Source organism: Drosophila innubila, chromosome X, assembly GCF_004354385.1.
Source record: "Drosophila innubila isolate TH190305 chromosome X, UK_Dinn_1.0, whole genome shotgun sequence".
In the NCBI taxonomy this organism is placed as follows: Eukaryota; Metazoa; Arthropoda; class Insecta; order Diptera; family Drosophilidae; genus Drosophila; species Drosophila innubila.
The window spans coordinates 16,522,039-16,582,986 of record NC_047626.1 but is presented as its reverse complement, the minus strand read 5'-3'; the positions used below and the strand labels follow the sequence as shown (position 1 = coordinate 16,582,986).

At 36.1% G+C, this 60,948-nt stretch overlaps 3 protein-coding genes across 4 annotated transcripts; 2 read left to right on the top strand and 1 right to left on the bottom strand.

Moving 5' to 3' along the window:
- The first annotated feature begins 18,686 nt into the window (after positions 1–18,686).
- Positions 18,687–41,884, top strand: LOC117794353 (partitioning defective 3 homolog). Of its 2 annotated transcripts, XM_034634993.1 has the most exons (9): positions 18,754–18,845; positions 28,221–28,636; positions 31,548–33,020; positions 34,132–34,368; positions 34,441–35,072; positions 35,918–36,193; positions 37,575–38,245; positions 38,318–38,852; positions 40,276–41,884. In XM_034634993.1, exons 2-9 carry the CDS (start codon positions 28,457–28,459, stop codon positions 40,877–40,879), a joined length of 4,608 nt encoding a protein of 1,535 aa, XP_034490884.1. In that variant the 5' UTR covers positions 18,754–18,845; positions 28,221–28,456; the 3' UTR covers positions 40,880–41,884. The 2 variants fall into 2 exon arrangements, with proteins under 2 accessions (XP_034490885.1, XP_034490884.1); XM_034634994.1 differs by lacking the exon at positions 28,221–28,636 and having other exon boundaries at positions 18,687–18,845.
- A 267-nt stretch (positions 41,885–42,151) lies between these two features.
- Positions 42,152–44,911, bottom strand: LOC117794354 (probable tubulin polyglutamylase TTLL1). Its single transcript, XM_034634995.1, has 4 exons — positions 44,357–44,911; positions 43,327–43,906; positions 42,927–43,267; positions 42,152–42,508 (listed from the first exon to the last, which is right to left on the bottom strand). The coding sequence occupies exons 1-4, from the start codon at positions 44,722–44,724 to the stop codon at positions 42,172–42,174; spliced, it is 1,626 nt and encodes a 541-aa protein (XP_034490886.1). The 5' UTR covers positions 44,725–44,911; the 3' UTR covers positions 42,152–42,171.
- An 841-nt stretch (positions 44,912–45,752) lies between these two features.
- Positions 45,753–46,697, top strand: LOC117787139 (glycine-rich cell wall structural protein). Its single transcript, XM_034625583.1, has one exon. It carries the CDS (start codon positions 45,844–45,846, stop codon positions 46,471–46,473), a length of 630 nt encoding a protein of 209 aa, XP_034481474.1. The 5' UTR covers positions 45,753–45,843; the 3' UTR covers positions 46,474–46,697.
- Positions 46,698–60,948: the final 14,251 nt, after the last annotated feature.

The window sequence follows — 60,948 nt, the reverse complement described above, 5'->3', positions numbered from 1 at the left end:
TAATCTATTCTTTTACAAAATGCCGACAAAATTGATGTTATAAATTGTTGATAAAATTAAAGATAGATAATTGTTATAAGCATAATAAACTATCAACAAATTCTTTCAAAAGTCATTAACGATTCCAATTACATGGAATTTCTAATTTGCCTAAGTTTTGATCCCCAAGTTAGCATTGTAGAACCACGAAGGCCTATGTAAAAATAGCACTGAATATGCAGAACCCTTACCAAAGTTCTCTTCAAGGCTTTCTTTTGCTGTTAACCTCAAAATTCCAAAGCGTTTGGCTCAGAATGCAAGCCAATTATAGCTATGGGTCTAATACCATAATGGTCTACCATTTAATACTCTATTCTCCCTCACGCCCTGCCTCCTTTGTGCAACAGAATGAGAACACAAGAATAAATATATATAAGCAGTAACAATGTGAAACTGAACGACTCGGTACTACCCTTGAGCTACAGAACATTGTTAATAATATTATGTTTTTTATCAAATGCAAAGATTTAGTAAATTTAGTAGCTTTGAAAGCAAATTATATAGCAAACTGCAATGCATATTGACTACAATGTATACCCTATCGGTGGGTAGGGTATAAAAAATCAATTGCGTTTTAATTTTCGCGACCACCTTGAAAAAAAACTCGGACTCTGTCTACGTCTACTTCTCCGGCGAAGGCAGCTTATGGTAAACTCACGAGGGTTGGCTGAATGTTGTATGTTTTGTCGTTGTTGTCATGACAACGGGCACAACATATGGCAAATATAGGTAAATATCCAGTATACGAATATCAATATACGTGTATATTTATTGTATGTGAGTATAAACATGGAGCTACGACTGCGTCATGATTGTTACCCACAATTGTCATATAATGTCTACAATGTCTAGATACTTGTAATCGTATTGGTCTCTATCTATATATATATATGTATGTATGCATATGTGTACGTGTAATGATTGCATTGCTTGTGGGCTGCTTTTGGGTTGATTCATGCGCTTGACCAAATTAGGCGCGAAATTCAATTGAATTATTGTCTCAGTTTAAGACTCAGTCTTAGTCTCAGCCATAGTGTCAGCTCTCAGTTGAAGTTGCCTTTTTTTGGCTGCTTTGTAATTGAAAATAATTTCCAACATCAATTGGTCGCCCACAGGTCTACATAGCGATCATTTAATACCCGATCAAAACGCCCACACAGTAGGCAGAAGATTTAATTTATAACAGAACTAACTTTCACCATACTAAAGCAATTTTTAAATTACTTGACGAAAAGTAGATCAAACTAAAATTAAAATGACAGTTAGCTGAATTTTTTTTTCTTACGATCAGGGATCGAAAATAAGAAAAATGAGTTTAAAAATTCAGTCTAAAAAAAAATTATCTGGATATTCTGGAATATTCCAGAGATTTTAAGATGGGATTCATTTTTTAATTTTTTGATCTTTTTAAAAAAAATAAAAGAAATTGATAAAACATCAATTTTCGCTTCGAAATCGTAATACAACTTTTATTATACATTTTTACATTAAGTGTTGAATGCAAAAAAGGCTTACACTGATTCAAAAAAACATTTATTATTTTAAAATAAAAATTGAGAATTATAGCTAAATATTTCTTTAAGTGGCAGTTTTAACAGTTGGTTAAAGTTAGTTGAAGTTATGAGAAAACTGCAGCTAAAAAAGAAAACGAGTTTATGTTGTAGTTTTTTTAAGAAAGAAAATAATAAATAAACTTTTAGTATTGAATAGAAAATTGTCAGATTAAAACAAATCTCTTGGATAGTTATTTAACATGTGAAGAAAAGACTATAGCTCGGCTTAATATTTAATTGCAGTTTAAAGATAACTTTAAGAAAAGAAAAGAATGTGTAGTAAATAAAATCTTTTTTAAAGCTTTTCTGCTTTGTTACCAACTGCCAGCTGTAATTGATATACCTCGAGAATAGTGTAGAGCGCATTGCTACTGAAAATTGTTGGCCCCAATAAAGTATTGTTAGCTGCATTTAGGAATTCTGACTCCCGATTGAGCGTGGTTATCTATTTGCCTGGCCAGACACACGACTGCACGACGTTGTTGCATTTTGTGGTTGCACTGAGGGGGAGAATGTAGGAGAAGAGGGGGAAGAATACCCAGTATCTTCTTCAATTACAACAATACTTTTATTGCCGCACTAATTGAGTATCTATTTTGGTCACGCACACGTGTATTGTCTACCTTCCCGACTTTCTTGTTCTGTTTGTTTCTCTGTGTGTTGTTTGTTTTGTGCACACATAACACACACACACACACACCCAGGGTGTGACTGCAGTGCAGGATTCGGATTTGGTTTGCCGAAAACTGGTAGAAAAAAATAAAGAAAAACTGACTTCGAGTGCCTGACACATTAATTAAATGAACTTCCTGCCGAGGACGCAAAAACATTCAAACTGCACCCTCTGCTCCCTTTGCGTGTCAAGCGTTGTAACAGTTCCTTTTTGTTGCTATTGTTGTTGTTGCACGTAATGCAGCTCGAATAACAGCGGGAACAACAACAACATTAGCTACTGCAATGCGTTGCCCTGGTAATATATCATTAAAATATAACAAAATGAGGAATATTTACGGCCTAATGACAATCAAAACGCAACGGAAGCGCCACGCCATGTCATGCCACAAACTCATCCTCCTCTCCCTCTCTCTCTCTCTCTCTATCTTCCCTGGCCCCTTTACATATGTTTATGACGCACCCATTGTAATAACAACAAAAGCGTAAATAAAAAAACCAACTGCATCAATATTCATTATTTTTATTCAACTAATTAATTTGTTCACTTTTTCTTGGTATTTTCCCATTTTCCCGTTTTGGGTGCACTTTAATCAATTGAGCTGTTGCCTTTTTACCTTGTCGCGTCTCGAGTTCAAGGTAAAACTAACTTACCTCCTCACCCTTTCTACAACTACTCCCTCACTTGAAATTGCTGCTTTTGTCTATTTCTTCTTCTTCTTTTTCTTCTTCTTTTTTGTTGGTGCTACGCATCGTTGGTTTACACCTAAACGGAGGATTTCAGAGCACGGATGATATGCTCCATTGAGGTGCATTGGGTCAAGTGCATGATTAAGTGAATGCCAATTGTTTGGCGAAGGTGAAGTTCAAATCTTTATTGTAAAATCAAAAAATAAGAATGAGTTGAACTAATTTACAGTCATGATATCACTAATTAATATGTAAGAGTTTATTTTTAATTTGTAATAATTTCAATGGAATTTTCGAATCTTAAATTTTGATAAGCATTCATTCATCCTACACTATAGAGAATATAATGAGGGTTTCAGTTAATTTTGATTAAGGTGAAAATTTGATTTTGAAAACTCGAAATAAGAACTTTAAGGAGGAATTATATTGAAGAAGTTTAGAGTTGTGCATGGAATAAATTGACATTCGTAATCCTTTTTTAAATGCAAGCCTTTCGTAAATAACCAAATTCGCAGCAAGTTTTCGCCAGTCTTTAGATTTAGTACACGTACTATTTTTAATTTAATTTTTTTAAATAAATATCGTTCTGAGCATTACACCAAAGAATTACCAAAAAGAATTCGATATCAAGTTTCTACTGATTTTCAGATTTGTACCTATATATTTTAGTAGATTTACTTTCGTGTACAGTTCTTACCCTCTCAAATGAATGTGGCTTATTCTTTTTTCACAAACTAGTATGTGATTTCTTTTCCCAAAATTAAGCCTGTGTGTGGCTTCTAAAATATCGTGAAGTGTATTTTCAAAAATACTTGATTATACTAATTATTATTTTAAGTTGCCTTATTTCCGTTTTGTCAAGCTTCGCAGAATTTTATCGAAATGAAATTATTAAAATCGTCTGAAATGTATTCTTAATCATAAAAACTACAACTTTTGCATATATCACAAAATATCGTAACAATTATTTCTTTAATTTTTTTTATTATTACTTTTTTAACTTGTTGTTTTTTTTGTTGTTCTTGCTTTTGTTGTGTTTCGTTTTTATCGCTGAAACGTGCGCGACGTTGCGACTGAATTGCTCCAGCTTCGATATTGTGAATATTTTGCAACTGAGGTTTTGGGTTTCGTTAACGATTTCGTTGTTGCTGCAAATGCAATGCAAAATTGTGGAATGCATTCCATTGGCATGGAAATGGCTTGGAATTGGTTAGATGGAGCTACCGATGCAGTAGACCCAAAGTCGTCGCTAAAGCAACAACAGTTAATGTGTTTATGACGTTGAAGTTGACGTTGATCGTGATGATGGGCTGACTGACTGATTGACTGACTGACTGACTGCTTGCCTGCTTGCCTGGTGACGGTTGTTGTTTTTGTTTGTTTGACTACGGTATGTTGACCCAGCCAACCCTTTCGCCATATACATTCTCCGACTCGGCTCTACTCTCTCTATGTGTGTGTGTGTGTGTGTGTGTGTGTCGTCATATCTGGCAAATGCGATCAGGCGGTGCGACTTTATAGCTCGTACCGTACATACATAGGTAAAGGTAAATTGCCACTCGTAGCGTGCCAATTTCGCGCTTACTCATGCTGCCGGTGCCCTGTCACAACTACAACAACAAATTTAACAACTACAACAACAACAACAACAGTATGAGCTGAGAAAAAATGCTTTGTCCAAAACGTGTACATGTACGTGTCTGAACCAAAAACCAAACTAGATGCAACTGCAACTCAGTTGACCACAGAAAAATTCACGCCCATCGTACGCTCCATTCCGCTCCGCCCCGCTGCAGCAGGAAATGAATACCGACCTTTCGAACTGTCGCACTGTCGATATGTCAAACATTTTGTGACAAAAAAAAATGCATATATAAAACATGGTCTATAAAATTGGTTCGGGAGTGTTTCACATTCAAATGACTCATTTTATACTTAACACAAACTTCATACTGAGATGGTTTCAAAGCTCAAAGAGTTCCGACAATTGCGAATAAGACTTAAATTAAAAGACAATACGAAATACGTGGGAAGCTGGGTTTAATTTCGTAAGAAATTATGTTTCAAGGAAGTTATTCAAAAAGACTCAAGACTTAAAAACTTAATTATTAAATTATTAAGAACATTATAAGAGCCAAGGCTGCAAACCGGTTCTGAACCGAAACAATTATTTGAGACTTCGGATTAAAATAAGTCATATTTAAATGTTAAAAATAATTTAAATGTTCATCAAAATTTTTTTTTTAAATTTAATTAGTTCAAAATGTGGAGAAAAATGTATAATACAAATATTTTTTTTATGAAATTGAACCAAGGCCAACTTGGGTTCAGGCGGTATATAAACCAATTCACAACCCGAACCGATGTCTTGCTCTATGGTTCGAACCGCCTAACCGAACCTTTAACAAAATTTTGAAGTTTTGCAGCCTTGATAAGAACATCAATATATGAAGATATATCCATATCTATTGTTTAATTTTATATAAAACTATTTTTCATGAAAGTCATCCGTAGATATATTGGGAGATATTCCGGAAATATTAGAGTAAACTTTGTAAAATAGTAGTTCCAGGCAGATTTTAAAATAATATTAATTTCAATGCCTACTGAACGAATCCGAAACCAAATTGAACATATATAAATAAAAAATAAATATTAAAAAACAATGGAAAATCCGAGATGGAAACAATTTGTATTTGATGCATTTTAATCGACTTTCCGGAAGTGACCACAAAAAAACGAATAAAATACAAAACAAGTACAACAAAATTTAAAAGGTATCAAAATGTGCGATATTTGATTTAACGGCTCTTTTCGTATATAGTATGTATAATACGAATATGAATGAATTGCGGTTGTATTTATTTACATTATGTTGACACACAGCATCCAGAATATTTTGAGGGTACGTTGACTCACAGTTTCACATAATAATAAGCAATTTATCTGGTACGAATGCGATCGTATAGGTATTTATCCAGGTGTTTCCTCTAAAACGTGAAATTTAATGCATGATTCATTCGTTAAAGCCAAGCGACAACAACAATAACAATGCAAACAACAAAAAAAACAACAACGGACGCCTTGTAGTTGGCACCGCGCATAAGAGTGGGAGTGGAGAGACAGAGATGGAAAGATAAAGAGAGAGAACTACACAGCGAGAGTATTAGAGTGTGATAGCGAAAAAGAGAGAGAGAGAGAGTGAGTGCGAGAGCAATTGCCAGTGTTGTCAAACGACTCGCGGCGAAGAATGTTGAAGGCCACAAGAGGTCGTAAAATGTTCGGATTTTACTTCGTTTATTTTGCTGCTGTTGTTGTTGTTGCTGCTATCTTCATGCCGCAAACTTCGGCATGTTGTTGAAGCCAACGGCGGCATCGACTTGCACTTCAACTGCGGCTTCGACTTTGGCATCGTTTTACATTCATTTTATATGTTTTTTATTATAATTTTTCATTTTGTGCACTCACGAAATGGGATAAAGGCAGACAGCTTCGATTCCTTCAAGATAGCACATATATATTCTTGATCCAGACAACGTTTTAACTTGATTAGGTTTGAGTTAGTTGAGTTTGAGTCTCTTAATACCCTGTACCCATTACAGAGGTTGTTAAGGGTACAATTTAAGATCTTTGCAATGAAATCGTACATATTATTTAATTTATATAAATGTTAAATCAGACAACAATTTGACATGGTAAAGTTATGTCCAACTGTCATACCCTATAATAACCAAATGAACGATAGTAATAAAGCATTTCAAAAAATCAATAAGTGGTTATTGCTTAAGGAAAATATGTTTAAATTTATGATGTCAACAACGATTTCTTTTTATTAAGTTTTCTGAATATTTTTATCTATATTTTTTTTTAATACGCTGTTCTTTTAAACTTTTCTTATCAATATTGTATTCTACTTTACAATTTTTCCTATAATACATTTCTTCAGCTTTAATAAGTTTCTCGATTCTCTTAGAATTACGTTGCTACCGTTCTGAAAGGGCATTTGCTAGTCGACCTGTCTTACAAAGATTTTTCCTGTGCTTCTGTTGGTGTTTTTTTGGCCTGTCTTTGTTTCATCGTTCGTCGTTTTGCCAGCTTTATTTTTGTATTTTATTTATTTATTTCGCGTCTCGGCTTTACATTTTTTGCGTAGGCGCTGCACGTGCGAGCGACAACAACAACAACAACAGCAACAGCAACAACAATTGGTAATCAACTTGGCTAGAGGCACGCCTCTGGGTAATTGCGCGAATAGTTTGTGTTGTAGTTGTTGTTGTCTTGTTGTTGTTGTCTGTGCATGTTTAATTAATTAAATAATACATACATAAATAAATAAATAATTGACATTTTTGTGGCATGCGCAGAACAAAAGACTCAAGCGACAAACTTGACGCGGCACCCTAAAAATGTCCCACAAATGTCGGCCGTTTGGGGCGTGGCCCGGCTGCTTCGTTCCAATTGAGTGCCGCTGAACTTTGCTATGCCACACACACACACATGCGAAATCACACCCGCATGCACACTCACGCACACACACCTGCAGAAAAGACACCCACATAAGCATTGTGGCCTTGAAATTGCTGTACAAAAACAACAATTATAATTTGCGCTTGCTTCACAATTTGCCTTGAAATTTCAATTTGAAGTTTAAGCATTGAATGTAGTAAATAAATAAATAAATTGTGGATTCTTGAACAAGTTCTTTATGAAATTTCTTAGATAAAATTTTTATATAAAAAAATGTTTAGTATGAAATGGTTTCTGAACCACATTATAAAGTCAACTTTAATCCGCAACACACAGTTATTAAAAAAAAAAAATATTTTTGGATGCTTTTTAGTTCCAATGTTTCAATTTGGAGTCTATGAATCAATTTAAAAATAATCTAAATCATTTTCGTATTAAATTTAAACATATGTAAACAAAATAATACTAATTTTAGCTTTCACATAACAATTTCTTAATAAAATATTGTCAAATAATTTTAAGTGTTTTATTGACAACAAAATGTTGTTTAATCTTCTTTAATTGACAATAAAATTTAAAAAAAAAAGTTGAAAAAAAACACTCTGGGAACTAAGCTGCCTTTTCACGTCACCCTTTTTCTCTATGAACTCTAGACAGCTTTTAATTTCACTCCAAAAAAGCCGAAAAACATATCATAAATAAAAATTAAATTAGTTGCTTATTTAGAAACTGTGTGTAAGCAAGCTTTTTCCGCCAAGAGACAGCCATAAAATGAAACAGTTGTCAACATTGTTGTTGTTATTATTATTATTGTTGTAGTTGTTTTTGTTTGCTGCGTATGCGTGAAAATGCGATTTCGAATTTTTGTCTTTTTTTATTTTGTATAATTTTTGTCTTAAAAGTTTTGATGTTGTTTCTTTTAATTTTGCTTTCGTCTTTGTGTTTATGTTTAGTGTTATTTATGTCTTGTGTTTAATGCTTGCTTTTAGTTTAGGGTTGCCATGCCGCAGGGTTGCGTTGATTACGCATCTTTTTCTTTTGAAAAACTCAGTTTAACAATCTGTAAAAATGTGTAATCTAATATGATGTCACTTCCCTTATAAAATATTATATTTGATTTTGCAATAGGTATTACCCCTCGAGCAAGTCAAAGTCGCATTTCACATTCGAATTCGATAATGTGGTTATCTTATAGCATATTGTTTCTGTCGTTGGAAAATGAAGAGAAAAAAGAGACAAAACAAACTTGTTGGCATTGCCGAACTTTAAGCAGTTCCAGGAATTTACCTGTCTCTCAATCTGTCTTTTATCTATTGTCGAACGATTGCCAGTTCCTGCCTCGCTCATAAACTGACATTTTTATGAGTCTCTCTCTCTCTCTTTCTCTCTGTGTGTGTCTGTTTCGATCTGTCCTTTATACCATACGGATTTTTCTTCCTCTAATTTCTTTTTAATGAACTGTCGCACCGCCATTTCATTGTACGTTTTAATGTTTTGTGTGTTCTTAGAAATATAACGAACCCAAGCGGTTTCTTCATCTCTTTTATAAAAATGATCAATGATTGGCATTACATGCTCGTAATCTTATTAAGTACTCGCACTCCTCCCTTCATATTCTTCTTCTTCCTACCGATTTCCCCATTTTTCCATTACTTGTTTTGGACTGGAGATTTTTTATATTGTTCTGTAAAAAAAGCTATTGAAATTTAAGTGGCAGTTGTCATCCTTTGTTAAAGGTTTTTTTGTGAAAGGTTTTTCTACTTAAAGGCAAGACATTTAGCATTTTGACGCTTTCTACAATACAGTACGCACTCGGACTGAACGAATTGCAGTTCAATTTGAATGTAATTTAGAAAAATGAACAGTTTATCTGAGTTCTTATATGTAAAACTGTATTATCATATAAATTTTTAAATTGATTGAACTTTTTTTGTGTTGAAATTACATACAATTAGATTCAAAATCGGTCCATGTAAAACAAAGAATAAATAGTGTGACTGTACCTTAACGGTTGGGTAGAATGAAATATCTAACCTACTTTTTTTTAACTGTAAGTTCTCAAAGAGTTGCTCATATCGAGTACAGTCTATATACAATTACATTGTCTGGTTGCTTCCACAGAGAGGCTTTTACTGTGCTCGTTCTGCACTTTTGTCACATGGTTAAAATATCATTTACTCATCTTTCGGTTCGTTTAAGTTTACTGTCCAGTTCTTAAGAGCCTCTTTGTCTGTCTTACTGTCAATTGCGCAAAGGTAAACAATAAATTATATTGTTTTTCCCCTCCTCCCTACACACCTAATACTCCCCTTTCCCCGTACAGCCTCCCCCACATGAACAAAAGGTGTTTCCTTTGTTCTGAACTGCGTTTGTCTGGAATCTGAAACCGATTTCGAAACCGGCTGCCAACATTTAATACCTCTTCATATACTCGTCTGCATGCGTATGTATGTGTACAATATGTATGTGTATAATAATAATTATGATAATAATCATGATAATTATTTTCTTTTCCTTTTTTGTTATATTTATTAAGGTTTGCATTTCACAAACGGATGACAAACTTTGTATCGCATTGATGAAGCTGTGTGTAAGCTAACCTTTTTCTTTGATTGATTGATTGATTGATTGCTTAGTTAGCTGATTGATTGATGGATTGACTGATTGATCTATCTGGTTTGCCTTGAAAACGCAACGACGCGTCGTTTCCGTCGTGTCAAAGACTCACCTGTTGCCATCACTTTCACTCGTCGTCGTCTCTTTTGCATAACACCCAAACAACAACTCCCATGGGCGACCAAAGCTTTTGTAATGAACTTTGCTGACCCGAAGACTAAACATTGTTGTCATTGCGGAAACTCACTGATGACGACAAATACGAGCAACAACGCGATTGCGCAATATCCGATTGGTTTGCCCCTTGCTCTATCTCATCATTTTCTTCTTTATTTAGTTGTTGCTATTGTTGTGCGTTAGATGGCGCTGCGCCTTTACCAAAAGCCGCTTAACAATTTGAGACACTTGTGTTAGTTGTCTGTGGGTCAGCAGCACGCTTCATTGCCTTTCAACTACCACAAATGAAAGATTGCCAAGTCATCTCTCTGTCTGTCCGAATCAGACGCTGAGTCATGGCCAGGATATACTTCAGAATATAAGAGAGAGCTGACAAGTTATCATTTCGGCGTCTAACATCTATAATAGATTATACGAGACATAGAGAGAATTGATTGAGAAATTAAATTCTTACTTTGACTGACAGTCATTTGTTTTCAAAATATTGTAAAGTAATCTTAATAAAACCTTAGAACTGCGCTATAATAAACAGGTTTTCCGTCAATATTAAATTTACCTTTAGAACTTTTAAATTATAATCATTATATAGTCGACTTCAGTTATATAAACTTAAAATGAAAATTGAAAAAACTTAAGGAAAATTTTTTAATTTTTAAGTCTGGAATCATTAAAAAATTATAAATCGTAATTAAATAATTTTCTTAGCTTAGATACCTTAAACTAAACTCTTCATATTTTTATTGAATATTTTTATCTCCAATAAATAAATACTATAAATTTTGTAATATAAAATGTTTACTAACATATTTTTTAAGTTAATTTTTCTTAAAACAATTTAAAGAAAATCGTTTAAAGCTGTTAAAGCTTGAATGTAAACACATGAATTGTACCTTGTATTATTAGTCGATTTATTGATTGGGTCCAACTTGAACTATTCCATACTTTAAATGGAGTCCCTCAATAAACTTATGTTGCCTGTTGCTGTTCGTTGGCTGTTGCTGTTCGTTGTTGTTGTTGTTCGTTGTTGGCACGTCTCATTTCACTCGACGCTCTTGACTGCCTTGTTTGGCTTCCTCCTGCTGCTGCTGTTGCTGCTGCCACAGTTGCCTCAAGTTGCCTTTGTTGCACGCCTAAGTGGATTTGTTGTCGCTGCGTGCGTTCGCCTTCCATGCGCTTTATTAGCCACCGTGCACCAGTTGGCGGCGTCTCTTGGCGTGTTTCGCGTTACATTTTCATAGCAACCAAATAAGACAGTCAAACAGACAGACAATCGGAGGGAGACAGCGAGACAGACGAAAATGTTTTCTAATGTCAAAGACACGATCAATTACAAGCGGTTTAGTCGACGGCTCGTGACGTTATCGTCTTGTGGTGCAACATTATATATTGAGTGGGGGTGGTGTTGGTGCTGCTGCCTAGCCCCCAATATGTCGCAGTTGAATCACATTCAAACTGTCAGACGACGTGATAAGCATTGCATTCTAAGTTGGGCAATCGGTATGCAATTCCATAGAAAATCAATTGGAATTTCCAATTGTTTATTCAAATGTGCTCTGAATATTGAGTAAAGTTACCCTTAGACGGGCGATCAATATGTCAATGCATAAATCTAACCGTTAAAATGTGATATCAGTTACAAGTAATAAATACAACAATTTATTGATTATTCTCTTCTTAAGTATCTATAGAATGATCACAAATATGTTCAGCATGACAATATAAAAGATTTGTCGGCTTTAATCAGTTCTGAATCCTGAATCGAACCACTTTTTTAAATAAAAGATTCGATAAAAAAAAAACTAATCGTTAAATCGGGACACAGCTATTTAAGAGTTTGAACTTCTTTAAAAATTAAAATCACCATTACTGCCGTTCTGTTTAGCCGATCTTGTTGCAATTAATTTCTAAAATATTTTAAGAATCTAGCTTTTCGATGCATTTTTTAGACGAATTGTCTTTAAATTAAAATACCTTTGTTGTTAAAAAAAATAAGAGTTTTCGTTTTAAAAATGTGTTTAGAAAAAAAATTTTGTATAAAACGTTTAGGAATGTATTGTCCTTTCGTGGCTAAAATGTGTGTACAATAAAATATCTGGAATTGAAATAAATGTTTCTTCTCAGATATAACAACGTACAGTTCCAAAGAGATAAGATAAGAATATTTTCTACCTATCCCAATAACCAAAATCGTTGATTAAACCAATATTTGACATAAATATTTCTTTCTTTCTATGTTATCATTTCAGGTAAGCACACAAATTGTTGTTTTGTTTTTTTTCGGGTCACGATTGCTTATCAGCTTTCAAATGGAAAACGATAAATTTGGAGCATAGATATCGCAGAGCGGACAGCGACAGTGATAAGAAGAAAATCGAAAATCTAATGGAATTGGAAGGGTAATTAATAATGTGATGCGTTGATGACCCAGTTGAATGTTATAAGTATGTATGTATGGCCAAAAGGCGTGTTGCCAAATTGACAAATGAAATGCAAAGCGAAAGCTGACACATGCCACGGGTGCAGTCAGTCGTAAGGACAGCAGCCAGAGGCAATAAAAAGAGGCAACAAAGTATCTGGTTCAGTTCTGAGCTGGTTACACCCAATTCCAGCTTCATAAGTACTCGTATATATCGATTCGTATCTATTTAGTTACCTGAATGTGCCAACAACATTTGTTGGTTTTTTTTCTTGATTCTTTTTTTTTTATTTGACGTATCTTATCGTTGTTAGTCTGAAAATGCTGCCATCTAATCGATGCATGTTGCAAGTAACAACAAATATTTGGGTAAATGGGCCAAACAACAACAAACATCAACAACAACAGTGACGACAATCTAATAAATAATTTATATCGTTTTTCGGCTTTGTTTGCTTGCTGCTTTCGTCTAAAAGCTCAACTAAACTATCATTTCCGCTGCATTCGAAGCTCGTATCACAACCGCTGCTTGTGCTTTAGCCAAGACACGCACCCGCTGTAAAAAGCAACTCTGCTGGCGATCAGCTGTCGCCAACACGCGATAGATGGCGCCAACTAATTCAGCTAAGCAATTCCTTGTATCCGTATTTATTTATAAGCAAAATGATAAAAAAAAATGCTATTTTCTAGATGTTATAAAACAATTGCATACTAAAGAGACTTGCTTTTCAAATTTCAGTATTTTTCATTATTTACTTGTTTAAAACATCAAAATAAGGTTTATTAATGTGAAATACAGTAAGCAATTATATAAACACATGTTTTTCCATGCACTCGCATTCTTTAAATTAAAATAAATTTTGTATGAGTCCGACAATTAATACGTCTATGATCGCATTAAATGTATTTTATATTTTTTTAAAAAAAGTTTAAGGATGCAAATGGATAGGATTGATTTAACCGTGTTCATTACAATTGCATCAATAATATTTTTAAACTTTTAAAGCATAACTAAAATGAATGCTTTCCAATACATATTTATTCAATATAGAATATACCAAATTTTTCAATAGTTTTCCGTATTAATACATTATTCCTGTCTCTAAAGCATAATGAAAGCGCACATTAATATTGATAACGCAGAAAATAATGCCATATAATGTTATTTAACAGATAGAAACACATTATGCAATTATTAAATGTATTTAATACTATAATTTACGGATAACAATTTCTATATGTAATATCGCTAATTTATCTGCTAGTATTTATTTTTTTTAATATATATTATACCAAAAATTATCAGTTAGATAATCGTTATCGATAGTAAGATTTGTTTGAGGGAAATGCAGAATGGAAAATTTGTGTTCCACTTGTTGTGCTTGCTTTCGAGTGCCTCGTTGAATGAGTTGTGAGTGCTTTTTGTTGTTGTTGTTGTTGGTGGTGGTTATTCATAGCATTCACACGCCAATAATGAATGCCGCAATGAGAGCAAAACTTCTTCACACGCACATCATCATTGCAATCTTCGTATTCAATTGGAGTTGCACTTTGTGGCGACATCTGGCGACAAAAACACACACAACTTGCAGCACCCAATTATTTTTGGAGACTTTTCAATGGTCTTTAATGTTGTTTTTGTTGTTGTTGTTGTTGCGGCGACCTTGAAGCCTTTAATGTCAAAAGGCAGCGAAGCGAAACCTGCACGTGTTGTTGCATTGACAATTGCCCCTTTCCCCTGTCTCCCTCGTAATTGTGGCTTGAAGCGGCTAAAAGCAACGTTCAGACTTGCTAACAAATGCTAAAACGGCACCCAAATCAAAATAAAAAGCATTGAATACAACAAAAAATTAGGTGAAATGGTGAATGAACTTGCCCGCCTTTTGTTTTAGTTTAGGCCAACACAGACGCAGACGCCTTTTAAGCCACAAAACGGCAATTGGCAAGCGGCAAGCGGTTAAAATGGACCAGTCAAACCGCTTGGCCAGCACCTCAAACACGCGACTTCAAAACGAGACCAGCTCCGATCACAAAAGCAATAGAAAAAAATACAAAACAAAAAAATCAGCTGAGTGACAGTGCAAGAGAGAAATTGTGAGAAAGACAAAGAGAGCGCCAGCGGAGAGGGCAAATAAACCGGAGAGAGAGAGAGAGATAGGATGGTTGGAGTTAGGCTTTAAATACGGCAAATAATGAAAATCATTTTCATTAGCATTTCAAAAATTATCTCGCACTGAGACTCATATATACAACATTGTGCTCGACTGACAGCTACCCTGCCTTTGCACCTTTACTTTTTTTTCTTATTCGCAAACCCGAAAATTTTAAAATGAAATTTTTCTGGGGTACCTTAAGTACGTTTTGGGTTTGATTAACAACTATTCCCGAAATATGAATTTCTAGTACAAAACATTGTCGTATTGAATTTTGTTTATTCTTAGAGCATATACTTGTATGGAAATATACTTATATTATACAAAACGACAAAATGTAATACCATTTAAAAGTGGTGTATTTTCCTGGTTAGCGACCTTTTTACTTTGTGATAGGAGCTGATTATACTAGCGATCCCAGCTTAACTAAGGCGCGACAATGAAAATTGAATATGCCAAAATGTACTTGTTTCTAGTACATAACATTTTTATTTTAAAGTTATTTTCAATCTTAAAATAAAAACTATTATAAATACCAGAAAATCTTAAACTAGTTTAGTGTATACTCTGTACAACAGATTCTTTTGTATAAATCTGATGTTTGTGGAGATATCTTTATAAGCCTCTCAGATCTTATATTTGCCATGGTCTTATATATTCTGACTAAGTTTGGTTAAAATCGGGCTATCACTGCGGAAGGCAGCTCGCGCTAGTAACGAAAGCAGGGTGAAATTAATTTTTTTAATTCATATATTTTGTTTTGAATTTATATACTATTAAAATGGGTATTGTTCGTCACAAAATTGGATATCAGAAGTTTAGGGGCATGGAAAGACTTTCGTCACTAGACTTTTACCTCTTAAAGAGGTTTTTTTTTTAAAGTTAATTAAGACAGTTGGATTGGCTAGTCAGAGTTGTAAATTTAAGATTAACGTTTAGTTTTACTTTTTTTTATACAGGGATGCCACAGAAAACAAAGCCAACAGAAAATCTCTCAAATCTCCATACATATTTGGGAGATTTTCGGTTGATTTCGATTTCTGTGGCAACCCTGATAGCTTTGGTTATACCAGAGTGTTATTGATAGGTAAAAAACTCCTTTAATCTTCACAAGCATATATAGTATATAGTACTATAGTACTTATAGGGTATGTAAACTGAAGTATAAAGTTATGATTGAGAATTCGTCAAGCTCTTCGTTTCTGTTTCTATTTCTATTACTTTATTTTTTCGCTACCTTTTTTTTTGCTCATTAGTTGTGTTGTTGTTGTTTTGTTTGTTTTTGTTTCAACTTGGGGGGGTGGGGGCTTTTCTACGCCTTTCTCTCTCTCTCTCTCTCTCTCTCTCTCTCCCAGTTCCTGTCTGGGACGGTGACACACGGCTTTTGTCTTTTGTTTATGTCGAACGGAAGTCTTTGTGTGTTTTTAATGAGATTGCCAACTGCTCAAGTCGCACAATCAAATTAACGGTTGTTCGATTTTTTTTTGTATTTTTTGGCTTGGACATGCTATAGATCATTACAGTTTGAAAGTCATTGCTCATGGGATATAATAAAACAAATATGTTGCATTTATTGAATCACAATCAAGTGAATAATGTTGGCCATAAATGCACTCACTCAGCACAAATTTAAGCCGAAAAATGAATTTTATAATGTCTTCATTATGTTATGAATAGTTTGGTTATGAATACACTCACTTATTACTTCCCGTTTCAATTCAATTATATTTGTAGTGCATATACACACATACTAACACAAACACACACACACACACACATTGAGTGCAACTTTTCCATTATTTATACCATTAAAAATTACAATAACAAATTAAATATATGTATGAATATTGTATATGAAGACATATGCATGTTCGTTTGAATACATTTGTTGTTAGCTCCTTTTGTTGTTGTTGTTAGTTTTTTTTTGCGGTTTGGTTTTCTCTCATTAATTATGCCAACGATGCGGAGGCTTTCATGGAAAAAGGAAGCTTTCCAGTTCGTTTAATTTCATTACGTTTACCGGCTAGAATTCATTTAAAGCCAACAACAACAACAATTGCAAACCTCGTTGCAGTCGAAGGCCAATTCATTTTGATGTTGGCCCAAAGGGGAAATGACTAAGGAAACGGTTGCCAACGTTTTGCAACGTTCTTGGCAATTATGCAACACCCCCCCCCCTCCCCTTTCCTCCTTTTCTTATTATGCACCCGCCCATGTGCCGCCTTCGGCAATTGTTGTCTATATAATGTATGTATCTGTAGAGTTGCCACCTGTTGCCACCATCCTGCGGTTGCCAACAGATTTGCATTCTTCTTTTCCTTTTGCTTCCTCTTCTTCTGTTTGCCTTTAGTTTTTTATGAGCTGCTAAGGAAAAAACATAAAAGTGGCAGAGATAGAGTAGAAGTCCATTGATTTTGTCATACGATTTGTCGTTGAGAGTCATTGAGATTTTCTAAAATTTTACTTGTCCTAGAATTCTTCAAGCTGTAAAAATATAAACAGTTGGACGAAATCTGTAAGAGAGAAAGGCAAAATAAATGACAGAGATAGAGCGTTGGATAAAATAGCAACATAATCAAAAGAAAATAATAAAATTAAAATCCTAAGGGAATAAAATTGCAATCAAAATTTAAAACAGTATTACGTGTTCATGTTAAATTTCAGCCGGCTTATGTGTGACAAAGCAATGTTTTGAGTTATTTTTATGATTTTGTAAGCTGCGAATGCCAAAAAAAATGTTCAACGAACTTTAAATGGTAATGTAGCCAACTTGCTTTTTAATACAGATTAAAAATGTTTTAAGAACAAGAAGAAAACAACAAAATTATTATAAAAAAATTGAAATTAAAAAAAAATTGCTTCGATTCAATTGTATAGATATTTGTAAGAGCATTAAATAGTCGGATTTTCTTTGAGTTGCTATGTTGTGTTGTGTTTGTTGTTGTTGAATCTGTTGTTTGCTGTTTTGTTGTGTTGTTGTTTTGCGTGCCTATTTGCGTTACGCTTGACAAACTGCTGTCGCTATCTATGCTTTTGGCTTTGGCAACAGCAGCAATAACAACAACAGCAATAGCAACAGCAGCGCATTCAGCTGTTGGCTGGTCATTTCATTGTTCTCCCCCGTGTTCTGGACATTCCAAGTCAAATGCGCACGTTTAAGAGCCACTGTAAAAGCGAATGCGCCAGTGCTGCCATTTAAGTAATTGAAAAGCTAAAAAAAATAACAAAAAAAATCAAATATATATATTTTAATATTAAAATTTAGCTCTTTTAAAGACAGATTATACAATAGCTCCATTTTGCCATATAACTTATAAATACCTAATAAAATCAATATATTGTCTATATTGTCGAGAATATTTTTGTATAACGGCAATTTTGATTTTGTAAGTTTTTTTTAACGTTACGCATACAGCAACAAAAATATAAACAGACGCTTTAAAATCCAGAACTCAGATGTATAAATACATTTTACCCTTTGCGAATTATACTTAACAATTAATGGGAGTGTCTTGTTTAAATGTAAAGGTTGAACATGTTTTTGGTCAGCTAAAGCAGACCCATTTGAAAAATAAAATGCATTTAAGTTCGTTAAATTCTATTTTGATTATTTTGTGTATGAATATTCAATATTCGAGTTAATAGTATGTATTATATTGCTTATACTAAACATTGAATTAGCTATTTTAGCACTTGAAATTCTGGCAACACTGAAGTGTGCACAGTTTGACAATCACTGCAGAGCGCATTTGTTGCCTTGCACTTGTTTTGTGCCGGCATAGGCTCTCTCTCACTTAAGCTCGCTCTCAAACCTGCGCTCTCGCACGTTTGCTCTCGCACTCGCTAGCTGCCTATCTGTGTGCGTGTGTGTGTGTGTGTGCGCTGTTCACTTGTCGCTGTCGCTGTCGCCGTCGCTGCATGATCGTTGTCGCTGGCTGTGCTTTGACTTCAGTTTTAAAACGAAACGCGAGCGCAGCGCACTTCGCTTATTGCTTCGCTCGTTCACAACGTCGCCGCTGTCGTCGTCGCTGTCGCTGTCGTCGTCGTCGCTGCTCGCAGTTTGTACGTACTTTTGCTGTTGTTGTTGTCGTTGTTGTTGCGCAGGTTACGCAGTTTTTTGTTTGTTTGTTGTTGTTGACAGTTTGATTTAGTTTTTAGTTATTGTCATTTATTTAAACACAAGTGCGCGTAATTGTTGTTGCTTCTTTTTTACATATTATATTTATATACAAATATATACATTCGTTTTTTATTGTTTTTTTTCTCGTGTTTGTGAGTGCCAAAAAAAAAAAGAATGCATTGCAAAAATATTTCAAGTGAATTTTTATCTAAACTTGTGACTTGTATCTTTGTATTTATTTAAATGCGGATTAAATTGCAGATAACTTGCGTTGCTGCTTAATTAGATAGCTCTTAATATATACGGATGTACCTATGTATAAGTCGGAGTATAAGTATATACTAAATTTATGTAAGAGGCGTCTTCTATTCGCTTGTTCTCCTTATATTCTTCTACTGCTTCTTCCTCTTTGTCTTGTCTTCTTAGTGTGTTTAGCTTCCCATGACGTGAGCAGCGAATGCAGCAGGAAATGCTTAAAGACAAGCTATGTGGGAGCGAGCAAGAGGCATAGGGCGAGTGAGAGTGACAGAGAGAGGGAGAATGAGAGGGTGGGTTTTTGGGGAACCACAGCGAAAGGAAGAATTTCAAGTGCTGTCAGTTTCCCAGGCATTATCATTATGTTTTCTACCTATTTTTTTGTCGATGGCTTCTTTTTCTTCTTCTTTAGTTCAATTTCAATGTTTCTTCTACCTAAAAAAGTTGTAATTCTGAGGATCACACACAGATACAAGAAACAACACACGCACAGAGCGTCTAATGCAGTTGCCTGCATTTTCAATTAAACGCGACAGTTAATAAATCTATTTGGGTTTCAGATTACACAGCTGGGCAGCAGGCGGGCAACTTGCGGCATGTGTCATGTGGCAGGCAACAGGCATCAGCCTTGAGATTTGTTGGCCAAAGCGACTTTCACTAGTCAGGAATGCAATAAGTAACAACAATAACAACAACAACAATAACAAGAAGTCTGTTGCTGTTGTTGCAGTTCTTGTTCTTGTTCTTGTTCTTGTTCCATTTGTTGTTGCTGTTCTTGTTGGCCTTGAAGGCGTTTCAATTGCCGCTGACCCACTGTACAGCGTGCAGTACTTATACTAAGCTTTAAATCTTAACACAAATTAATCAAATTGCCTGACAACAGTTAGACTTAACTATAACGAACAAATATTCTTATTGATATCAACTTCTATTAGAAACTTAGATATTTACACAAAAAAGTCCTTGAATGAAACTTACAGAATTTGTGTAAACTTGATACATTTACTAATTTTATTTTAAATGTAGTTGTCGCTAATACTCCTGCTTAAGCCATTGATTTGTAGGGTATTATAAGACACCAGGTTGTTTTATTTTCGTTTCTTTGTCGGTGTTTACTTAATCTAATCATTACCATTTGGGTCCTTCGTAGATAAAATAACCAGCCTGACTGACTAAATATGTTGATAAAATATTTGTTGCTTATGTCACAGATATTTCCAAACATGTGTGTGTGTGTGTGAGTTTGGGGTTTTCACAAGCAACAATTATAAAAACAATAACACATCATAGAAAATATAAAAAAAAAGCTGTAAAGCTCTTAAGATAGTGAACAAAGAACCCAATGAGTGCTTGCAAAAACAGTGAATGAATAAGTGTATTTACAAATGAATGTAAGGTAAATTAGATGGTGAATCAACTGACAAATCTATGCAGACTATACTTTTGAATGTACTTACTTTTCGCTTAATAAAGTGAATAAAGATAAGTTGTTAAGCAATTAAATGAAGCATAAGTTTTGTGAGGGCAAATGAATAACTTTTTATTAATTTCTTGCACTTTAAATTCAAATATTGTGGAAATCGACATTAAATTATTTAGAGTGCTTGTCAATAGACAGTATTCATTTGGTGCATTCATGAATAGTTTGCAAGAGCAAATAATAAAATTCACTTTGTTGAGTGCATTCACCTTCATTTGAATCGCTTCTGTTTAATTGAATGGCTACCGTTTTCATCTTTTCGCCAAACTGATTGCCAAATAAAAACCCTTTAGCCAAATATTGTTTGAATACCGCCTTGGAAATGGCAAACAATTGGCAACGGTTCCAATCAATAAAACGAAGCGAAATGAAATGAGTTAATAAAAGATTCGGCGACATCGCAAATCGGGTAAACAAAACATAAATACCAATGAAAACAAACACTCGAAATGCACAGTTAATCGCTGAAGCGGTCAACTCACGTCATCATTCAGTATCGCATTTTCTTGCCTCCATCTTGTTGTGCCCCCTTTTGGTTTCACTCCACCCGCTCTGATTAACTGTAATCAGCTGTTGGTCATCGCATTGAAGCAGTTAATCATCGATTAAAATTGTGTACAAAGTGTCACCTTTTGTCAACAGCTGACGTCCAGTTTAAGAGACAAAGTGACAGAGCGACAGAGTGACAGAGTGAGAGTGAAAGTGACAGTGAACTCAATTGACCCGCCTCGCTGTCTTCCGTATACCCTGCACTTAACTGGCTTAAAAGGATTGACCGACAACTAAGTAACTGCAAATAGATTTCTCGAATTTATATATTCCTTAATATATATTTTTTTTAATCTTCAATCTCTTAGTCAAAAACTTTTTAAATCACAAATTATTCAGGTATATAAATTTCCAAAAAAAAAAAAACATTAATTTTCAAACCATTTTTCAATGAGAATCGCAAAGAAAAGATATGGCATTCTGACAGTCTGATAATGATAGATATTAATAGCAGAAGCCAATACTTATAGATATGTATATTATTTATATATATTTTTAAATTAATTTAATTTTTTAAAAATTGTCAAAAAATGATGAAACATTTAAGATATTTACACTATTTTTCTTCAACAAGATTAATATATTCTTAGCTAACTTCGCAGCCCTTTGAAAATACTTAATTTATTTCCAGATCTAAGATTTCCTTAACTTGCATAAATTTACCCAAGAATTGTGATTAGGACTAAATTTGTATTTTCCTCATAGAGCTAAAAAATCAGTTTCACTGTAGCGTATTTTAAAGTCGTCTTAAGCTTCTCTCTAATACAGCTGCTGTTTCGTCAATTGCCCCAAAGGGCGCACATTTGTTATTATTATTTCTATATTTCTTTTTTAACTTTATACATCTTTTGTTGTTGGTGCTATTGTTGTTGTCGTTTCACTTTCGACTTGTGCACAGCATCTGTAATTATAATTGGCCGCCGTTTCTGAGCTGTTCTGAGCTGCAACAACGCAGGTTCAATCAACTTTTCGGTGCCCCAAGTTGCCAACCGGTTCATATAGGTATTACTTCAGCTGCCTCCTCCCAGCCCAAAAAGAAATAAAAAATAAAATAACAGAAACCATTCTCCAAAACATCAACATACACACAACACACTCTGCCACATATACCTGGTTTTTCGGCAATCGCAATTACGAGTAAAGTTTGTAAGCGGCTTTTGTTGTTTTTTTTTATTTTTATTTATTTTTTTTTTTTTGCTATTGCTGTAACTCTAAGTGCAGTTTATGAGACTCCACTTAAATGACGACACGACACAAAGTAAGAAGGAAAGAAAGAAAGAAAGTTATTTATACCTTGTTGTTTGTGCTGTTGTACAAATAAATAATACGTAATGAGATAAGAAGTTAAATTTGTCAATCTCACCTCTGTAAAATTTTTCAAAGTGCTTTACTGATGCTTGATGTTTAATATAAATCAGAAGACGCAGGTTTGCTAAAGGGATAGTTTGGAGGTTTCCTAGCGTGGTATTTAACCTGAGTATTTCAAAAAGTAGTAGTTCCATAAATAGTGCAATAATATAGTTACATATGAGTTCGAAACGGATATCGGCCAGTTATGTCTCTGAATAGACTTTGTCATACCAAAGTCCATATAAGTTTTAAGCATTTTATTGATGTTTTCACAAAACGAAGCTTCTTAAGCGCATTTGTGGAGAGATTGAGAAAGCTTCAATGAATCGTCGCTGTTCAACATTTAGTATCGTTCATTTAATGGAATCTATCATTGCTAATGATGCTCTTACACTTGAGAAATGAGCAGTTGAGTTGAGTTCGGGGTAAAACTTCATTGATCGATTTATGGTGTTTATGTTTCTTAGTGAAACTTGTTTAGTCATCATCAGACATAGCGGCAAACGAGTTGATCGGCTTGGTTCCTCTTCGTGATTAACTGTCATGTGATTCACAAGTTCTTTACCAAACTCCCGGTCTCTCTGCAGTTGTTGTAAACCATTATAATTTCTCATATGGCACCGGTGTCTAGGCAGTCCACCCGGTCTTACCAGGTCGGTCTACCTGCTCTTTGTAGCAATTAAGTGCACTTTCAAATACTTATATTAAAAGTAAACGGGGAAAAAAAGCAGAGCAAAAGTTGATGAGCCGCTAAGGTAGTTGGCCCCTACTCTATGTATGGTGTACTTCTTATGGGAATATAACCACCAGCTCCATAATTCATCCACTTCCATCACCTCATCACCCCCAAGCTCTCATCATTTGAAAATTTTTGCCCTGTGATCGCAATTATGAGTTGCATTTTGTCATGTCGTGTGTTTCTGTAATTTCTTACATTTTCACCACTGGAAAAATGTTTTCTACACATTGTAATACACTTCACTGAGGATATGCGTCGGAAGCTAGTTGAAAAGTCTAAAAGTAATGTTAAATTTTAATATAATGTTGTTTTTTACAGGCTTAAGTTAGTTATATAGCTTATAGCTGACAATAAAACTAACTATGGCTAGAAAATATAGTATTTGATGGCAAAATTTGATTTATTATATAAGTACATTTCTACCATCTAAGTATGATTTTATTTTAGATAGGTATTTTCGTTAATCTTACTCTAAAACTATTGTTTTATGAGATTTCATAGGGTATTAGATCTACGACAGTAGAAAATCAACATGAATGTATTATGGTATTGTATTGTTGTCAATGAGAGCGACCTCGAGGCGTCATTGTTTTATATGAAATAGCTTTGGAGTTAGCAATAACAAATGCCCTGGCGATAAAGATAAAAGCCTCGGGTAGGCCTCTGACTAACCTGTGAAAATCAGACCCACCCACTCGTCTGATAATGATAAAGAAATTGAAAAGACAATGGGACAAAGTAATCAAGGTACAACAACAAATGCCAGGGGTGGCTATTAGAAAGCGTTGAAATTAATCGACTTAAGTGATAAATTTATTTGCCTTCTAGATTTGTAGCTTCACGAAACGCTAAAACTTTGTGACAATTTTATATAGACCCATATATTCTAGCCAATTTTGTTAGTCAGCGGTTCTGTTGACAACGTCATGTGTTCCCAGCAGTTTCTGTTTTTTATCCGATAAAAATATAAAAAAAAAATTCGAATAAGAAAAAGTCATGATCGCAGTGAGTGAGAAACAGATGATTTACAGATTGTCTGCTAATCATTTGTGTAAACATATTTATATCTTGCTAATCATATGCTAATCAGCTGATTAGCTGGAAACGTACGAGGATCCCAGTTGGAGAGAGGGCTGATACTGCACCTCATTATAGATAGAGGCTCGGTCTTAAAGCTATTCCTTTCACTTGGCCTCTCACGTTCATATGCGAGGGTCAATCAATTTTTAAATTTCTTATATTGATATGAGCATGGGGGACAGACTGTGGTGCCTTATATATAGACATATATTTACCTACATGGACTAGCGAATTATGCGGTGTAGACTTTGTTATAGAACAGAATTTGCCTTGCCGGAAATCCTTTAAAATTGTTCTTTAGAAACCGATAATATTTATATATTTATTAAAAATGATACAATTTTAAGTTGTGTAACTGAGTAAGAAACTTGAATTGCGGATTGTTGTTACTGTAGGAGCAACCCTCGTGTACAAGTATTCGCATTCGCACTAACATTCACTCCGCACTCGAAACTTGCACTCATAGCTAACTATAACGTTTTTCGAATCAACAAACAACAAACTTGGCCGTTGCATGCCTTTTGCTACACTTCATTATGTGTATATTGTGTGTGTGTGTGTGTGTATTTCTCCTGCCCTCCCACCTCCCGTCTTTGACTTCACCCCTCCCCTGCTGCATAATGACAACATGTAATTTGGCCTTTCTTTTTGCTGGCTTGCATATTTCTTGGTCGTCTTTGTGGATTTCTTTTTAGATTTCTTCTTCTTGGCGTTGTTGGTAGATTGAAGCACAGCTTCGACTTCGACTTCGACTTGGACTTTGGCGTCGTGGGTTGTTAAGAGTCTGATTGCAAATTATGGATAGAGCCAAGGGAGTTGAACGGAGAGGGAGCGGGGTAAATGGGGGAAAAGGAGTCTAGTCTTAAGGGTGTAGGCGTGGCCAAAAGTCAGTTGCATGTTGTTATTATTTTGTTGTGTATTCCTCTCCCTCTCTCCCTCTCCCTGTCTTTCTCTCTGTCTGTCTGCCTCTTTTATATCACAATACTTATAGTTTATATGGCATGTGGCCAAAGCATTTTATGCTAATTTACGAGTACTCACATCTTTTTCTGCTTTGAGCATGCAATTTTTAATTAATTTTTCAAGCGCCTTATAAAAGGGTACTCAGAGTAGCGTGGGGGGTACTCACTCAAGGGAATCTATTGTCAGTTCATTATAAAATAAATCCATTCGTTATACAGGTATTTATTAATGATGTTGTTGTTGCTATAATTCAGCAGTTTCTATGGATGAAGCGTACTCGACAAATGCATGTGAAATGAGGGATCCTTTAATTAATATTTGAAGTGTGTGTCTCAGAGATTGTATAAGGATTGAATTTGATATAGAAAAATTGGCAACGAATACTCAATGAATACCAAATGAATCATGCATCAGTTCTATTGAGTCACTGAATACGTGTAAATTGCTTTCTTATCCAAACGAATAGTTTGAATACCCAAATCGAACTTGAACCTATTCAATGTCTGATGTTGCTACCTGTTGTTCTGTTGCTGCTCAATTACAATATTGTGAATGGTTATTTTTTCTTTTTCCTTTTTTTTTTGTGAATGAATAGACTGATTGTATAACACATTTCTATTACAAACCTTTAAATTTGAGTTTGTTGTGTGTTTTGTATAGGTAGATTCAGAATTGACATTGTAATTAATTCTCGATATACCCTATAAAAGCTGCAACAAATGGGGTATTGTTAACACAGAACAGACTATCGTATACTGGACTGTTATATTGTAGGTTTTGATACTTTATATACTTATGCTTGAGATATAGTCTAAACTGTTATACTGAAATAAATGTGGTAGCACAGAACAGACTAACATATCTTATACTGTACTGTTATACTGTAGGTTTTGATACTTTATGTACTTATGATATTGTATATTGTAGGTTTTGATACTTTATATACTTATGCTTGAGATATAGTCTAAACTGTTATACTGAAATAAATGTGGTAGCACAGCCCAGACTAACATATCTTATACTGTACTGTTATACTGTAGGTTTTGATACTTTATGTACTTATGATTGAGATATAGTCTAAACTGTTATACCAAAACTGTTATGTTCAACTGTTATACTGCTTATGTAAGAAGATAGACCCAAACAGTGGCTAGCTGTGTGTTATATATTTGTGTACATATATACATCTATGCTTATGAACTATTATACTATTAAATTAACACAAAAGCAGTCCATAAACTCATTTAAAACTTCCATGTTTGTCTTCTACAAGTATAGCTCTTATACGGAACTATTTTACGAGATTACTTTTAACATATTACAAACTTTCTTTTAAATGCTACTGTTTCTTATTGATTTAGCTAAAGTATTTTTTTGAATATTTCAGAGATATAACTGTTATACTTACCAGCAACTGTTATAATAAAATATTTCCACTCTGGTTTAGCTGTGCTTTCAGTTACCTCTGTTCTTCTGTTGTTTTTTTTCTCAACTTTTCCCAAAAATTGGGCATAATAATATGTGTACAGTGTACACGTCTGAATACATATGTACTCATATGTTTGTAATACTTACCTTAATTGGCACCGTTTTTTTAATGTTGTTGTTGTTGTTTTTGTTTTTTCCATTGCCTGCTGTTTACGTCGAAAATTTCTAGTAAGCAAATATATCGCAAGTGCCGCCTCTTGTTCCCCCTGCTCATCGCATCGAGAGGTTGAAGCTGCTGTTGCGAGTTGTTTATGCCTCAGTGCGTCTACTTCGCACTCAGAATGGGTGTCTATTGTTGTTGTAGCTGCTATTGTAGTTGCTGTAGTTGTTTTAATAGCTGCCGCTGCCGCTGCTGCTGCTGCTGCTGCTGTGCGTCAACGCCAGCGTCAACGTCGCCTTTATTACAGGTGTGTCTGAACAAGTGCATAATCAATGTGAATTTGTGTGCGAAATGAGTTCAAGTTGTTGCTTTTTCTAGTCTCCGGCCGCAGTCAACCCTCCCTCTTCTTTAGTCAGTTGATTTATATATCTTTACCTACTTATATATACTTATAAACTAAATGTATATACATATTTGTTTTAATGCAAACTGTGCACGAACAGTCGCCGCGTTTGCACTTCATGGAAACTGTGGGAAATCAGTCAAGAAAGCGGAAAACAATAGTAACAATATAGGAGGAAAATTGCAATACAAACTCAAGTACGATCGTTAGATATTATAGCTGATTATATAGGATTATTTAGATATTTCAATTTAAAAAATCAAAGCTAAGTGATTGAATTAAATCTAAATCGATTATTTCTGTAATAATTAAAAATCTTTAGTATGATAACATTTATGTAAATTTTTTGATTAGCATCAATCGAATTTTAAAAGAAATATCCCCAACATACATAATATATTTCGAAGTATACATAAGTACATTCATATATATTTAAAATAGATATGTACATACTTTTCCATATGCTAAAAAATTCTGAAAGTTGTGCATATAATAGTTAATTTGTTGTTCCATCTGTTAACACATTATTTAATAAATAAATAGACAATTCTGTGAAACTTTAATATTTATAAATGTTATTCTAGACTTTTGTTTCGAGTAAATTCTGAATTTATCAAGAAAGTTCTCTGATTTCTGTTTGGATTGTTGAGCCAATGATAAAAATACTTTGGTGTAACTGTCTTGGCCAACTGAATGCCTGATTGAATGACTGATTGACTGATAAATTGGTTTTGCTACTGCAGTGATAAGCGTGGCGTGTTGCATTTTGATAAGACAACTGCAATTGCATCATCGATAAGAACAAATAAAATAAAGCGTGCGCGTGCCTCTTCAACAACAATGATAACAACAGCAAGAAAATCAACAAACAATTATAGTATATGATTAATAATAAAATGTGTGTATTTAGAGCCCTGCAAAAAAAGGAAATTATAAAAATAAAACGGTGCAATGTTCCTCAGCGATCAGTGTATCCTGCATCTTCGAAAAGAGCAGCGAATTAACGACTTTTCTTCAAGTGTAAAAATGTAAACTAACTTTAACTAACTATAATAATCATAACTATAACAATTGCGCACAAATTTGTGCTAACAAAGAAAATAATCAAAACCAAACCAAAGACAAACAAAGGGAGAGATATTAAGAATGTTTGACGTGCCGCCCAAGTGTCCAGCGCTGGCCAACAAATTGAGCGGCCTTTTTGGGTGGCGCCACACCTACAAGGTGGCTGCCAAGCATGAGGGCATTCCCCATGGCACCCTACACAAATCATATTCATTGACGCTGCCCAAACGACCCCCATCACCGAGCTACGACTGCGTGAAGGTAACCCTAAACCGAAATTCAAACTAATTAAAATTTGAATCAAAATCTCAACTGTTGTGAATGTGATAAGACACGCCCACACACACACACAAACACACACGCACACAGAGATACAGGCACGCACACACATACATACATACGCCCACACAGTTCGCTCCACATACGTATGCAAATGTTTATGATATACTATACGATCGTTGTCTGCCCATTGACGCATAATATCCATTGACAAATGACCATAAAGAAACAATCAACGATTGAGATATGCCACATTTATGACAACAAACCACAACTACAGTGGGACATAGTTAACATTTTGTGGTCAAACAAATTATTCAAATACATTTGCACATTTTATTGAGATGCAGTAATAATATTTATAAATAAAGTTATAGATATAAATTGATATGCAAACGAGTTCTTAGCAATCATTAATGGTAAATAGTTGATAAAAAATATCTATAGTTTAAGGCGTGTTATCGTATAATCCAATTAGCATGCATAACATTCTTCAAATAATTGTTATATCAATTGTTCATAAAATAACGACGAAGAAAGCTGACAGTTGTTTATTTCTATATCGATAACTATAAACATTTTTAAATATTGTCTGATATCTTTATCGTTTTATTTTAAAGTAAACAATTTAATAATATTGTAAATCAATTAATTTTAATAAGACAATTGGCTTCTTTTTTCTAACAGTTTTTGAACGCATATTAAACATCTTGAACCACTGTGCGTAAACAAAATTCAAGCAAACAATAGCTCTGACTGACAAAAATTAGCTTTTATTTTGTCTATTTATTTTTTTTTTTTGTGACAGGACCTTTTTATTTTGCAGAAATCAAGTCATAATCTTAAGTTGGAATTTTAAAAAGTTAGGAATTTAGGAATATTAGGAAAAAATGACTAACAATTATTTTTTCAAAATCATTTTTCTAATATTTGTTTATTTGTACAAAATTGAACCAAGGTTCGAACCACCGAACCGAATCTTCTTCAAAGCTATTGATGTTTGCAGTCTGGTAACGTTATAATTAGCGTACAGAATTCATGTGGCTAAAACCTTGTTGACCAGTGTAGTTATTATAAAAGTAAGCAAATAATAAAATCAATTTGTGGACCTGCTTGGAACAACAATAGAATGCAATGTCAGTGGACGCTCTTTGACCCATAAATCCAAGAACAACAACAACAGCGGAATATAACAAAAGCATTGTGTGTGATTTTTTGTTTTTTTTTTTTTTTTTGTTGTTTGTCAGTGCTGCAAAGTGGCGAAAAAATGCCGCCGAAAACTAGAAAACAACCTTCCAAATTGTTGCGCCAGTTCTCCAGTTTAGTTCAGGGAGCGAAGCGCACGCTCCGTTGATTCCATGACTGGTTTCGGGCCATGATGCAATTGTTGTTGCCGTTGTTACTGTTGTTGTTGGCCAGTTTTCGGCATTTGGCATTTGTGTGATGGAATTCAATGGAATTCCAAGCAGGCAGCAATGACAGCGATGCCAACTTGATTCGTTTGCCTTTTAACGTTGTCCATTGCCGTTGCCCGTTGCAGTTTTTTACTATTATTATTATTATTATTATTTATTATTTTTTTTTTTTTTTGGAAGGCTTGAGGTCGTCTCTTTAACCGACTACGACTACAAACACGTTAGGCAGTTTCTCATGCCAATATGGCTTGGAGCATAGAGCTAAGCTAAATAAGCATTAAAGCCACCTGAGCTATGCCAATGACTCAACGACATGGCCAATTGGGCAATTGTTTCAAGGCCCGGAAGCGCAAAATCGAGTTGCAATCGTCTTCGCAGACTCCTCTTCAGATTGTACTGCATGCAATGATGCCTTTGTCTTACAAATTTCCACATTGAAGATGAGAATGTGAGAATCTTTATCGGCTTAACTATTTTCATTGATATAATTTAAATTTAGGTTTTTTATTATTTTTGTTTTTAACAAGTTTTAAAATGACGAAAAACGACCAAAGAAAACAGGGAAAAAAGTATGAAAAAATAAAAATTTTGATAAAAAATAGGACAATTTTTTTTTAAATTTAATTTAATAGTTTGAGGGCAACTAAATTCTCCCATTTTACAAGGTAATGCTTGCGTATTGAGCAACTATTTTTGTTTTAATTTCGTGTTAAATATAATGAAAACTTATACTTAAAAAATGGCTAGATTTTCGGATAGAGGCTGTTTGATATTTTTCCCAGCTGAAGCAGTTAAAAATAGGACAAATCTATCCGCGAAAAGGCTAAATTGGCATCACTGACTGAGACACCAAACAGCGTTGCCAACTCTTCAGGGCCGGAGAAAGCTATATTGACATTTTTAGAAAGCTAGAAAAAGTTAGAACATTTTAAAAAGAATCCAAATAAACAGCCAATATACAGAGGTGCCACAAAAATCTAAACCAACCGAAAATCTCCCAAAAATGTATAGAGATTTGGGAGATTTTCGATTGCTTCTGCTTTCTGTACTGTTTTTACTATTATTTTAGTAATTAAGAACATAAACATTATCTCCTCCATCTATGTAGGTTTGGTTTGTTTTCAGTTTATTTGAAACACTTCACTTTTAAATCCCTCAATTACTTTAAAATTGGGAAACACTTTGCCAGGGATGGAAAAGTGTTGTTAAGATAGTAAAGTGGTATTTACTGATATTATTGCAACAAAAGAAGCCATTGCAATTTTCAATAAAGCTAGAATTCCCGTCACCCGCTAGATCAAAATTTTTACCGCTTTTGGCATTCGAAAAACGTCAGATTTGACGGGAAAAAAGCTGATTTGGCAACACTGACGCCAAACGCTTTTTTAAGCTACAAAACAAACAGTTCTTTTAAACGTAATTGTGTCTTCTAATTCAACTCCATTAACACTTGAATTTGTTCGTTCTTGTGATTTCAGGAAGCGGGCTCCTGGGTGGCCGTACACCATCTGCAGACACAGTCGGGAATTCTGGATCCCGATGACTGTGTGCGCGATGTGGCCGACGATCGGGAGCAGATACTGGCCCACTTTGAGGACTCTGGTCCCGATCCGGGTGTGCCGCAGGGCGGCGGCGATGGCGCCTCAGGGAGCTCCTCGGTGGGAACTGGCTCGCCGGACATCTTCCGTGATCCGACAAACACAGAGGCGCCCACACGGGATCTGTCCACGCCACACATTGAGGTGACCAGCACCACGTCCGGTCCAATGGCTGGCCTAGGAGTGGGCCTAATGGTGCGGCGCAGCAGTGATCCCAATCTGTTGGCATCCCTCAAGGCGGAGGGCGGCAACAAACGTTGGTCCGCGGCGGCGCCTCATTATGCCGGAGGAGATTCACCGGAGCGCCTGATGTTGGATAAGGCCGGTGGCCAATTGTCGCCACAATGGGAGGAGGAGGATGATACGGCGGCACAGCTGAAGGAGCAGTTGCTGCAACAACAACAGCAACAACAACCACAACATGCTGGAGCAACTGGTGGTCATCAGCCATTTGCTCGATCCGGCCGGCTGTCGATGCAGTTTCTGGGCGATGGCAATGGCTACAAGTGGATGGAGGCGGCCGAGAAGCTACAGCAACAGCAACAGCCGATGCCAACGTCGCTGCCAAACAGCGCCTATTCGAGCAAATCCCTTCCTCGGGAGAGTAAGCGCAAGGAGCCGCTGGGTCAGGCATACGAGTCCATACGGGAGAAGGATGGCGAAATGCTGCTCATCATCAATGAGTACGGCAGTCCATTGGGATTGACGGCGATGCCGGACAAGGAACACGGCGGCGGATTGCTCGTTCAGCACGTCGAGCCAGGCAGTCGGGCGGAACGTGGACGGTTGCGTCGCGAGGATCGCATCCTGGAGATCAATGGCATCAAACTGATTGGTCTCAGCGAGTCCCAAGTCCAGGAGCAACTGCGTCGTGCCCTCGAATCATCCGAGTTGAGAGTGCGCGTCCTGCGCGGCGATCAACAGCGTCGCCAGCAGCAACGTCGCGATTCCAAGGTGGCCGAAATGGTTGAGGTGGCCACCGTTTCGCCCACACGCAAACCACATGCTGCTCCCGTCGGCACCTCCTTGCAGGTGGCCAACACCCGCAAATTGGGTCGCAAAATTGAGATACTGCTGAAGAAGGGACCCAATGGCCTGGGCTTCTCGGTAACCACGCGCGATAATCCCGCAGGCGGACATTGCCCCATCTACATTAAGAACATTTTGCCACGTGGCGCTGCCATCGAGGATGGACGCCTCAAGCCCGGCGATCGCCTCCTCGAGGTCGATGGCACCCCGATGACCGGCAAGACCCAAACGGATGTGGTCGCCATACTCCGTGGCATGCCCGCCGGCGCCACAGTGCGCATTGTTGTCTCCCGGCAACAGGAGCTCGCTGAAATGCCCGTCGGTGTAAGTTGTCCACTTTTTAAATTATTTATGTACATTAGAGTGGCTCAATTTGTATGGAGTAAAAAAAGTGGCTATGAAATTCGTAAACTGCGATGAATTAAAAGAAGAATTTCTCAGAAAACCATGGTTCTAAAATCAATATCGAACTTCTATTTTTTACAGAGAAGCTATAACTATTTCATATAGTTCTGAAATTTTTTTAAACTAACTCAAAAACAAAAAAAAAATGAAAAACCAAAATAGAGAAAGATTTATAATGAATTTAGAGATAAGAATAAGTTGACGGTCTCTTTTTAATTGTATTTTAAAATTAAAGCAAAATTAACTTTTATTGAAACTTGACAAAAGTGCTTATGTTTAAAATTCAATTTAAAAAAAAATTAGTCAAGACTGCCAATTAATTCTTATCTCTAAAATCATTATAATTCGGCCTCTTTTTGTGTGTGTTTTTTTTTTTTTTTTTTTTTTTTTTGCTTTAAGTTTTAGCTAACAGACAATTTCGCCATACAAAACACATGAAAACCTTTCTCGAAAAAAGTGGAAGCTCCATATTGATTTTAGACATATTATTTCTTGGGAAATTCTTTTTAGAACTCATCGTAGATTACGAATTTCATAACCGCTTTGCCGCGAAAAAATTAGCCTACTCTAATGTACATATATTTTATTTTAATTTAAAATTAAGTAATTATAAACTTAACAATTTCAAAGCCAAATTAAGTAAAAAATGCACGTATTAATTGCAATAACCAGGTTTAATTTAAGCAAGTTAAAATACCTTAAATAAAAATAATGAAAAATTCACACAATTGATTTAACAGAAATACATTTTATTTATTTTTTTTTATATACAGTTGCTTAAGGTTCTGAAAGCAAGTTAAAAATAAGATATATTAAGATCAATTGAGTATAACTATTTTTTAAAATAAAATATCAAATGTGTGACTGTTTTTATTTTGGCAAAAGAATTATTAAGTTTAAACTAGTTATGTTAGGTGTAACTAGGAAATATAATAAAAATTAAATTAAATTCAAATGAACTAAATTTATAAACATACCCATAATATGCAGCTCTTCAGCTAATCCGATGTTTATTTTTCAACAATTGCAGCCGGAACCTGTGGAGAAGGTAGTATCAGTGGCACCAGCGGCGGTTTCCGCTTCCAGCACCACGGTGGCCAACGCCACCGCTCACACTTCCTCATCTGCATCCGCATCCGTTTCCATTCCTGTGCAAAAGTCGAGCAGCGCCAGGTCGTTGTTCCAACAGCAGCAGCAACAACAACAGGCACAGCTCAATGAATCTCAGCACTTTATTGATGCGGGCAGCGAGTCGGCGGCTTCCAATGTAAGTGAACATCAATTGATGCTCATTTTTAGTTAATACACTAATGTTCAATTTTGCATTTTCCCTTTATAGGACAGCCTTCCTCCCAGCAGCAGCAGCTGGCATTCGCGGGAGGAGTTGACACTGCACATACCCGTCCATGACACGGAGAAGGCGGGCCTTGGGGTCAGTGTGAAGGGCAAGACGTGCTCCAATCTGAATGCGTCGACGGCCAGTGCGGGCAGCGGAGGCATGAAACACGATGGCGATCTTGGGATATTCGTGAAGAATGTCATCCATGGTGGCGCCGCATCGCGTGATGGACGCCTGCGAATGAATGACCAACTGTTGAGCGTGAATGGCGTTTCGCTGCGTGGCCAGAACAATGCTGAGGCCATGGAGACACTGCGTCGCGCTATGGTTAATAATCCGGGCAAACATCCGGGCACCATAACCCTGCAAGTCGGACGTAAAATACTGCGATCGGCCAGCACCAGTGACATTTTGGAGCATAGCCATAGTCATAGCAATAGTAGCAACAGCAACAGCAGCAACAGCAATGGCAACAATTCGAATTGCAACAGCAACAGCAACAACAACAACAACAACAGCAGCTCCAATGCCAGCGATAATTCTGGCGCCACAGTGATCTACTTAAGCCCGGAGAAACGAGAAGCACGCGGCAGCGGAAATGGACCTGGCAGCGCCGGCAGCGATATGAATAGGTATGAAATGTTCTTCAATCTATATACTATCAAAAAAGCCTTAAAAATTCGTTAATATATTTTTTTTATACTGATATGTTTATATAGACTATTTCCACGACCAACTCACATTTGCCACATTTGCTCACATTTGAATGTGTCCGATTTTTGGCTTTCCACGACAAAATGTGAAACTGTTATAACATTTTCCATTCACCCGAAATAAACCAGCAGTTCGATTTCTATGCAAAAATTATAAAAAGCTGAAAATAAGTACATTTTCATTTTTATTTTGCAATTATAATTTGCGCAAATTTTATGCCAACTTATATTTATTGAACAAAACAGTTGGTTAAAGCTTAAATTGCTTTTTGTCACGAGTTTATCGATAAACATGGCGTATTCGATAAAAAAAAATACTGAAATTCGCCGGGTTGAATGGCAAAATATCTTAACATTCATTATGAATGAGCCAAAATGATCATTCGGATTTTGTACTGAAATGAAGTCCACATTCGGCCCGAATGATGAAAATGGAGTGGAATGTGCCAAATGTGCTGTCGTAGAAATAGATTCCAAGGCAAGAACATTTTGTAAAATGTTCAAATTCAGTAATTTTTTTTTTCCTTTATTTTTTTTAACTAAATATGACTTCATTTTTTTTTTATAATTTTTATTAAAATTACAAAATAACAAATGTAAGCAAATGTAAAAATTCATTTTATAATTGAGTTTATTTGTTTGACTTACCTCTATTTTTTTTTATTAAAAGTTCTAAATATTTGTGCAAATTTTGTGAGGATTCGAAACAAGTGCATCTTTATCTGTTACTCATATTCCTCTTACATTCCTTTTTTTTTTTGCAGATGGAGCAATCCCGTTTTGGATCGTCTAACCGGTGGCATTTGCTCCACAAATTCTGCGCAGCCGTCACAGCAACAACAACAATCGCAAGCTCAATCGCAGTCGCAGTCGCAGCGTCGCCAGCCACCGCCATCTCTTGGTGGCAACAATGCGGCACTGCGTAATGAAAGCTATTACATGGCCACCAATGATAACTGGTCGCCGGCGCAGCTGCAGCTGCCCAATGGCCATGGTTATACGGCGCTGCTCATTGAGGACGATGCGGAACCCATGTCACCGTAAGTTCAAAGCCAAAAAGAACCGATATATATTTAATAAACTTATAATTAAACGACGAATACAATAAACCATTCCACTTATTTTGCAATTAACGGGTATAAAAAATGGAGAAAAAGCTGGGATTTTTTTTTGTTTATCCAAATAATTTTTTCAGTTTTAATTTTGTTATACTCAAAATTGTGATACCCGCCTTATGCTATATATTTCAAGGCTGCAAAACTCAAAAGTTCCCGGGGTCGATCCGGTTTGCAGCCTAGATATTTATACCCGTTACTTACAAAATAAGTAAAAGGGTATATTGTGTTCGTTGGAATGTATGTAACAGGGAGAAGAAGGCATATCCGACCCCATAAAGTATATACATTCTTGATCAGCATCAACAGCCGAGCTGATATAGCCATGTCTGTTTTTTATGGTAATTAACGTTACCTATTATCTTTAATATCACTTAACCGCAGCAAGATCGGACAAGTAGAACGGGAGTTATAGCTAACCAAAGTTATCAATACAGTTATTAATTCAATACAATCACCTAAAAGTATGCAGTAGTTTTTATTAGGTAGTAATTTCTTTAAAGTACTTATATATATTTTGAAATAAGTAACGGGTATCCTATGGTCGGGATCTTGACTATAGCCTTTTCCACTTGTTTTTTTTTTTTATTTAATAATCGTAAAATATTTATTAAGCTTAATTTTAATTATAAAATATTAAAACAAGACTTATTCGGTAAATTTTATTTTAGAAATAAAAGAAATGTTAATACGAGTATCAAAGAAATTAAGTAAAAAACTATGGCTCTTAAATAAATATTAAGGTTTAACGATCATTTTACAGTATTTAAGTAAAAATTAAGATATGTAATTGGTCATATAAATACAATTTGGAATATAATTATTATTTTGTAATTTAAATTTTAAATTTGATAACAGTCATGGTAACTGCTCTTAAGCTAGAATCTTCAAAATATTATATTATGATTAGTCTTCAATTTAAACTTTTCTTCAAACAAATAGTGAGTCATATAAATACAATTTGGAATATAATTATTATTTTGTAAATTTAATTTTAGATTCGATAACAGTCATGGTAACTGCTCTTAAGCTAGAATCTTCAAAATATCATATTTTTATTGGTCTACAACTTACAATTTATTTTAAACAAATAATGAGTAATGAGTAAAAATACAATTTGGAATATAATTATTATTTTGTAATTTTAAATTTAAATTTGATAACAGTCACGGTAACTGCTCTTAAGCTAGAATCTCCAAAATATTATATTATGATTAGTCTACAATTAAAACTTTTCTTAAAACACACACAATTTTTTTAATGAAATTCTACATCTCATATTATTCTTCTCTGTGTCTGTTTGCAGCACTCTGCCGGTGCGAGGACACGATGGTCAACACTGCAACGCGAGCAGCGCGAACACATCGCAAGCTAGCGCCGGCATGGGGCAGGTTGGGGCAACATCTGCCAATGGGGCAGGTGGCAATTTCGATGCCACATACTCGTCGCAGCTGAGCCTGGAGACGAACAACTCGGGAGTGGAGCATTTCTCGCGCGATGCTCTGGGACGTCGCAGCATCTCGGAGAAGCATCATGCGGCGCTGGATGCACGCGAAACAGGAACCTATCAGCGCAACAAGAAGTTGCGCGAGGAACGGGAACGCGAGCGTCGCATACAGTTAACCAAATCGGCGGTGTATGGTGGCTCCATTGAGTCGCTGACTGCACGCATTGCCAGTGCGAATGCCCAGATGGCGGCTGCAGCGGCTGGCTATAAGCACGCCAAGACCAGTTCGCACATTGAGCAGCGGGAGCAACAGATGCTCGTCGCTGAGGCGGAGGCACGCGACCAGCTTGGGGATTTGGGACCATCGCTGGGCTTGAAGAAGTCCTCGTCATTGGAATCACTACAAACGATGGTCCAGGAGCTGCAAATGTCCGACGAGCCGCGTTCTCATCATGCCCTCCGTGCGCCACGTGGACGCGGTCGTGAAGATAGTTTACGTGCCGCTGTGGTCAGCGAACCGGATGCAAACAGTAAGCTGACTAAAGTGAAGCATCCAAAGCGGATCATTTAATTCTTATTCCAATATCTGTATCTTTTTTTAGAGCCGCGCAAGACCTGGCTGCTGGAGGAGGGCGATCACGAGGGCGGCTTTGCCTCACAGCGCAACGGACCCTTCCAGAGTTCCCTCAACGATGGCAAGCATGGCAGCAAGTCGCGTGCCAAAAAGCCGAGCATACTGCGTGGCATTGGCTACATGTTTCGCTTTGGCAAGAATCGCAAGGATGGCGTCGTTCCCGTCGATACCTATGCCACATCCTCGCTGGCTTCATCGACTCCTCACACAGCTGCCCAACAACAACAGCAGCAGCAGCAACAGCAGCAACTGCAACAACAACAAATTCCAACTGCTGCTTTGGCCGCCTTGGAGCGTAATGGAAAACCGCCAGCTTATCAGCCACCTCCACCTCTGCCAGCTCCAAATGCCACTGGTGGCGGTGGTGTAGGTGGTGCTGCTGCTGCTGGTGTAGTTGTCAGTGGTGCAACAACTGCTAACGGTGGCATTCATCAGAATGATATATTCAATCATCGCTATCAACATTATGCCAACTATGAAGATTTGCATCAGCATCAGATTAGGTGAGAGGCTGATCCACTCTAAACACACAAATCACATATCATATCTATCCATCTAACTGTAATTAAGCGGTGTTGGCTAACATTCAACTAACCTAAACTGGGTGTAGACAAAGTCCAGCTCAAACTTCATTTGTGTATAATGTATGAAATTATCGAATTAACACAGTTTTAAATATTTCTCATGTTATGTTAGATGTATTCTTGATTTCTTCATAATAAAAGAAAATCGATAATTTATTTATTGGAATAGATAATAGGATTGTAGTAGAGAGCAAGGATAAAGTTCCCAATTAACTAATGAAATTAGAGCATAAATTAAAAAATATATCTTGTTATTAAATGGAAAGACTTATACAACTATAGATGTAGAGAAACTCATATAGATTATAATGATGTTGAAGAAAGAAAAGATAAAGTTTTTTAAACCTGTTGACATTCAATTGATTGAGATATAGCTTAAGCATAAACCAATTGAAATCAAAACAAGAGTTCCAAGGAATCATGTATATCAAATAAAACTTGTGGAGAACTAGAATAACTAAAATATGCAGCTATTACCTTTTAAAATTTCCAAAAAAGATAGTCCAGTAAGCGTTTTGTTGTAGTGGTTTTTTTTTTTACCAACACTATTTGATGTGACTTTATTACATGTGTTATTTATTTAATTTGTTTCGTATGTGTATGTGAGTATTATTAACCCGTCACTCTGTTTCATGTCTCTTTCTCTTTCTACTCTGTGTACCATATGTATGTATCTCTTTTACACACTTGTTCGCTCACACACACACACAATCGCATCATTTTGTTCATCATCTGATAACATTAACCAACACTGGACAGCGTTGATGGCGTTCAAGAGGCGCTCTCTGAGTCGACGCTCGAATGCATGCGACAACAGGTGATCAGGCAGCGCATCAAAGTCGAGGCCGAAAGGTAACACACACACACACACACGCACATTGACACACACACACACACATACACATTGGCACACACATACACTAAAACATGCATAGTTGGCTTGTTGGTTTTATTGAGTAGCTTTAGTTCACATTCCCATTGTTGTGTCTTGTTTTTGTTTTGTTTTTGTTTAACCTTAAATGCTAGATGTTTTTGTACATTCGCGGTGGGCAGCCAGTACCTTAATTTGTTCACAAAAATTAATTAATTCTTAATTAATTTACGACTTAAGCTAAAAGAAAAAAAAGACCAGCACACCGCAAAGTTGCTGCTCCGAGTCGAGACGCCGAACACATATAATTTCTAAATTGCTGAGTTTGTTTAATATGTGATTGTAGAGCTCACTTGTACAATATGGCTGTCCATCGATGTTGTATATTGAAAATTAATCGAAAAAAAAAAGAAAAATCAATTCCTACATTATTCACAAACACACACTCATTTGTATTATACGCTTTTGCAGTCGACGCCATCAGCATTACCATTCGCAGCGCAGCGCGCGTTCACAGGACATCAGCTTGCATTCATCATCGAGCCAACAGCAGCCACCATTGCCACTGCCGCCATCAGCAGCAGCTGTGGCAGCGGCAGCAGCAGCGGCACATCAGCAACAGCAGCAACAACAACAGCAGTCGAATGGTGTCATGCGTCCAATGAGCAGCTATTATGAGTACGATACGGTGCAACAGCAACGTGTGGGCAGCATTAAGCATAGCCATAATCAGAATCACAATCACAATCCCAATCACAATCACAGCCATAATCATAGCCATGGTGCACATGGTCTGCACAATGGCAACACATCGTCGCCGATCAGTGTGAATGTGCCACAGCCGCATTGGAAGGCAGCGGGACTCAATGGCTTCTCGCCGGCATCCTTGAACAGCAGTGCGCGCAGTCGTGGACCTTTTGTTACACAAGTCACCATACGCGAGCAGAGTGGCATGCCACAGCAGCAGCAGCAGCAGCAGTTGCAGCAGCAACAGCCCACTTATCAGACGGTGCAGAAGGCGCAGTCACAGTACGGCAGTGGCGCAGGTGCACAGCCGCATGCCTCGAAGGTGTGACTATAGGTGCTGGCGCATGCGCGCGCCACACGCGACGTCCTCGTGGAGAGTCCGCACAGCCGGCACTCGGAGTTGAGCGAAGTGGAGGTATTCTACTATGCAACCGAGTGCTAGAAATCACACATATGAGGCATGTGGCATGGACATGGGGCACGCAACGCATGTGAGACGCAAGCGGCCGGCAAAGCAATATCAACTGTCAACCAGTTTGATAAACAACTTTTTTTTTTTTTTTGTTTGTTTTTGTTTTAATTTAATAAAATATTTTTCAACCCATTTGACAAGGAGACAAACACACGTATATGCTTATAGTTAAGCTCATTAAAAAAATACATTACAAAAAGAAAAGTATTCCATGTAAAGCGCATTGAGGATTCAAAAATCAAATGCACTTAGTTTAAGTTTGTATTAATCATTTAAGTCTAAGTCAAAGACCATGTAAATACTTACAATTCAATTTAAGCTTAAAGTGAATCGATTAAAAAGCGAAAACAATTTCAGTTTGTACGAATCGAAAAAAAACAAGTCTCAAAACATAAATCAAGACATTTGTTTAAATATGTAATAATTTATATATATTTTGTTTGAATAAAATTGTCTAAAGAATATAACAACTATATTTGTCACTTGAAAAACATAATTTAAGTCAAAACCATGCTGTAAATAACTTAAAAGGCATAATTATCGATACATCATCTAAATAATTACATACCATTATATTTATATAAATCTATAAAATTATATATAACATACATTTTTTTTTCTAGCTTTAAAGCAGTCGCCATTTTGTGCAAATGTGAAAATTGCAAAGTTAAACTTAAAGTCCAATTAATTAATTTTTTCGTACATTCATCTAAATGCAATAAGCTAAATTTATTAATAAACTTAAGTTTGTATTAGACATAATAGGCCCAGCTAAATAAATAGACTGGGCATTTAAACAAGACGCGACTTTGGATTAGATCGTATTAATCATATAATATATGATACACATAGTATATATATTGTAATATTTGTGTATTATTTAGTATTTTGTATATTGCAAAATTATGTTGCGAATTAAATATTTAAGTTTCCATATTCGGATAAAGAATTTTGCGTTTTCCTCTGCATACACTTAAAATAATTTAAGGGGCATTCAAATTAATAAACGGAATAATTGGTAGAAAGGATAAAAGAGAATAAGCAACTACTTACTCAATTTTCTTACCTTCTATAATTGAAGCTTAATATAGCTTAGATACACATAATTACCACAGATAAGCGCACTGATTAATCTGATAAATGATCATTTATTTCGACACACGTTTCGATAACCCTGCAATTTGAACGCCACGTTTTGTTAACGATTTTAATTTCTTGCAATCGGTTGACTTTTTCAACTGCGCCATCTTCTTCGATAGTTTTGGACTGTGTGCTGTAATTGGCATTGCAGCGACCACTAAACGCTTTACCAGATTCTTGGCCCTCCTTTGACTAAATGTTCTTGTTGCTACCGTCGCTCTTGTTGTTGTTGATGTTGCAGCTGCTGTAGCGGCTGTTGGCGTTCGTGTCTTGGGCAGCACAACTGGAGTCAGTAGCGTAAAGTTCTTCAGGGACTCCTTGCTGGGTGTTTTGGACCAGCGTTCACTGTAATTGAAAATAACGCAAAAAAAACCATTAGTGCTTTAATGAACTGAAATGCAGCATTCCCGAAAATCAAAATGTAAACAATTATTAAGTTTATTTTAAATATATTTCTTGAATTATATTTTCGGTTAAAAGCTTGTAAAATATTTGCTGTTAGTTCTCAGTTTGAATTAATTTAAAGAGTATCAAATTCGTAGCGTCTGCAAATCAATTACTTCATTTTAATATAGTTAAAGAAAACAGTCGTTAAAAATTAACACAAGTAAGAACGTTACAGTAAATTATTTGTAATATTTGCAATTAGCTAGACAAATTTTAATTTTATAATAATTTAAAAATAACATTACATTAATTTTTTAATCTTATTATATTTAGAAAGTTCTGCCGATTGTTTTTCTTAGTGTATCAATGAACTTACTCGGGCATTCCACTGGGCGGTATTACAACATCTAAAACATTATCAATAAGTCGCGTCTTCAGTGTGCAATCGTTTTTGGTGGTTGAATGTATCGATGGGGATGTGTTGATCTCGATAAGCCAAGGCTTTAGATTGTTATCGATAATAATGTCATAGCCATAGACCTCAAAGCAATGTCGATCATTTGCCATCACTGGCGCAACAGCGTCCAGAGAGTGACGTATGGTCTCCTTAATGCGCCGATAGAGTTGCTCGGAAACTCCTTCCCCCCGTATGCTATCCAAATAGAGGCAAAGGTTCTGCATCGACCATTTGCCACCGTGTATAGTATTATACTCTTTCTGCAAATACCTGAACAATTTAATATCCACGAATTGATCGTTTTGGTAGTGGAACTTACATTATTCTTCTGTATGCTAACATTTGTGAGATGCATGAAAACATTATCGATCTCAGTTTGATCGTATCTCTGGGTACAAAAGCGACAGAAGCCCTCGTTATACAGATACGCCTTGATGGGGTTAAATGTGGTGACCAGTACGTAAAGTCTCAGATCAAACTTCTTGCCACCAATGAGCAGTGGGTTATCGATATACTTGGAGATGACACACGTGTCGCGATGGAAATGCGGATAGAAGGTGCGCGCCTCGTATGCAAATCTTTTAAGCTTGGACAGTTTGTTTATCAAATAGATGCCAACACCCTGTGACTTATCCGAGGGCTTAACGATCCATGTGCTGGCCGGATTTTTATGAAATTGCTCCACAAACAGATTGTAATCGGAGGGCAGTACAAAGGTCATTGGAATTATATCCAAATGCATATAGCGTGTACCACCAATTCCGAGTTTTGTATGGATTGGTAGTGTCTCGGCCAGTGCATCGCCTTTGCGTTCCAAATCCTTGCGATATCGCTTTATGTTCTTCACCAGCAGATCCTTGCGTGACAGTTCCATCGAATTGGGAAAATGATTGATCATTCTGTGATAACAAATTTGGTAATAATTACAATATTAGCTGGTGTGAGTAAGTAGATATAATACAACCAATTCATAAGTCTGTGAGACCTGATCAACACAAATGTGAAAGTCACTCAACCAGTCTATCGGTCAATCAGTCTATCGGTCAATCAGTCAATAAGTCAGGACAGGGATACTCTTGATTGAAACTATAGTATTATACTATTATCGTCAGTCAGTTAATTTGTCAATCAATCAATTAATCGATCTACCAGCCAGAGAAGCTTTTGCAAGAGTTGATCAGTCAATCAGTTAGTCAATCATTCAGGATAAAGAAACTCAATGTAGAAACCAATCAATTAATTAATGAATCAATCAACAATTCTGTCCGTCTGGGCAAAGATACAAATAAATGCAAGAGTTTATTAGTCAATAAATCATTCAGTGGGTGAGTTAGACCATAAATACTCACTGATCGGATCGCATGCGATAGGGATGATCGACTCCAAATATGTAGCGACAATTCTGGGAGCATGCCCAATACAGATTCCATTCACCATCAAAGGCTGGCACTTTCTGCCAGCCTCGTTTCTGGAAATTGTTTATCAGCGCCGTTTTATCACAGTCTGTGCTATAGAATACACAATGGCGTTCCTTGCGCGGCCAGGGTCGATCTTTCGATACTAATCCAAAGATCTGTACCGGAATCTTCGATTTACTGCTGCTGCTTGCAACTGCAACATCAGCTTTACAATTGCCGCTGCTGTTGTTATTGTTGCTGTAGCTGTGATTGCTCATACTACTACTATTCTTTTTTGATTTCTTCAAACGACTTTTCATCTTAGTAACTGAGAATTTGCACTGTGTATACAATTTGGAATTTCATCGATAGGTTGGACCAAAATTGACTTTTTAACTCACTGAGAATTTGAGCTATTTACTTCCATGCGGAGCATGTGCCCTAATCGTTTAATTGTCAATTGTTAACTTAACAACAATTTCAATAAGTTCAAGAAAATAATCGCCTGCTGCCTAAATAAATCAACAAACGAGGATGACAATCAATGATTTAACCCATGATTTAACGCTACTTCTATTGTAGTAAGAAAAGATTGACGGTTTTTTTTTTCATGTTTGAGGAACATTTATTAATTAATTCAGTCTTACATTAAAATGTCTTAAGCAAGCTTTTATATTACTTTCCACTTAAAATATGCTTGGCACTTATGTTTATGTAATCACTGCAACAAAGTGTTACAGTGTGTATTCGATATGTGTCTATATCTATATCACTATATCTTATAGCAAAAAGATATCTACTCAGTTTTTAACAATCAACAAGAACAGATAATTGTTTTAACTATATATATTATATAGTCGAGCACAAAGAGATACAAAAATGATATAAATATGAACATGTAGGTGCATTATTTGTCCAGCTGATCAAGTATTTGAATAATGGATGATGATTCCAAGTCATTATGCCTGGTACTTGTATGATCTTATAGAAACTGAAAGTGTTAATTCCATTTAACGGTCATTAACAATTACAATAGACGCATTCTCAAATACATCTAAGTATATATGTTATGTATGATCTAAGGTTGGATTTTGGCTTTTCGGTTTGCGTATTGGATTTTCGGTTCTAAAGGGTAAATCACAGGTAAGTAAATTGACTTTGACATATTTAACGAATTTCGTACTAAGGTTAGTCAAGCAATTCACACGTTCGAAATCAAGGCTTGAGGAGATTTGGGGCGGCAACAAAGTTTTGGGGAAGAACAATAACAAAGCATTGTCTGTGCCCTTTAAGCGGTTGGCTATAAATACTCGCTGGCGTTCAACAAAGTTCAACAGTCAGCCAACAACCAGGTCTACAGTCAAGTGGATGCAACTTCATCTCCAGTAACAGCAAGAAGAAGACAAGTAACAGGAACAGGAAGAAAGCTTAGCAACAACATGAAGATCTTTGGAATAACTCTGGCTGTACTTTTGGTGGTTGCTCTGGCGACACCTGGCGAGGCCACCTTTGGCAAACTGGGTCTGGTTCTGGGTGGTGCAGGCGGTGGTGGTGGCTACGGCAGTGCTTATCCATATTCTGCTGCTGGCTACGGCGGTGGCTACGGCGGTGGCTACGGCGGTGGTTACGGCGGTGGTTACGGCGGTGGCTACGGCTATGGTGGTGGCTACGGATCTGGCTATGGCAACGAGAATGTGGTCAAGGTAATCAAGGTCTCAGTGCTGCCAACTGGTGGCTATGGAGGAAGCTACGGCGGTGGTTACGGCGGTGGCTACGGCGGTGGTTATGCTGGCACCATTGGCGGTGGTTATGGTGGCTTCGTTGGTGCCGCACCTGCCATTTCCACATCGGCTGTGGTTACACCTGTGGTCACATCTGTGGCAACGCCTGTTTTAGCTGGCGGTGGTGCTGGCTATGTTGGTGGCATTGCTGGTGGCTACGGTGGTTTTGGTGGTGCAGGTGCTGCACTGCCAGCTTCCTATGGATTTGGCGCTGGTTATGGCGCCGGCGGTGGCTTTGGACTTGGCTTTGGTGCGCCTGCAGCTCTCGGCGGTGGCGGTTGGTGCTAGGCAATGCATACTGTGCTCTAGACGAAAGCGAATCTTGACTAAAAAATGTAAACTTTTTTTTTATAAATTTATTAAACGAAATGTAATTAAATAAAGTTAAATTAAGCGCAAAACAATAATGAAGAAAGCAACTGATGTTGCTAGGCAGTGTTTACTGTATGCAAAGAGTATGCGAAATATTGACGTAAGCGACATGATCCGAAAATAAAATATATTGTTTCTAAACATAAAATATATTTACAATAAATTGCTAAAAAAAAAATAAGTTTTAAAAGGTTTTTATTTTGTGATTCGCAAGTGGAATCCAGAAATGAAATGACCAAATCTTAAAGCTAACACTGAGTGTTGACCTTCAAAAAGTCACTGAAGGGAGAATAAAGGTTGGGAGGGTGCGAGAAATGAAATTGAGAGTATTACGAGAGTACAGTCTGTTCATGTACAGAGGAAAGCATTCTGTGGACAAACTCACTTAGCTCACAACAGTCGAATGGTAATGAGGTGTCAAAATGTTATAACCAAACCCGAAATCCAAACCCAAAAAGAAAACTAGTTGAAAAGTATACTGTCAAGAGAACCCAACTGTGAGACGCACTGTATTTAGTTAAAATAAATGTATTTAAATTTTGTTTGTCGGTTTTAAAAAGCGCTTTTTTAACAACTTCCGAGCTTATTTGTCGTTATGAAAGTCCAATAAGTCTTATAGTCTTTAAAATACACTTCGCATATTTTACGTACAGGGTCTGAAAAGTTAATGTGAATTTCAAGCCTTGTGTGATCTGTGTATTCTACAAATTCAATAACTTATAATCTTTAATAATTTTTTTTCCCCTTACAGAATCAAAGTTCCCCGTCATGTTATCCATATTTGTGATTTTAAGTTTATTTAGATGGAAACGCATTTTTTCTATATATTTGTCCTATATTTGTCCAATTAAAAAAAAAAACAAAACAGTATTAAAACCTTTTTTTGAAAGACTGAAGAAAATTAATTCAATTTTATTTTATTTATAATATGTATTGATATAATAAAAGTCAGATTTACTTGCTATAGTTGATGAATACAATAATAACGCCATAAATGCATTTTTCAATTTCAAAGTTTGAATTTATGACAAATTTAACGGTTAGACAGCACAAGCTATAAGCAGTGCACTGCGGTGCACTGCTTGCTCCGGAACAACAATTTATCAGTATCCCGAAAAGTAGGCATTAGTTTTGTGGAAATTTGATCTCCATCTGCAAGCGCGCTCAATTTAAATTTGTCAAAAAAAATATACAAATAGATAAATAAATGTGAAATTTTTTATGAATACTGGGAGTTTGTTGTGTCTCAGGGGGAGAAATTGTGCAACTAAGATTAATTTAGTTAAATTCAAAAATTGACAAAATTCTGCAAAAATTTTTAAAAGCTTTTAATTTAAATTAAAACTTGATACATTTTTAGGAGATTTTGATTATCATTCAGCATCTTCATTCATTCTGTATTCAAATTTTGTGCATTTCGGAAATTTAATTTTTATATATCGTAGTTAGTATTAAACACTTTAAATTTGATTCTGAGACCTTTTATTTTTCTGTAAAAAATCATGTCAAATCGGACAAAAATTTTGACTTGTAAAGTTGCTAGGTCAAAGGTTCGACCAACTTCAAACTTTCATAACTTTGTCACACCAGGACCGATTTTCAAGCGGAATGTCATTTTGATCTTGTTTCGGCCTCTTAATTCATTCTGCATTCAAATTTAATTAATTTTGTAAAAAAAAATATTTTCCTCTAGATCATGGGTTTGATGCTAAGGGTCCCCCCTTTGGAATTTTGAAAATTTAAAATTTTAAATCTCAAGTTTTCACTTTTAATCGACTCCTTATATCGTAATTAGTATAAAACAACACTTTAAATTTGATTCTGAGACCTTTCATTTTTCTGTAAAAAATCATGCCAAATCGGACAAAAATTTTGACTTGTAAAATGGCTAGGTCAAAGGTTCGACCAACTTCAAACTTTCATAACTTTGTCAAACCTGGACCGATTTTCAAGCGGAAAGTCATTTTGATCATGTTTCGGCCTCTCAATTCATTCTGCATTTAAATTTAATTAATTTTGTAAAAAAAAATATTTTCCTTTAGATCATGGGTTAGATGCTAAGGGTCCCCCCTTTGAAATTATAAAAATTTAAAATTTTAAATCTCAAGCTTTTACTTTTTATCGACTCCTTATATCGTTATTAGTATAAAACAACACTTAAAACTTGATTCTGAGACCTTTTATTTTTCTGTAAAAAATCATGTCAAATCGGACAAAAATTTTGACTTGCAAAGTTGCTTGGTGAAAGGTTCGATCAACTTCAAACTTTCATAACTTTGTCAAACCTGGACCGATTTTCAAGCGGAATGTCATTTTGATCTTGTTTCGGCCTCTTAATTCATTCTGCATTCAAATTTAATTAATTTTGGAAAATAAAATATTTTCCTCTAAATCATGGGTTTGATGCTAAGGGTCCCCCCTTTGGAATTTTGAAAATGGAAAATTTTAAATCTCAAGTTTTTACTTTTAATCGACTCCTTATATCGTAATTAGTATAAAACAACACTTTAAACATGATTCTTAGACCTTCCATTTTTCTGTAAAAAATCATGCCAAATCGGACAAAAATTGTGACTTGTAAAGTTGCTAGGTCAAAGGTTCGACCAACTTCAAACTTTCATAACTTTGTCAAAACTAAACCGATTTTCAAGCGGAAAGTCATTTTGATCTTGTTTCGGCCTCTTAATTCATTCTCTATTCAAATTTAATTAATTTTGTAAAAAAGATATTTTCCTTTAGATCATGGGTTTGATGATGGAATTTTGAAATTTAAAAATTTAAAGCCTCAAAGCTCAAATATTTTTAGATTTTTGTTGATCCAAACTATAGAAAACAATTAAAGTGTGCAAAGTGCAGAGATTATTGAGATATTTATTAAAATGGAAAGAAAGGCTGATGATAATCCAAAATTTTATAGATCGGTGTGGAATATATATGTAAAAGTGAAAGTTGAGATAAGTTAAAAGTGAAATGGCAACTCTTTCAACGTGTGGCAAAAAACTGCAATAGTCGTTCAGTCAGAATCTGGGAGAATATATTGATGGCTTTTTGGGTGTTCGATAATAATGCCTTGATGTCATTAATAATAAAAATTATGGGGCGTTTACAAGAGGTTGTCATGACAGTCGCCTGACATTTATGCAATTTTATGTGCGTCGACGTAACAAAGAGACAGACAGGAGAGGAAAGGAGAGGCGAGCCAAGCCGAGCCGAGCCGAGCCGAGGTCGAGGAGGAATGTGTCGAGATGATGTCGAGAACTGTCGTCTAATCCACCCCACTGTCTGGTTTTTGGGACGTCCCGACGTTGGGCAATGACAAGTCTATCAATTTTTCACACACTTATGACACGAAAGGCTGCAAAAGGAGCAAAACGACGGGACGAGCGATTAAAATGCATTGCATTCTCTACCTTTCCTCTTGTCACAACTTGCTCTCTTAAAAAAAAACGGGGTAAGTAGCAAGAGAAAGTGAGATAGAGCTAGCCAGTGATAGAGACAGAAGGTCAACCCAAACTGAAATCAAGAATTTAGGCATGCAAAATGTTGCTTGCTTCAATGCACAATTTTCGCGCATAGCGAATCAAGTAATTTTCACAATTTACGAAATTTAAACGTCCTCATGAATTGCCAATGTCTTAAATTACAAATTCTGTGAGGTGAACTGAAGGCTTGTGTTTGAATAGGGGGCTAGATGAACCATTCCCTTTACTCTGCCAGCAATACTATTTTTGTATTTATACTGACGTTGATACTGATATGAACAATTGATTTTTGCCATTTCTGTCAGTTGCGCATATTGGCAATTTTTATCTACTGTCTGAGAAAGTTTAATAATCTTGCAAGTCGTTGCATTGCTTTAATTTTTTTAATTAATATGTATAACTTAATTTTTTAAAACTATTTATACAGTTAAAATCAAAACTTTAAGTTTGCTGTCTTACCGGGTCTTACCGAAAATCGACTTAAAAAGTTTTTAAGGATACACTTTCTATTTTACCAGAACATATTTTAAGATCTCAAGTTTTCACTTTTAATCTTTTGCTTATATAGTAATTAGTATAAAACAACAACTTAAATTTTATTCTGAGACGTTTCATTTAATAATTTAGCCAAAATTTCTTAAAGTTTGTGTCAAATTTTGGTTATTTTTAAAAGTCCAATATCTTTTGGGATGGCCTTTTTCTAGTATACTCTAAGATAGATAGATCTCTGCAAGATTTTGTTTAAGTGAGGATATTTAAGGGATTTCTCAGTGTTTGACAGTTACATGCCGTTGGTGTCATTCCGTCATACAGTCTGCTCATCCAGTCCATCCCGTCTTGTAACATGCCCAAAAAGTGTCGCGTCATGCCTGGCCAAACACGACAGAAACGAGATCATCAGATGGAATGTGATTTACATGACAGTCGTCAGTTGGGACACGAATTTTTGATTTCTTTATGTAATTTTTGAGTAAAACTTAAAAATATGTTATGAAAAACAGTGGGAAAAACATAAGGCGGTCCTGCATCTTGGACACATGTCAATCAAATGAAATTAACACGTCATCATCATTGGGTCTAAGTAGCTCCCTACGTTATATGGATATGGGAAATTCGGAAGTGGGTAACCCGGCAGTCGGAACTACTGGGAAATGAAGTGAAAACTCTGAGATTAGGCTTGGGGCAATGGAAATTGTGATGATGTTCTTGGTGAAGTTGGTGGTGGTTAAGGCTCTAACGCATTAGCAAATATTTTTTTTCTCCTTTTCGATTTTTTTTTTGTTTTGTTTCGATTTTGGATTTTTGCTTTCGCGATTATTGCGGTTGATTGCATTTTACAGCATTGATTTAAGCATGGGGCAAGGTCCAGCCTAATGGGATTACGTAATATCATTAATCAGCCAAGTGAAATTGCAACGCACAGAGGGAGAGAGGGAAAGAGAGAGAGAGAGAGAGGGTGAGGGTCAGAGAGTTGCATCATAGATTGACATGTGTCGCATGTGATGCAAATGGTTGACAAGCATGTGGCATGTTATGCTGTTGGTGTTGCACCCACATTCACATTCACATTCACATCCATATCGACAATTGACGATCCCTTCGATGCTCTTCGGACACGCGCTATCTGTAATTATGTAATTACACCTCTCTTTTTAGTAAGTAACAGTAACAGATACTTTGGTAAATGTATCTGTAACTAGGAGTACGTTTATTTGTGCCCCTCGTGCCACAACGTGGCATATCGCACTAATTGCATTAAATTGTTCTACACGGCGATCGGCGACTATCGAGGCTATCTATTGTCCAGCTGACGCTTCCAACTTCCTCCCTCCATCTGCCTCAATCCTACACTCCCCTCCCCTTCCCCACCCTCGCTACTGACCATGCCTACACATCCCTTAGGTGTCCTTTTTATTGATATTTGCTTAGTGCGACAGTTTAAGTTCTTGTTTTTTTTTTGTTTCTGTTTTTGTCGATTGGTAAACAATTTAATTGCTGCATGCAACATTTTGTGCGCTGTAATTTCTTAATTCCCATTTGTGTTCCGATCGATTCCTGTATAGGTCTACTAGAGACTGCAATCATATCACCCTTATGCTACCTGCACCACTGACGAGTACAAATACACCCCCTTAACACTCCACAACGTACAGATCCTCATTGAATTTAATGACCTAATTAACTAAATTGTTTTGAATGAAATGGGAGCTACGTTTATTACATTGATATATGGCTTCTTTTTAGATTTGTTTTATTTCGATAGCCTTCATTATAATTTAAAGAAACTAGGCATAGTTTAATATTATATATTTATTAAAGACGTACTCTATTTTTAATGAAATTTCAACATCTTTATTATGTAGTATAAATTGTTTTGTAAAAAACGTGATTTTTATAAATATAACCCCCAAACATGGGAATTAGGTGGAAAACTTTGTAATACAACTTCCTTGTTAATTTCAAATTCAATTTCTCTTTTAAATCCAAGTTGAATAATATTGAATAAAATGCTTTTAAGCTAACACCAAGTCGGAGGAAATGAAGCTCAGATGAATTTTAGAAAGTTCTTATATTTGTAGTATTAATCTGACATTATCAAATTCAAAATCGATTTCCACATTTCGTTGACAATTGTCCCTGAAAAGTATATTAAATTCAAATGATGTGATGGAATCAGATAAGATCAGGTCGGAGTGACAGTTACATGAGTTGTTGGTCTGTCAGGATGCGACGAATAAAGTAATTAGCCATGCAATATGTGAGAGGTGAGAGAAAGGACCCCTCATTGACTGTGGGGTCGATATGGAAATTTTCCTTGCTTGATTGACAACTGATCTTTTTTTTACCTTCTCGTTTTTTTTTCTTTCTTAACGTCATCTCTGATGATGATCCTATGATCCTTTTGTTTGCGTGCAAACACTCATAAATGATGTTCATGTCGAAGGCAAAAAAAAAAAAACTGTTTCCCACGTAGAGAAAAAAATGTAGCACCCTCAGAGACTAAAAAAAAATGATGAAAATGTTGTTGCAACCATAGCTAACAAGCCTGTAATTACTCGACAAAGATTGTTGCCATGTAACACCTTAATGGACTTACCTCCCAACTGACGGGATGACTGACTGGATGACTGGGAGAGTGTTACCCCTAAACCTTGTCAAAAATTTGCATAAAAAAATGAAAAATTGTACAAATCCTATATGACGGAGATTTGTCGATTTGTCGATTTCTTCGGCAAACTGTTTTGACATCAGACATAAAAATATTTGTTAGCGTAGCTAAAAAGGATTATGCGTAATCATATTTTATGTCATGTCTTCAAAATTAGCATAGGTTTAGAATTTTTAATGATAACCAGAGAGAGAGAGAGAGAGACTCCTAGAAAGAGAGAGTAAAAGAAAGGGCGAATGAAAGGCCGTGGAAATATTATGACACCCAAGGAAAGTTGTAAGATGCACGGCGACAGCTCAATTATAGTTTAGGTAAGGCAACAAGAGCTAAAGGACTAAAGAACTAGAGGTCCAACAGGGTTGACCAAATAAAAAAAATAGAAAGAAGGGGTTTACAAGCCAAGATCACAAAACAAATCGCAGCTAAGTCGCTTAAGCTCTAAAAACACAGAGACAATTGTGGCCAGGTTCAGGATCAAGATCAGGATCAGAATAAGTCGAGCCACCTTTGACAGCTGTGTGGCCGAGGATCTTATCACAGTGCTATCATCTAGCAGTGCCACTAAATGTGGCAATTAACTTAAAGACTGACCCATGTGGCAACGACGCGACGCGACGTGTTGCAACGAAGACGAGTCAACGAAGCGCGTAGTCAATGCCAGCCTCTTAAGTAGTTGCACTTCCGACAATTAGAGAGGCACACACACAGGACATCCTTGCCACAAACACACAGTGGGAAAAACCGCTAAAATTGCTGCTTTTATTTATTATTTATATTTCTTTATTTAATGTCGAAATTAAATTAGTTAGAATTTAAATAGTATTATTAAATTACAATGTAATATTAGATTTTGTTCTATACAATATTAATGAAAAACTGAAAAGATAAAAAACTATGTTTAATTTTAATTTTTACAACCGAAAGTAGCGAAAATACCTATATTTTATTTCCGTGTGTTCGATGTAAATCAAAACATTTTTTTTTAAGTTTGTAATTAAAATTAATGTTTAACTTTTATAAATAAAAAATCTTACAAATATTTCAAAATGATACGAATTACATGCAAAGATATTATAACAAATGTTTAAATATTATAATTTCTTTTATTTTAATTTAAATTGAAATGAAATGAAATTACAAATAATTCGAAATGATACGAATTATATGCACAGATATTATAACAAATGTCTAAAAATTATAATTTCTTTAATTTAAATTTAAATTGAAATGAAATGCAAATATTCTAGTTGTTTTTCCCACTGTAAAACGGTGTGGCATGCCACTTGTGGGAGTTGCGTGTGTAATGATTGCGGTTAAGTTTCAGTTGCAATGGCCCGCAACTTTCTCAGGGTCATAGCTGGCTGACCATGTCCCTTAACTTCTCTGTTTACTTCTTTACTTCCTTCAACTTTCTTGATGTTATTTCCCCTCTGCTGCTGCTGTTTCCTCTGTCCGTTGTCCAATAATTGGTAATACCAAACGGATTTGAATGTCTCAGTGTCTGTGTGAGTGTGTGCGGTGTGTGTGTGTGTGTGTGTCTGTGTGTGTACTAAGCCGGTAAAAGAAAGCATTGAGAATATCCAAGTTGCAGCAGCCCCAGCAGACTCTTTGGGTCTTGCAACTTAGGTAAAAGGATAATTGCCGATACGGTCTATCCTCTTTGGTTCTCTTTTAATCTCAGTTTCAGAGAGTTGGTCAGCGAGCAGCTGCCAAGGGCACCATCACCACCACTAGCACCACTGACACCACCACCACCACTGGCAATTTTGCTCTAATTTAGTGACATGGACATGGTCAAGACATTTGGCAAATTTCGCCAAAGAATATTGCATCAGAAGTGGACGCTCCCAAGAATCTTTTGTTCTCCCGTCTCCCGTCTTCCCGTCGTCTTCCGTCACTTTCACGCTGCTCAGCGTGGAACGTGCGTGCAACATTGTGATTGAGGAGGAGATTGAAGAGCAGGCCAATAAATCTGACTCAAGCATCGGCTACGCATCAACAACAATGACAAGGACTATTGTTCTACCTCGACCTCGAGAGCTGCTCACGTTCCTTTGGTCATCGATCGTCGGGCAGTTCTAACGGTTTGTCATACACACACACTCTCGCACACACACATGCACACGCATACACAGCGGTCCCATAAAAGCGGAGGCGCCAAATATGCAAAATAGGCGCCATATTATAAAAGATCGAGGCTTGAACAATAACAAAACACACAGCGGGTCTATAAAGTTTCTTGGGTGGTAAAAAATGTCAAAGGATCTGTCCGCTTAAGCGAAAGATCAAAGAATAAAGAAGGCGATCGATGGAGATTTAAATGCGACTCAATGGCAATTCTTCTCTGTTTGTATTATGTGTAAAAATACTTTTTACATATTATACAATAATATATTTTAGATATTTATTTAATAATCCATCAGTTAGAATCATAGCTTTATTATACCTCTTAAAAGACAAAAAATAAGACAAAAGGAGCCATTTTAGGGTTAAAATATTTTTGTATTTATTGAATTAAAATCGATTATTTTATTTACAAAAAAATGAACCCTACTTGTGTCTACGGCTAGAATCATAAACGTATGATTAAAATAAGATTAGAAGTATGATAAACAATCCCTTTTAGCATTAAAATAATCTTAGAGAAACATTATCATCTCTCATTTTTATACTTAGTTCTTAATATATTAGTACAATGTACTAGTACTATGTAAAAATAAAAATAAAAATTCTTAACATAGGAAATACGAGTATTTAAGCCAGTTAGATTATGTACCACAAATTTTTACAGTTGAAACGTACTTCAGGAATCTTTCGAACTCAAATATAGATTTCAAAGTAGAGAAATATATGAGCTTGTAAGAAAGGAGTTTAAAGAGTTTCAATATCTGTAGATGAGGGTATCAGATTGTCGATATGAAACATTAGAATAATAATATAGATGTTTAAATGTGCTTAGTAGGTTAAAGAGTATTTATAGCTACAGATCTAAATTAGTTATTCAGGGAATACATATACATGATAGACTGCTTTATACAAGTCTCTGAAAATGAGTTGGAAGAGACGCTAAAAAGTTTCTTAACAAGTTTCAAGACTCTAGAAGATTGTCAGTTTTGAAGCAGATGAAAGAGATGTCCATTGATCAAGAGAAAGAGATAGCGAAAGAGATGCCTGCAGAGTTGTTCTCAGAGTTGCACACATTTGATTTTGGGGTCAGTGAATGGAGAGATCAAAGATCTTGTTGCTTCAAGTGGCAGCATTGAATGTGCAACGTTGCAACGTCCCAGCGGCCACTCCCAGCAATTAGACTGGGCTGAAATGTCGTTGTTTCCTTTTTTTTAACACATGTTCAAGAGACTGAGGGGCCGAGGGACTGGGAGGCTGGTCGCAATCCAAGTGCAAAAAGTGTCGCACATAAATTTTAATTAACTTTATTTTTAATTGTTGCAAATTTATGGCAAAGGCAGACGCAACAACAACACACGAAGAAGGACGCAACCAAAAAAAAAAAAAAATTGTAGTAGAAACGGAAAATCGCAAGAGGGAAGAGGGAGAGAAACTTCTTGCGCTTTGTGGGCAGAGCACAAATGACAAACGAACAAACAGAAACATAGATAAAGAAATGGAGTAGGGACAGAGGAACGGTAAACGGTGTACGGTAAACGGCAATCGATGCAGCAACAACATCAAGGATCGAGAATCGCTCAACAAGGAACGAGGAACGAGAATATCGCATCCCTTTTTGCGCTTATCAATTGTTTGAAAACCCAACAATTTTTGCTCTAAATTATTTGCCATAATTTCTGTCTCCGTCTCTGGTCTTGTGCAATTTTAGTTGCCCCCTTTTGTGGTACGTCAGTCAGTCACCGTCGCATCCTTTGCTTCCTTCAGCTTCCTTCTGCTTGCATTGTTGTAATTTACTTCCTCTTGTTGGACGTCTCAGTCTGAGTTCTCGACCATCTCTACTATCTTGTCTGCTCTCCCGTTGTGTCCCTGTGTATGCGTATGTGTGTGTGCGTGTGTGTGTGCTCTTCATTACGCTGTCCATTGTTTTGTTTGTTGCGTCTGCCTGCTCCGCGCATCCTTCGCATCTTCCGCAATCTTCTCAACTCTCGACTGACTGCAATTTTTTGGCATGTTGTGTTCCAATTTTGCAGCAGCCTTTCCTTCTATACATACATACATTCATACATATATTTCAGGGTCAATCTCAGCACTTTTTCCCTTCCTCCTTTCGTCGTTCTCCCCACTCCCCGCCCTGCAGCTCTGTGTGCAAAATTGTCTCGTATTTGACAGTTGACAGTTGGTCGACTTTTGAGCATTAAAGTTATGAGCATAAACATGACATTAACTGGGCCCGTCGAGAGCAGCTCTCATTATATTCCTTTCTTTCCCTTTTTTTACAGCCAACTCATTGGCAATTTCTGTAATATCTGAAATTGGCCTCCCCTTGTAGGCGTTTCATATATTTACAGATGTTTTATTTGCTAAGAATTTTTTTTGTTTTGAGAAAGCAAATGTTATTTAAAATAAAATAACTTACTGTAAAAAATATCGATACTAACAGGATATGCATAATATATTTTAAATTAATTATTGTCTTCATGACTTTAATAAGTATAACGATCTTGAATTTCAGTTTTAAAATTTTAGCACTCAAGGCAGTGAAAATTAAGAGAAATTAACAAAATCAATTAAAGAAACAGAGTTTCTTGAAAAAGTCTTCGATTTTAGCCCATAAACAGGCAGCATTTTGCGTATTGTTGGAGTAGTTAAGCAGTTTAAGCTCTGAGTTATGAAACTGCTTGCTGACAAAGCAGTTTCTAAAGGAGAGACGGAGTAGTGGCTTATCTCAGATATCGACTGTACAAATGTTTGTTAACAATACTTACATACTGTATAAGTATACAAGTATGCTTATATATGCATATGTATATAAATCAAATACATTCTGCTCTAACTTCATTATGCTTAAGAGCCTGGGGAATGGGTTAATGAAGTTCCGATGAGCGTGTTTACATATGTTTTGTTTGTACATTTGTGTGTGTGTGCGTGGATGTGTGTAAGTTACACTTATGCAAAATGCAAACAAAGCCGCGCGACAAACATTTGATACACTTTGTTTCCCCCGTTCTTTGACTTTCTTCTTTGGCGGCGCAGCAAATCAAATATCGATAAATTTTGCACACAATGCGAAACAAACGCATTAATCAAAATCAAACGGCGCAACAATAAAAAAAAAGGGCTGCATCCGTATGCAAAGAGTGCTCAATGGCAGAGCAAACAGAGCAATCGCCGATTGCGATTGCGAATCCGAATGAGAGTGACAAAGGTAAAAACGAAAATAAAAGAGAGGCGCAAAGTTTATGCGCCAAAGTGGCGAGGCATTAGCCACAGTCCATTGAGCATGCAAATCATGCCGTCGTGTGAGTGGGGCAGGCAAAGGTACGAGTAATGTGAAGGGGGAAAGAGCAAAGGCAATGAGTGAAAGTCAAGTGGCTCTTTGTGACGCTCTCCATCAATTGGCGCGAGAGCAAGACCGAGAGAGAGAGATTGTGTGTGCAGGCAATTTGCATAGCGATCGTCATTCGCTGTCATTCTTCTTTCGGCTTATGTGTATATTTTTTGCTTGTCGGTTTTTGTGTCCCGAGTGCGTCCTCGGCTCGTTAATTAAGCGTTAAATCGTTGAGCACATAAAAAACCATATGTGTGTATGCATGTGAAGAAGAAACTGAGAATGTAAATTGATTTTGAGTGGTTTTATATGTGTGTGTTTTTGTATATTTCTTTTTTTTATATAAACCGCAGAAAATGTGCGGCTTATGGTAATTTCTCAAGCAGGACAGTTCGAAGACAGGACACGCCTCGTTACAAAGATGCTCGTTGAATCAAATTAATCAACATACCTTTAGGGCATAAACTCATAAATACATATCTTTGGTTTTGGTCCCAAAAAACATCTTGGTTCAGGGTTTGATGAGATTCGATGCAATTCGTTTGCCGAACTCTTTTAAAATCCCATTTAATCCTTTTGTGTGGCTATGTAAACAGCATAAAACTCAACAAGAATTCGTAACTGAAACCCGAAAATGCAAAGAAAGCCAAATCCATCGAAGGGCTGCAGCAAAGAAAGAGCCAAAAGAGAATACAAATATGCGAAACCCTTTATTTATTTTTGCGCAAAAAACTCACAAAAAAAAAATCGGAGGGAAAAGAGTTGAAAAGTTGAGAAATTTTTGGCATTCAATTTAGTTACCCCTTTTCGTCCTGTGCAAAATAAAGAAAAGAAAAGGAAACCGATGATGGCAAATTTAAAGAATAATCGAAAAAAGCAAACAAAAACTGCAACTTTCACCGCAAAAAAAAGAATGAAAGAAATGCTAAAAAAAGTGAAAGAAAACGTGTGAAATTTATGGTATATCATGAAATGGGTGGAAACAATCTTTCAACACGTTTAAATGGGTGATACAAATTGAATGAAGGAATTAATGCAACTGTTAATTAAGAATTACGAGTATGGGTTGAACTCAGTTGTGAATTAATCGGAACTTGGAGAAACCATTAGATCAACACAGTGATCAGCATATTTTTAGATCAATTATTTAGCACTTTAAAAATCCTGAAGTATAAAGTATGATTAGAGGGTTGGGCAGGAACTAAATCTCTAAACTAATGAAATGTTAATGAAGAATACGAATTTAAATCAGCGATTGTCTTTCTAAATGCAATATACTTTTATTCTGATTGAAGAAATCAGTTAAAACCGAATTGCAGATAATTTCATCTGCCATTTAACTGATCTTTAGATAAATTTAAGCAGTATTCAGTATTGAAATGGATGACACTAACAGCAACAGTTCCTGACTGTAGATCTTGACTTTTTTTGATTGAAGAGGTCCTTAGGTCAGTAAATCTTTGTATCTGTGTACACCATCAACGATTTTGATTGAATAGACTAGTAGAATGTGGTCAATCGGTCAACTTTGATTAAGATCTTCATTTGATCCATTGGATTGCCATACTTTTAACCTGGCAGCTGACTATGCTGACAGCTCTTAAGTCTCAGAGATCAACTAGATTGATCTATGCTCATTAGGAAGTTTTAGTTTTATGTATTTTTCCTTCTTTTTTTTGGCCATATGCCACCGAGGGAGGGGGGAGGGGGCAACTAATGTGCGGGATCAGCACCTATTCAACGTTTGTAGCGTTTTTCAAATGTTTCCTGTGCGGAAGTTGCAACATTTTCAATTAAAGTATCTTAAATTTTCAGTTTTGTGGCTGCTAAAGAGCCGCAATTAATATTTGTATGAGACAGGAGATCCAGGAAGTTGTAGCAAGTTGTGAGTTTTGGGCAATTAACGTGTCTGTCTGGTCAGCAAGTGTTAAAGCCTGTTGCCTGTTGCTGTACAACTGGCCAAGGAAAAAAGCCAGGCCGACCCCTATGTGACATTCAAATTGAAATGTGAAGGGGTAGGGGAAGGAAACCCGACAGCAACAGCAACAACGAAAGCGACAGTGACAGCGACGATGATCACTTCCTTGAGGGTAAAGCAAATTTAATAACTAAGCGATAGTTGATAGTGATCTAGACGTCATTTGGGTGTGTCCAGGAGCAAAAGGTGACTGTGGGAAACTCTAAAGCGACAGAGATCCTTTAGCCCCTTAATGGGGTTGCATTGCGGCTTGGAGCTTTCAAATGGAGCTTAGAGCGAACACGTAGCTCGAAAAAGATTGAGTAAT

Bases quoted from the DNA above. Each gene is read 5' to 3' on its own strand.
- LOC117794353 (XM_034634993.1), top strand. From the start codon at position 28,457: ATGTTTGACGTGCCGCCCAAGTGTCCAGCGCTGGCCAACAAATTGAGC. The intron at 33,021-34,131 runs GTAAGTTGTCCA...CAACAATTGCAG, and splicing joins TCGCTGAAATGCCCGTCGGT to CCGGAACCTGTGGAGAAGGT. The intron at 38,246-38,317 runs GTAAGCTGACTA...ATCTTTTTTTAG, and splicing joins CAGCGAACCGGATGCAAACA to AGCCGCGCAAGACCTGGCTG.
- LOC117794354 (XM_034634995.1), bottom strand. From the start codon at position 44,724: ATGAAAAGTCGTTTGAAGAAATCAAAAAAGAATAGTAGTAGTATGAGC. The intron at 43,268-43,326 runs GTAAGTTCCACT...AGGTATTTGCAG, and splicing joins TTAGCATACAGAAGAATAAT to AAAGAGTATAATACTATACA. The intron at 42,509-42,926 runs GTAAGTTCATTG...TTTCAATTACAG, and splicing joins CCGCCCAGTGGAATGCCCGA to TGAACGCTGGTCCAAAACAC.
- LOC117787139 (XM_034625583.1), top strand. From the start codon at position 45,844: ATGAAGATCTTTGGAATAACTCTGGCTGTACTTTTGGTGGTTGCTCTG.